This window comes from Callorhinchus milii, unplaced genomic scaffold (genome assembly GCF_018977255.1).
Source record: "Callorhinchus milii isolate IMCB2004 unplaced genomic scaffold, IMCB_Cmil_1.0 Scaffold5, whole genome shotgun sequence".
NCBI classification, from domain to species: Eukaryota; Metazoa; Chordata; class Chondrichthyes; order Chimaeriformes; family Callorhinchidae; genus Callorhinchus; species Callorhinchus milii.
Window position 1 is genome coordinate 1269494 of NW_024704746.1, and position 64542 is coordinate 1334035.

Genomic DNA, 64542 nt, shown 5'->3' on the forward strand with positions numbered 1-64542 from the left:
TCAGGGGGGAAACAGGGTGATCGAAAGCACGGGCGAAGAGGAGGGTCTTGAGATGGATCGTGAAGGTGGCGAGGCAGAGGGACTGCGGGATAGAGTTCCAGAGAGTAAGGGCAGAGTGGCAGAAGGCCCGCCCGCCAATGGTGGGGCAAGTGAGGAACGTGAAGCAGGCCGGAGATCGCTAAGCAGGCCTCCGCCCTGCTTCAGAACTGGATTTCACGTACAGACTTAATGGAACGGATACAAAACGCCACGTTTTTCCCTAAACCCAGAACTTTCAAAGTATTTCTCATTACAGTCCTTGTGAGTTAATGATGATGGGAGCACTGAAGGAGGCCATTTGGCCCATCATACCGTTGGAGCTAGTTCTCCCACTGGAGCTCTCTACTCTCTAATTCCTGCTCTCTCCCCATCATGTCTGTGCTGATGTTAGCATGCTTACTGCAGTCTTTCAGCTGTCGGCCTAATAGCACAGAATTTGTCCACAAATCAAGCCATTCAACTCATTGAATCTCTTGCGACTGTTACTTATGTTACCAAATCACCCTCTTATTTCATTAATCCCATTTTCCAGCTCATTCCCCATATTCCCACATGAGTTTTACTGCCCAGGTGTTCATCCTTGCAATTCCCTTTGGGTTGGTACCATTGATACAGCTTCAATAGCCACTCCTGGCAATGAATTCCAAGGCAGATAATTTGACATGCACTCTTTCTGAAGCATCAGCTGAGGCAGCTTCTGTGCTCTGAAGTGGTACAGGAAATTACTCCTGCAGTTGAATAAATTATGCAAATACTGGGTAATTGAATAAGAATGGCATACTCAATGCTTTCCTTTGTACCGCTCAAGATAAAGACCGTTGTATACATTTCGCTTTTTCAGTCGTCTCTTATTTGGGTAAATTATTCAAGGTTAATATTATTTTAGTTGATCTCAGTGGTTTCCATCAGTGTTAAAGTAAAGCATGGTGTTCTTGAACCCTGGTAGCGCATATGGTGGCAATGTTATGATGTACTGCCATGATGTAAGGGAACTAGGACATCACAGCTATAAAAGTTGAGACATTTGGAAGATGTGAAACTGGATAATCAAGGTTATTGCTCAGGCAGAATTAAGGGTGCAACTGAGAGATGGTTGGTTAGAGAGCACAAGGCTTGACCCAAGGAGAAGGGTTGCAGTTCAGAGATCAGACAGAGATCATAATAATTCTTGCATTTGATTAAGAGTTTTATCATCAGGTGGATGTCTCAAAATGCTTCGCAGGATGTTACTGTGAAATGCAGTGACAGTGACTGTTCAATGAACCTCACAGCATTTGTTTTTTGCTTTTCCTCCACAAATAAACAGTCATTATACCTTACAGTCTATTTTGTGAAGCACTTTGAGATGTCTTGAAGACGTGATAAGGTACTATATCAAATATAAAGATTATTATTGTATTACACTGTTGTGACCGAATTTTTGTAGGTAAACGCTGCTGCGAATTTGCACACAGAAATATCCCACAACCGGCCATGAATGATCAATTTGATTGTTGGCTAGGACATCGGGAGAAAGACCCTTCTCTTTTTGAGTGCTAATCTTAAACTGAGGTCCTGTCTGTCCCATGGGACTGTTCAAAAAAAATAGAAGAGGTTTCCCTACTAGTGTCCCGACCAACAAATCCCCGAATAAATTGTTCATGGCTGACTATGGGACATTGCTGTGCATAAAATCCTGCGAGCTGCTTTGAGACAACAACGTTAAAAATGTGACATCAAATGCAAGGATTGTTGTACTTTTACTGCTCCTGAATTTAACCCGTTGAATAATAATAATCCTTGCATGTGATATAGCGCCTTATCACGTCTTCAAGACGTCTCAAAGCCTCTTCACAGAATATACTATAAATATTATGCCCTTGAGATTCCCCTACTTTTTATTCTCTATTTGGCACCTGGTGTTCTTATAGAGGAACACAGTACAGTAAGTGTCACATTCAGTACAACAGCTCAAATAAAAAACAAGAAGCACAAATAGGAAACCAAAAATAAAGGCAATAAACCTAAGGTGGCATTTGGGTGTTCACAAAGATCCTGTTGAATTGGTCAGAGATATTATGAGGCCAAAGGTTATGACCTGAGCCAGGGATAGGATGCTAGATGCCCTCATGTGGATATTCTTCCCTCCAGGTGTAAAAAAACAACTTCCTACTCGTCAAGGCTACTAAAATGCAATGGATCGCTGTTTGTTAATTTGCTTGTGAAGCTTTCTCCTCTTGTTAACCTCTGGCCATCCTGATGACACTAAAATTGCCCAAATGCTAAGCTGTGCAGGAACTCAGGAAAGGTCATGGTGATGGACCCACTGTGAGAAATGGAAACAATCAGGTTAGTGGAACAGGCAATGTCACAATCGGGGAGTATTTCCACCGGATAGAAATTTATTCAGCATTTCATTGCGTCCGAAACAATAACAAAAACAACAAGTTCATGTGTATAGTGCTTTTCACCTCAGAAGGTCACAGCAAATTGTTGAATTCAGTCTTAAATTCCGAAGCAATCTTCTACACTTTGTGGCTCCCAAAATTAAGATTGTGGTTAGGAATTTGCCAAATTCTGGACTTTCTAAAATTCTGTATTATTAGAATCAATCTACACCAGGGAATACCTCTCTGATTACAAGGCTGAGTTGTGAGGGAGAGCTTGGCCTTTGTCTGAAGTGAGATTTAATAGGGAATTAGATTAAGATTCTACAAGGGGAAATATTAGAAAGTGTGGGGAATTTGGATTAGAGTAATAATAATCTTTGCATTTGGTATAGCACTTTATCACGTCGTTGACATGTCTCAAAGCGTTCCACAGGATGTACTGTACAATGGATTGATTGTATATTTTGTAGACAAAACACTTAAGAATGGCCTGTTTTAGTGGAGCAGTCAGCACTAGCATAGGTTCAATGGGCCAAATGGCAGTCTATGCACTGAGTTAAAAACACCACTGACGTTCTTCAACTTGAGAAGCACAAAGATAAACTATAAATGTAAAAGAAACTCACACAAGTAATTTTGCTATCTACGCTGGAGCCTGGGAAGGTCAAGCCAATTTCTGTGTAAAACTGATTTCAAAAATGTTAGGATCACTTACCGTTTAACAAATATGCAGCAGATCTAATACTGTGCTCAACGTCTTTCAATATTAATTAAGAGGGAGTTCTGATTATTATCCTGCAGCCATGTCTAACTGGAGGGATTACACAGCGCTCTCTGTGACATTTGCAAATTGCCAGACGAATAGCTGTCAGAGCCTGTCATGTCAAATTGCAAAGGGGTTTGGACTGGCACAAAGATAATACATGTTTCATCGACACTTCACTACCACAGTACAGCAGCAACGCAGAAAGCACACCTGTTCGTCAGTCCATATTTTTGGCAACGCACTTCATGGAGTGATGTCTTCCAGATATTGTTAAAAAAAAAGTTTTGACTGCATCCCATGGCAGGCAATACCAGTTTTGAGCTTGGATCTTCTTTGTCCACTGCTTTCAGCCCCGTCCCACCCTCCAACGCTGGAATCATGATAACAGACTCACTTTAGAGTTGCGGTCAGTGATCCATAGATTATTTGGCTGATTTTCCTGTTGATAAGCATTCTGGCCTACATACCAGACATCGAGATAAAGCATCTGATAACTTTTACGTGCTGTCACTTTGATTTCCCAACTAATCAGGTAATCATTACAGTGACCAAACTGACTTCACCAAAAAGCGTATGATTTTCTTGCTGATTTCTATTTCATTTTAGCTGTTTCTCATATCTTCCGTGTTACAGCTGTTGGGATAAAATAAACTTATCATCTCTATTAAAGGGCCATCAGTCTTTCAGGTATATTCATTTTGATTTCTTCCACTTCCAGTAATGCTTCATTTGATGTTAAAAGCTAAGTGTAAACATGTATGGAGTCCTGTAATGCAGTGGTTAGAGCACTCGCCTCGCAAGCGAGAGGATCCGGATTTAATGCAGTTAGGCAAGTTTCCTTACTCCACGTGCCTCGGTTGACCTGGCAGTAAGTAGGAACCCATTGTTAGTCAATTGGTGGATCACTTTTCCAGGGGTAATAATCCCTTCAAAAATAAATTAAAAAAACATTTTAAAAAATAATTTGGTCACTCAATCCACGACTGTCTGTTGGACACTGCTGTGCGCAATTGGTTGCTGTTTCACCCAGAAAATATACCGTCAATTTATTTTACAGTATATTCTGCGAAGCGTTTTGAGACGTCTCAACGACAAGATAAGGTGTTATATGAAATCCAAGGATTATTATTATTATTAGACAGGGTTATCTAAGTATACCTTGATGTTAACTTAAATGTTTTAACAACAGAAAAACAAGTTCCAAGTTAAAGCTGTGTCAGCCTGCCTCAGTTGGTAGCATTCTCGACTCTGCGTCAGAAGATTATGGATTCAAGCCCCACTTTGAGCGTATGTAGTCTAGGCTAATGTTCCGATGCAGTGTTGGAGGTGAGTCCTTCGAATGAAATGTTTAACCAATGTCCCGTCTGCCTGTTCAGATGGTCATTAAAGATCCCACAGCACTTTTCAGAAAGAGAAGTGAGTCTCTCCTGGTGTCCTGGCCAACAATCCCCCATGTAAAATTGCCCATTCACTTCCTGGCTCTTTGTGAGACAAATCAGCTGCTGCCCCAAATTGGCTACAAAATATACAGTCACTACACTTTACAGTATAATCACGTGAAATGCACTGAGATGTTCCAGCAGGTCACAGAGATAGAGCATGGTGGGCAAACCGTTTGAGGGATTTGAACATGAGGATGAGGACCTTGAATTCGATCCATGGGGTGGGGGGGGGGGGGTGGGGGAATGGATGGGGGAACGGGGAAAGGGGGAGCTTGTGGAGCTGAGCATGAATTAGGGGGAGGGTGGGGGGGGGTCCTTGTGACAGACTGACAGAGTCAGACGACTCCAGATGGAATCTTCTTTATTTTCTGTGAAGGCCACAGAAGATGACCGTTAAGAAGATAAATGCTCAGTGTCTTCTCTCTCTCTCTCTCTCTCACAAGCTGATAGAAAATAAGCTTGTCTTTTCAAACTCTACTATCGCTCTTCATAGCTCCTCCACCAAGGACGTATTCCCCATTTACTCTACAAAATCTTATAATTATAGTGAATGCATAGAAACCCATTGTTAGGCAACATTGCACTGCACATATTTGTAACAAATTATCTCTAAGTACTGCGGCAAGGCTGTCAAAGAGGACAAAAACCTGGAGAGTTCACCTCTCACCAATGGAGCTTAACTGGCTATTGGGGGCGCTATGAAGCAAGGAATGTTTTCAAATGACCGCACACTGAGTCTCTACAATAAAACAGTACATACTGAAATGGCAGGATAATAACAGAAGCAACAAGCACGCTTGCTGTACAGTAACACATCAATAATTTAGTCACTCAATCCACGACCATGTTTGTGGGACGCTGCTGTGCGCAATTGGCTGCTGGGTTTCGCCCACAAATATACAATCAAATCACTTTACAGTATATCCTGTGAAGCGCTTTAAGACATCTCAAAGAGTGATAAGGCGTTATATCAAATAAAATGATTATTAGAATAATATTCCATCTGATTACAAACAGACTCAGTCGCTTCACTTTACAAACGTTCCGTGTGAAGCGCTTTGAGACATTGAACATTATAGGATCTGTATCAAATGCAAAGATCATTATTATTGTAAACACTCCCTCCGCATTGATACAGCACATGATAAGAATTTGTTCTCCGCTGCATGAATTGTTAACCCCTTGCAATGCTGACCTGTCATACTCTGGATGCGTTAAAACTCCTCCACAATCCCCCCAAGTAATAATTTGGTCACTCACTCCACTGCTGTTTGTGGGACACTGCTGTGCACAATTGGCTGCCACATTTCACCCACAAAATACACAATCAATTCACTTTTATAGTGTATCCTGTGAAGCGCTTTCAGACATCTCAACAATCAGGCTAATGCAAGGATTATCACTCGATTATATTTTTGGAGAGATTATTACCTCCGGAAAGCGATCCACCTATTGACTAACCGGGTTCCTGCATAGATAAACAGAGGTGTGTGGTGGAGTAAGGAAACTTGCCTAAGGTTTCACCCTGCTCGGAAATTGAACATGGATTCTCTCGCTTGCGAGGCGAACACCCGACAGGTCTCCACAGATCAGATGGCAAGCTAATCCAACAGCACTGTCCTGGCACTGCAATATTTAAAAAAACATATATTAAAATAATTTAGCTTATCAGCACCTCTGGTTCTGGATTGTGCAAACAGATACAGAATCTTTTCATTAGAATTTTTGCCCAAACAACCCTCATTCTCGCTAATGCTGCTCTCCAGGCACTCACCGAGAAATCGCTTAAAATTCTTTTTGGCAAATGTTTATTTGACTATTTGATGAAGGGCACTCCTGAAGTATTAACAAATGAAATTATCTGTAGTGCCGAGAGAGGTAGAGAAAAATAGAGAGCGAGCGAGAGAGAGAGAGAGACAGAAGGAGATGCATCAAAATGCCACTCACTGTCACACATTTTCCAGGGACTGATTGACAGCTCTTCATGTAAATAAGAGCTCTGGCATTTGTAAGTCCTAAAAGCTTGCACCCATTATTGTTGGAATCATTCCAAAGTACAGAATTACGTGCCCTCTGAACAGGGCTTCTCAGTCAAACAGTCAAATGTGATGAGGCTCAATCTCTAACGGAACATTAGCTCCATTGACCACATGCCTTTGATAAAGACACACAAGAACTGGACAAACCCAGGGCATCAGACGAGCTCAGTCTACGCTGACACTTTAGTGCAGTGTTGGAGATGTTGTCTTTCAGATAAGACATTAAACTGTGGCCTCCATCTGCCTGCTCAGGTGGATGTTAAAGATCCTGCAGTGCTATTCAAAAAGAGAAGGGAATTTCTCGCTCCCGGTGTCCCGGCCAACAATCCCCCAAATACAATTGGTCAGTCGTATGTGTGAGTGTGTGTGTGTGTGTGTGTGAAGAGATTTGAGACTTCCTGCTAACCTGAAAGGTGTTATATCAACTGTAAGGATATTTTTAAAACACAACAAAGGTCATCTCCACAAGGAAAATAATCTTGTCATGGGAATTCAAGGAGACCCTATTATGGCTGTGACTCATACAATAATAATAAGAACATAAGAATTTGTGAGGCAAAAAGGACCAAGGTCCATCTAGCTTTTAAGCACTCTGAGTCGCTACCCTGCATGGAGGGCGCTATATTGTTGTTGTAGTTCGCCTTCCATCATCCTGGCAGTCGCTTGACATGTCATATCCCAAATTATATCCTGTATATTGATATAGTGCCTTATCAGATGTCTCAAAGCACTGCACAGAATATACCTTAAAGTGAGTTGAATGTATATTTTAGGTGCTGTATCAAATGGAAGGATTATTATTACGTGGTTGAGATGTCTCAAAGCGCTTCACAGAATATATTATAAAGGAATTGACTATGTATTTTGTGGGAGAAATGTAGCAGCTAATTGCTCACAGCAGTGTCCCACAAACAGTCAAGGAATTATAACACCTGAAAAAGTGATCCGCCAATCGACTAACAGCAGCGTGCCTATTACTGTTGGAATATTAAAGGTTCTGTGGGGTCACCCTCTAGTGAACAGCCCTATAAGTATTTTTAAAAAAAGACAAATATGAACTTCATATATTGTCACAAAGCAACCGAGTTGCAATGAAAACAGCCACGGATAAATATCTGGCATTTCAATCAACATAACTGCAGAAAATGGCAATATGTCTACAAGCAGACAAAGAATGAATACACTTTAACAACCTCTGATACATCATGAAAGGTCATTGCAATCACCTTTATTAATAAAGTCCGAAAGACGGGTTTCCTTGATTAAAGTGATTTATTGGTATCACATATGACTTGCAATTGATATTTTAGTTACTGATTTTACAAGACATAAAGATGAATCGATCTGATAAAACGAAAGATTAATATTGGAATTTTGTTTCTGATTTTTTTTCTTCAACCTTAGATATGTTACCTCAACTTGTCTCAGTGGCATATATAAATGGGCAGATCTGATGATAATCAGCAGTGTTATATTCAAAAATATTAATAATAATCCTTGCATTTGATCCTTGCACCTCATCATGTCTTCAAGACGTCTCAAAGCGCTTCACAGAATATATTATAAAGTGAATTGACTGTATATTTTGTGGGTGAAATGTGGCAGCCAAATGCACACAGCAGTGCCCCACAAAAAGTCATGGATTGAGTGACCCAATTATTATTCATTAAATTTTTAAGGGATTATTACCTCCGGAAAAGCGATCCATCAATCGACTAAAACCAGGTTCCTACTTACAGCTAGATAAACAGAGGCGTGGGAGTAAGGAAACTTACTCAATATTTTGCCCTGCCCGGGAATCTAACCCAGGTCCTGTCTCTTGCGAGGCAAGTGCTCTAACCACTGAGCTACAGGACTCTACAGGACTTTATTGCATTGAAATAAATAATTAATTCCCCTGGCAACTGTGCTCTGCCCATGAACTTATTGACAGCTCAAACTGGGATTGTTAGCGGAAGGTTTCACAGTACAGAATGGCAATTTTGCGGAATTTTTACCAAGGTTTCTTAATTAAGAAATTAAGATCTGTTCTTTGAGCGAGGGTTGGGTGTGACATAGTTCCGTTAATGGAATCCCAAGGTAGCAAAATATCTTACATTTGAGGCTGAGTTGGCATTTTGATAGTGGGATATATTTCAAACATTCCTTCAGGTAATCTTAATAAGGAAAGCTTCCAATTCTCCGAGGAAGGCCTCTCACAGGATGGTGGGTTTCAGAGACCAACAAGAACTTCATTGATGTTACGTAGGCTTCTCCACTCCAAACAACCGTGCCTTTCATCAAGAACATTTGAGTGACTGCAGCCATTTCACGTAGCACAGGTAGACACCCTAAAATAGTCTGGTGACCTCACGCTCAGTGTGAGCAGCTCACTTTTATTAAGTCAAGTACCAGGTAACATTCAAGGAGGCCCAAAAGGTTTGAGGATGCGATGACAGCTATGCATTATGAAATAGCAGTGAGCGTCAGAACTTGGGACAGGAATAAATCCTCACTGAAACGTCATAACAAGCTCCCCAGTGTGCAGCAGAAAAGCCTGCATGAAAAGTTTAAAGTCACAGTCAAAGCACCTCAATGTCTAACTGTACAAAAATATGCGTATTCACGGACCAAGCTGTGCACTTGGACTAAATAGACAGTGTGTGCTGGTTTTGTTGTTACTGGGTCAAAACAAGGAGAATTTCAGTGAATTTGGTATATTAATGAGATTTTTTTAAAAAAAGGAATCTGAATTGTGTAACTGGAAATACACCAAAAAAATCTACTTCTGTAGCAGAGATTGATCAACATTGAGGAATCCTGTTAAGAAATACGGCTAAGTAGCAACTATTGTAGTAAAGAACTCTCTGATGATTATATCTTATTTTGGACTTTTTTAGATTTTGTAATTCTATACGCTCTATTTCCCAATGATTTTTTCACATTGTGACAGTTTAACTATCGGCCATATGTTATGTTACTCATCTGGGGTTCATTGCCAAGGGTGCCTGCTGTGCTTCCAAACTTTTCCTGGCTGTTAACGTGTTTCACTTAAGTGAATTTGTATGCGTTCCTTCCACTCAGTGTCTCCCTCATATGGTCACAGCTGACTGATCACCTTCACGACAGCAGATTGTTCTTCTTTATTATTTATTCTTCTTGCAAAAAAAATTTTAGAAAATAATAATTTGGTCACTCAATCCACAACTGTTTGTGGGACACTACTGTGCACAATTGGCTGCCGTGTTTCACCCACAAAATATATGTAGTCAATCCACTTACATTCTGTGAAATGCTTTGAGACGTCTGAACAACGTGATAGGCGCTATATCAATTGCAAGAATTATTATTTCTTCTTGTGCACAAAGCCCAAATCTCCACCAAAGCAGTCCTCTTACTCATGCCATTGCAATGTAAACGTGAGTGTTAATTATTATATGGGGTAATATCATTCAGACATTTCCTGTCAAAATATTACCCGAGAAAGAGACAAGGCACTACAGCAGAATTAAAAGTTCCTGACAGACAAAGAGTAACCAAGTAAGAATACTGTATTCCAACCTTCCTCATTTATCAATCTGTCAACTTTATTTCTCATTAAACTTCTATATAGGAATGTCTATCAGGAGACTTTCTGCTATTTGCTTCCACTGCTCTATATTGCTTTGTGTGATGTATAATCTGTACTGTAGCATAATTGGTTATTGGCTTAGAAAGCCATTTATCATTTCCATCACTTAGTTAATGCTTCTTTGTAGCATTTGTTGGTTTAGCTTTTATCCTACAAGTTTCTCAGCAACTAATAATGTGTATCTCGTCACATTATCTTCCGAAAAAGGTCAATGAAGAAAGTAAATGTTTGCACTATATTAGTCTTTTTTTTCTCTCTCTTTCAAGTAAGACAGAGCTTCCTTGGTAAAGTGTTCAAAGGTCATTGAAACTTTCATTATTTTTCTGGGTTTAGTCAGTTGGCAATTGAAATAATGTGTCCTCCCCTATATTGCAAGATCAGTGTGCCTGAGCTAGTTGCAACCCCTTACGCACTTCAGTGAGTTTATAATAATAATAATATATTATTATAACATTTCACCCACAAAGATACAGTCAATTCACTTCACAGTATATTCTGTGAAGCGCTTTAAGACATCTAAAAGATGTGAAAAGCACTATATCAAATGTATTATTATATATTATAATAATAATCCTTGCATTTGATATAGCATCTTATCAGGTCTTCAAAATGTCTCAAAGGGCTTCACAGAATATTCTGCAAAGTGAATTTACTGTATATTTTGGGGACAAAACCTAGGTTAACTCAGGAGCCTTGCAGCGTGTTGATTAGAACATTCAGCTCTCAAGCGAGAGGACCTGGTTTTGATTGCAGGGCGGGACAAAACCTTAGGAAAAGGTTCCTTACTCCACACGCCTCTGCTTACTTATCAGTAAGTAAACTGCTGGGTTTACTTACTCCTAGTTGTTCATCATATGACAGTTCGCTTCTCTGGGAGTGGTAATCCCTTCAAAAAAATTAGATATATAATAATTTGGTTACTCAATCCATGACTGTTTGCAATTGGCTGCTACGTTTCGCCCACAAAATATACAGACAATTCACTTTACAGTATATTTTTTAAGCGCTTTGAGATGTCTCGAAGACGTGAATAAGGCATGATATAGTTATCAAAAGCAAGGATTATTATTATTAACATGGTTTCCCCAATATAGGTTTTTGCCTACAAAATACACATCACTACACTTTACAGTAAATCCTCTGAAATACTTTGAGATGTCATTCCGCAGTGAAAGGCATTGTACCAATTGAAAATATTATTTGTTTAGACTTGAGACCAAACGTGTAAGGAAATGTGCACCATTATATTTCCTTGTTAATTTATTAATGTTCTTTAAAAAGGCAACATCACTGTTTCACAAAGTTTATGAATTAAGCTGAAGTCAAATGTATAAATTCCCATTGAACCAACCCGACGTTTGGTGCCTGACACAAATAAAACTAACTTGTAAATAAGAAAGGGTCAGAGAGGCAATTACAGCGATGCCTACAAGAGAGAAATCTACTTTTACTTTTCAATAGGTTTTGATATAGGCCAAATGAAGGGATGTGAAGAGAGAATATTGTTCCTTTAAAGAGCACAATAGAAGCCCTCATGTAAATACACTAAAGGTCCAGCTGCCATCTTTATTCAAAGCCTTATTAGCAATACTCAAGAACAAAGCACCCACATCAGAAATGCCACTTCTTTTCAAACCCTCAGGTATGATCCAATGCTTTGTGCTGCTCAAATTCTGCAATTACTAGGTTCTTGAAGTTTGCATTTGTTCGGTAATGCACTTAGATACCTTAAATGACTGTTATTATCATATATTATAATAATATTATAACTGGACAATAATAATGATTCTTGCATTTGATATAACGCCTTAGCATGCTGTGGTGTGTTAAGGCGCTGTATCAAATCTGTGTCAACTCAAAGCATTTTACAGCATTTTACTGTGAATTGGGGTGAATGTGTATTTGTAGGCAAACCAAAGGTCATTGCCCTGAAATGTTAACTCACTTTCCTCTCTCCATCGATGATGCCTGACCTGCCGGGTTGTCCCAGCGACTTGATTTTATTTCAGTAAATACATCTGCAGTATCTTGCCAGCAGAAGAAAGCCCAAACCAGTAACAAGCAGCTCCAACAGGGCACTTCATGGTAACAGGCAAAGCAGCCTCCAACTCTGATCTGGATGGAGAGTGATGGATGGAGGGAGAATAATGTGCTATACTGTGCGTGGAGTCCTGTGGCTCAGTGGTTAGAGCACTCGCCTCGCAAGCGAGAGTCCTGGGTTTGATTCCCGGGTAGTGCGAAATGTTGGGCAAGGTTCCTTACTCCACACACCTCTGTTTACCTAGTAATAAGTAGGCACCCGGTTGTTAGTCGATTGGCAGATCACTATTTCCGTGGATAATAATGTATTTTTTTTAAAATTGGTTGCTCAATCCACAACTGTTTGTGGGACGCTGCTGTGTACAAGTGGGATGCTGCTGTGTACAATTGGCAGCTGCGTCAATTCACTTCACGGTGTATTCTGTGAAGCGCTTTGAGAGTCTCAAAGACATGATAAGGCGTTATATCAACTGCAAGGATTATTATTATTATTATGGGAATCACGTTGTAATCCAATTTCTCTTTGTCAAGTCAATGCTGATTTGCTCCTTTCTCTCTCTCACTTGAAGGTGAATACTCACCTCTACATCCACTGGACTATAAAATCAACACGTGATCCCTCCTCACCTAAGTGGTCATTATTCCTCCAGATAAATTGGTTCTTCATCACGGCTGTTCGGGGGAATTTTACATAATATTACACTGAACGACATGGCACGTAAACAGGCCATTTAGTCCAACTTTGCTGTGTACAAAACGCCTGTCAAATTTGCCTGCAAATACACAATCACTGCACTTGACGGGAGAACACAGCACTTTGACACATTTTGACACTATAGGTGTGACTTTAAAATGCAAGTATTATTACCGTTAACCTCACATAAGTCGTATCAGTTGGGACATTAATATGACTTATGCAAAGTATGAGTTATATCGAACTTAGAAATAATAGGAAACTCAATGGGGCTTGGGCAGATGTACGACTTGGGCGATTATAGGATGTATATAGAGATCAGATTTATGCAAGTTTTACTTTATAATATTGCTATTCTGTTCAAGTGTGAGACTTGGCAGTGACTGTCAGCAGGAGCAGCACACTGAAGCATAATCCTGAACTCACCTCCTGTCCACAAGTGTGTGACTTCAGTACGGGCTGTTGGATAGCAATCAGCAATCAGGAGCTCTGACACAATTTCCCTTCCGTAACCAGGAACACCTAGGCCAATTGTTGAGATCATTAGTGCCTGAGATCAGCCAACTAACAGATCTCAGCTTCTCACAGGAGAGATAATAATCCGTTCATTTGATACGGCGCCTTATCACGTCTTCGAGACGTCTCAAAGCGCTTCACAGAATACACTGTAAAGTGAATTGACTGTATATTTTGTTGACTCTATTGACTCTACCTTTCCTTCTCTACCCTCAACTCCATGACCACCAATGTCCTGACAGCTGCCTGTCCGACATCGAGTCCTGGACGAGAGATAACTTTCTCCAGCTCAACGTGCGCAAAACTGAGGCCCTCCTGATTGGCTCACGTCAGCGCCTCCGCACCTCAGGCGCTGACAACATCAGCATCCAAGGCCGAACTCTCCACCTCTCAAAGCCATCAGGAACCTCGGGGTTCTGTTCGACCCTGAGCTGTCCTTTCTCCCTCATATCCGCGCCACAACTGGCACCGCCTTCCATCACCTCCGGAATGTTGCCAGACTACGGCACTATCTCACCCCTCACGCGGCTGAAACTCTGGTCCACGCCTTTATCACCTCAAGGCTGGACTATGGGAACTCTCTCCTCGCGGCCTTCCCGGCCTTCCCTCCACACTGCAGGTCATTCAGAACTCTGCAGCTCGTGTACTGTCCCGCACCAGGCTTCGGGAACACATCACTCCCACCCTCACCCTCGCTCGCCTCCACTGGCTCCCCATTCCCCAGAGGATCGAATTCAAGATCCTCATCCTCACCTACAAGGCCATTCACGGCCTCACTCCCTCCTACCTCTCCGACCTACTATCCCCTACCTACCTGCCCGTACCCTCCGTTCCTCTGGCTCCGGTCTGCTCCACATTCCCCGCCCCACCCGCCCTACCATCGGTGGCCTTCAGCCTCTCAGCCCCGAGGCTCTGGAACTCTATCCCCCAGTGCCTTCGCCACTTCCTCCTTCAAGGCCGGTCTCAAGACCTTTCTCTTTGACCGTACCTTCAGCTCCCCTCTCGACTCTCTACCCCCTCCTCACTCCCTCCCTTCCCTCCCCTCACCCTGACCATTTCCCCCCCCTCGCTCCCTCCCTTCCCTCCCCTCACCCTGACCATTTCCCCCTGCTCGGGTCCTGACCCAACTGTACAGCGCCTTGGGACGTCCTCCCGACGTGAAAGGCGCTCAATAAATGGAATCTTGTTGTTGTTTATTTTGTTGACGAGACACGAAAGCCAATTGCGCACAGCAGTGTCCCACAGATAGTCGTGGATTGAAGTGAGCAAATTATTAATTTTTAAAACATTTTTGTATTATTACGCAGCCATCAGCAGACTGACTGCTCACTAATCTTTATTGTACAGTATCAGTGAAGGAGAGAGGACTCTTAGATGCATATTTTTAAATGTATTTGTATTTCTTCAACCAATCACGCTTTCTCTAGTTACATCAGTGCTTAGATTCCATTTCCCTGGGAAGGCATTTTTCTTAACCACTATTTCTGCAGTAGCTATAGTTTAATTGCCACCAAGTTTGAATATTTGTATTGAATAAAACAGTCACAATGTAACAGCACATAATGACAAAACTGGCAATTAAACCACTAATTAAGCGGCAGATGTGACTCAAATAACATTTCCCCCATTTTCCCATTTGTTTGTTGTAAAATACGAACTACAAGACTTGCGTTCCATACTTCTTTTGCTCTTTCAGTAACAGATACTCACAAGTCAGTAAAAATATAGGGGCACAAAATGTGGTGCTTCATATCAGATTCGAAGTGCTAATTACCACATTAAATGTGACAAAATTTCACATTTTTTACCCCATTAATATAATGACAGGAAGTCATCTAAATCATACTGGAACACTACCTGAGTATATTAATTGTAGTAATGTTCCCTTACAAATAGAAAATCACACTCTAAACACCTTTATTACAGTTTGCTACAATTACTGGCAATAGAAATTTATCACTTAATCTATTATCGTCAGATTAGGCCAAAATTTGCAAAGGCACCTTTTTTTTAGTGGAACTTCTTAATGCAGTAAATCTATACATGTACGTTGTTGTGTTAATTGTAATTAGCTGCAGAAATTCACTGTACTAAGTACAATTCCTAAAGATATTAACTGGTTTTAATGGTCTGTTGCCGACAAAAGCAAGAAAAGGGGAAAGCAAAGGATTCAAAGTTCCCTGTACATGTTAGAGACAATGAAAGAGCTCACTACCCTCAGCTCCAAGTTCATTACATTCTGCTTGTCTTAAAATATGTCGAGTGGAATTTTAAAAGCTCTGCACAAAAGGTTTTGTGTTTAAGCCTCTCCTTTAGCTTCTAATTTGGTCCTTTGTTTGGAAAAGTCCACCAGTACAGTTCATCAGGTGAGTTTCCATCTACCTTTATGGCTCAGTTGGTAGGCCTCTCGCCTAAGCTAGGAGTTTATGGGTTCAAGCTTCACATCAGGACACTGAACACATTGTCTAGGCTGATGCTCGAATACTAGCGCTGCTGGAGGGGGAAGGAAAATGTGCTGTATTGTATTGTTTGAGGTGCTGTCCTTAAAATGAGATGCTAAACCAAGTCTACCTGTTCAAGTGGATGTTAAAGATCCGATGGTACTACTCAAAAAGAGGAATTTCTCTCTCCCTGTGTCCTGGCCAGCAATACCCCAGATTAAAATAATTAATCATTCACTTTGTGACTGTTTGTGAGACATTGCTGCGCACAAATTGGCTGCTCAGCTCACGTATAAGTGCACGGTTTATGCTTTACAGAAAAGTTGTGAAGTGCTTTCCCAAATGTTAAGGCATTATACCCAATGCAAGTATTATTTTGTATTATAAAGTGGCTTAAGACACACACTGATAAACATGTGGTTGAAGAGTAAATAGTAATTAATAGCAATAGTTAAGTACTCTAATCTCTTGTATCGGCAACTTTCTCTATAATATCATAAAGACTTGTTAGTCCTGCTTTGGAATTACCTACAATAATAAAGACCCCAATAATGTATTCTCAGGCTGCGTTACTTCTGGTTTAAAGGGCATCTGCAAATCCTCCAAAACGAATGTCAGTACCAAGGGTGATGATTTCCAATGCTTTCTCTGGATATATTATTATATTATTAATATATTTGTATATTATTGTATGTACAGTGAAGCACTACTGAGAGCGAGCGAGCAAGCACTTTGCTGAGAGAACCATTCGAATGCGAGCCCAGACATCCATCTAGTGGTGAGCCTCAGAATCACTGAAGGCATCAGTTCTTTTTGCTCATAAAATGTTTCAGCTCATGGGGCAAAATGACTTAAAACAATGTTGTCTGCGCTGAAAATTAAGAACTAGGTTAGTAACATTCACTTGTCATACTATAATAACTGTTAATGACTTTGCCTAGGACCTACTTACAACATCGAAAACACTGACAGTCGTTTTAGTGGCTAGCCAGATTCTGTGTATAAATGTTTTGATTGAAGGAGTTTAAAGCTCCTTCTGTTGATAGGACATCATGACAGCAAACAGCATGCGCCTCATGTTCCACAATGGATCTCAAGAGTCGTTTCTCAATATCTTTTGTAATCCACAAAAAAATTGCATCCAGAGAAGCTACTCATTGAGCTTGTGCCCGTTTGTGAGTCCATGTGTGCGCCCAATGACTGCCAAGTTTGCCTAAAAAANGCAGTCACGACATTCAACATTAATTACTGTAACATGTTTTTTTCATGTGATGAGGTGCTCTAAAATTCCAACTTGTTTAGTTGTATTCCTGGTCAAATGCAGCTTGTGAAAAGATAGTACGAACCCACGAACTGGTGCGTGGCCTTTGCTTTACAAATCGTTGCTATTTTGATGCTCTTATGAAAGGCTTTCTTGCCTATTGAAGGACAATGCACACAAATAGCATTACTGCTCTCTTCTTGCCCATTTCTTTGTGAAGTTTCACGTTTGAAGTTAACATAGAAAACCTCAGTACAATTGCAGGTCACATTCAAACAGGTAAAAGACAACTTGGGCTTGGTGGGCAGCTGAAAGTCTCTTAATTTTCACGCAAAGTAGTTCAACGAAGGTTCTAGTGTATCCAACATAAGCTGATATAACTAGGAAATAAGACATTTTTGCAAAGATGCATCATTAACATTTGAGGAACAGATGAGATTAGACTTTTTTTTTAAACAGAATTTTTATTTCTGTAGCTATTACATAAAATCAAACACCCTCTCCTCAAGTTGAACTACATTTGTCGAAAGTTCTGGGTTCTAAGGTTTCTGTTTGTACAGCTCACCAATGGACCCCAAAATGCAAGAGAGATGATAATAAATAATTCCGCTCAAATGTAATTCACCTGCTCAGCAACATGGATTTACGTAAAAAATAAAATGCCCTAAAATGCTTGCATACCTGAAAAAATCTTACCAGTGGAATAAATATTATTACAGCCCCCAATCCCCTACCCTCACCAAATGCCAGGCAGAATTCTAACTGAATCTACAGCCAACGTGTAAAATATAAACTACAAGGAAAGTTTGCCTGAGCTCTAGCATTTCATTACAATGTGGCGCACCGCGAAACTTCCAAGTTAGTGATTGCTGTATTGTTACCACAATCATAATGAATTTGTATTATCGGTAGAGTAGGACCAGACCTGATCTTGGCTATTAAATGAAATAGCAGGAAAAGATATGATCTTGGCAACGAAGCAGGAAGTTGAGAAACAAATTTGCTAAAAGAAATCATTTGTGATCAAGTTAAAGGAGTGAGGTACTCTGGTTCAACCTCTCCTTTAATAACTGAATTCATCAGAACTTCAATAGAAGGAAGCCCAACTCAGCCAGTTTAAGAAAGTGAGGTTTGGAATTGCTATAACTTTTGTTAAGCTATAATTTTTTTTATAACTATAACAATTGGTCATGAATAAATGACAGCAAAACTCACATGCACAGTACCCTGCTTGACAAGATATTGAAGACAACTACTGTTTACTGGACAGGATACATATATAACAAAACTGCCTTTGCCTATTCCATACTCCTATACGTTTAATAATGCATTTCAGCTCAACCAGAATAACAACAAAAGCACCCACTGATCTGAAACACAGTCTTGCAGTGACTGGATTCCACACAGGAACATTTTACTTCTGAATGCATCTGTCCCTCGGGACACACTGTGCTTATTTACACACACGTATGTGTATATATAAGCACACTCACACACACACTTTATGAGTTTTTAAAACCACAGCATATGGCTGGAAATATATCTTCATGGTTTGAATTCATTTAGTTTTTAAACAGTAAGAGCCACCTTCAATCAGATAAAGATTTGTCAATAATTACCAGGTAGACTGGAACATAAATATTCAGAGGCAATTTTTCTCAATTTTTTAAAAAAAACCAAACATATGCAGATCCTTTTTGCACATCTTCCTGGGACTCCACAGCCCATTCTGTGCCTCGTTCAAATCTGGGTCAACTGGGACTGCAACTGAGTTGGAACCTTAATAAATTTAAATCGGCCACAGGGGTTAGTCAAAAGTGCCCGCTCAGGCACTTTTTCCCCTTCCAAGCAATCTGTGGATCATTAAGCGTGGAGTGACGTCAGTGGCAAACCTCAAAGGTTTAGATTCACCCTTAAACAAAAGCAACCTTCTCACAAGAACAATTCTACTCCACAATGGACCATTCAGGAACCCTAGTTAGAAGCATGTTTATAAGTGTGGATTTTTTTTCCTCTCTCCTCCTTTAAAAAAATATCTTTTAAAAAACAAGCGTTTCTTCTTCACCACGCTCGACAAAAGAATGTTTGCATACAAAATAAATTTACAAAAGAAGATACATTAGTCTGCACCATAAAGAAAGAATGATACATATATCCATCCCGAAGATATTCGATGAAGAAATAGCATTTTTTAAAAAAAATATGAAGTAAACAAAAAGGTAGAATGTAGTAGCAGCTAATCTCAGCAAGATTCAAGCATCTGATCTGTAAAATATTTCCAAGAGTTCCCAATTCAATCTTCATGGCTGAAGATTTTCTGGACGTCAGCAAAAACCTAAAAGGATAAAGGCTTCAAATTAAACCAAGAACAATACTAAATCAATCCATTCTCTGGGCATGAATTTACTCACCCAAAATATACAGTCAACTCACTTCAGAGTATTTTCTGTGAATCGCTTTAAGATATCTAAATGACATGACAAGTCACTATATCAATTGCAAGGATATTATTTGCCTACTTTGCTGCATGCTAGGATCGACTAGGGCGGAAACTGTGTCAATCCCCTCCAGCCACCCCCCACACCGAGTGTTTTAATAGTTTCAATCTACAAAATGCAACCCAGGGTGGTTTGCAATGAAATGATTCAACAATGATGAAGTATGAAGGATTCGAGTCAAGCAGCAAGCAACAAAGGAGCAGATGCAGATTTCATTGCTTGATGGGCAAATGCAGTAAAAGCCAGTTAAAATGCTCTTCATTGTATGCGGGTTTGTTTTTGGCACAATTGGGTCCTTGACATTTACTACATTACAAAAAAAATCCCAAATCCATCTCCACCCACCCCCAATTTGGTATTACAGCAGGGCTCCACTGCCCTCATTTCAAACCGTGTATCACATACCTCCTCAATAGTGCTGGATGCATCCACTTTTCTTACTTTGCCCAGTTTGTGATAATGTTCTATAATAGGTCGAGTGGACTCCCAGTATGTCTGAAATCTGAAAAGGCACACCGGGACAGTGAGGTCATAAACTACAGGGAGGGAGGAGACAAAATCATTACAATCACAAACGATTCCCTTGGATACCTTTTTTTCAAGCTCTCCAAGTTGTCATCAGATCGGTTACTGTTCAGCCCTCTCTCCATGCAACGCTGGATACAAATCTTTGGGAAGAAAAGAATATAGATCGTCAATTTCCGAGATTGTTGAGAAGGGGTGAGATCGGGTTAACAAAACAAAAATATAATTCACTTAAACAGCATGAAAGAGGGAGGCAAACACTCACATCTGCTGAAATGAGCATTTTGTGAAATCAAGTCTCTCACACGCAATTTTTTCGGGATTGGACAAGTGAGTGTGTAATTTACTCCAGTGAAGTATGAAAACTTTGAGGATCCCATGTAAATTGAGGTTTATTCTTGCAGGGAGGTGGGTGATGCAATGAATGTTGTGATATTACACTCACGCACGCACCTTATCTAGGACAAATAGCACAAATCTCTAGTACTCCTTGCTTACCAGAGAATCCGCACCCCTTCCCCCCTCACAGAAAGCTGTTTTAATCTTTACTGTATCTTAAATGTTTTAATTTCACAACACTCATCTGAAGGAGGAAGCAAACGGAATAAAATGGATCCAGGGCTCCCAGATGGCGCAGAGTTTGTTCAGCGAGCGCCGAAATATTACTATTCCAGAGGAAATGAACTGATTCAGATACCTCATCGCTGCATTCAAAGAAAAGCACGAAAGCCACGTCAGCCTTCCCCTCCATGTTTTTTTCCCAGCCATCCAGGTTGTCCTGATTCCTTGGAAATCCATCAATCAGAAATTTGTTTTTAGAAGCATCTGAAACCATCGTCTCATCCATTGCCTACAAAAAAAAGTCATCAGTGTAATTAACTAACTAACTAACCGTTCTCCCATTGTCATTGTGAAACAGGAGGTTTTTAATTTAACTATCATGTGTCATCTAAATACAATGTGTATATTAATCCTTTTCATTGGGTATTAATTACATAAATGAGGACTGCACAGTAGGATCAGATGTTGTCCTTCGGATGATGCATTCAAACAAGATACTAATAATAATTACATTTGATATAATGCCTTATCACATCATTGAGATGTCTGAAAGCGCTTCACATGATATATATAAAGTGGATTGGCTGTGCATTTGGTGGGCGAAATGCGCCAGCCAGTTGTGCAGAGCAAAGTCCCACAGACAGTCATGGAGTGAGTGGCCAATTTTATTTTGGGGATTGTTGGCCAGGACACTGGGAGAAACTCCTTTCTCTTTCCGAATAGTACCATGGGATCTTTAACATCTACCTGTATAAGAAGATGGGACCTAGGTTTAAAGTCTCACCCAAAGGACAAAGTCTGCCTGTGGAGGTGAAAGTTAAAGATGCCATGGCAATTTTGGAAAAGAGAAGGGAGTTTTACCTGGTGTCCAGACAAAATTGATCATTCATTGTTTGTGTAGCATTGCTGTGCACAAACTGGCTGCTGCAATCACCTCCAAACACAGTCACTAAACTTGACCAAAAGTCTGTGAAACCCTTTTGAGACATTCAAAGTCATGTGAAATGCAAGGATAATGACCGTTACCATTTAACAAGCAAAGAGGTGACACTAACTTTCAGTCACAGAGAAACCACCCTTGAAACTTAATCAGGTCAACAACACCTAAATCACCAATTAAAATTGATCCTGGCCCATCGGCAACATTGAGGTATAAATAATACTCCTTGCATTTAATATAGTGCTTTTCGAGACATCTCAAAGCGCTTCACAGAATATACTGTAAAGTGAATTGACTGTATATCTGTGGGCAACAACAACAACAACAACAACAACAAGATTCCATTTATAGAGCGCCTTTCACGTCAGGAGGACGTCCCAAGGCGCTGCACAGTTGGGTCATGACCCGAGCAGGGGGGAAATGGTCAGGGTGAGGGGAGGGAAGGGAGGGAGAGAGGAGGGGGGAAATGGTCAGGGTGAGGGGAGGGAAGGGAGGGAGCGAGGAGGGGGGAAATGGTCAGGGTGAGGGAAGGGAGGGAGCGAGGAGGAGGAAGAGAGTCGAGAGGGGAGCTGAAGGCTCGGTCAAAGAGAAAGGTTTTGAGACCGGCCTTGAAGGAGGAAAGGGAGGAAGCGGCGAAGGCACTGGGGGATGGAGTTCCATAGCCTGGGGGCTGAGAGGCTGAAGGCCCGACCACCGATAGTAGGGCGGTTGGGGCGGGGGACGTGGAGCAGACCGGAGCCAGAGGAACGGAGGGTACGGGCAGGTAGGTAGGGGGATAGTAGGTTGGAGAGGTAGGAGGGAGCAAGGCCGTGAATGGCCTTGTAGGTGAGGATGAGGATCTTGAAATCAATCCTCTGGGGGATGGGGAGCCAGTGGAGGCGAGCGAGGGCGAGGGTGGGAGTGATGTGATCGCGAAGCCTGGTGCGGGACAGTACACGAGCTGCAGAGTTCTGAATGACCTGCAGCTTGTGGAGGGAGGGCCGGGAAGGCCGGCGAGGAGAGAGTTCCCATAGTCCAGCCTTGAGGTGACAAAGGCGTGAACCAGGGTTTCAGCGGCGTGAGGGGTGAGGTAGTGCCGTAATCTGGCGATATTCCGGAGGTGATGGAAGGCGGTGCCAGTTGTGGTGCGGATGTGAGGGAGAAAGGACAGCTCAGGGCAAAACGCGGCAGCCAATTGCGCACAGCAGTGTGCCACAAACAGTCGTGGATTCAAGTGACCAATTTTATTTTGTTTCCTTGAGGGATTATTATCAGGCGTGTGGATTAAGGAAACTTGTCCAAGGTTTCACCCTGCCGGGAATTGAACCCAGGTCTCTTGCTTGAGAGGCGAGTGCTCTAACCACTGAGCTACAGCACTCCTCATAAAAGATTACTTCTGGGCACCTTGCAGTGCAACAAAAGGTTGGGCTGGAGCCAAGTTAATCCAGATTCCTGAAGAGGGAGCAGGCAGAAAATCAATAACAGCTAGATTCACAGAGCTATTGTGTCAAACTATTGTGAAGCAGGATATTTGTTCTTCGTCTCCAAATATCTGGGTAAAAGCTATACAGCTTGTATGATGCGTTTCAACCTTTCTTGGTATTATCTGCATGTTGTGCTACAAGATATATAGTAATCCTTGAATTTGATAGAGCACATTATAAGGCGTCGTCAGACTGTTGCCTCAAACACTTCACAGGTCATACCTTGAAGCACTCCGGGACAGTGCCCGCGTGAAGGACGCTATATAAATGCAAGTCGTTGTTGATGTTGAAGTTGGAAGCAACCATTTTTTGAAAAATAATTAAACAATGAAAGACGGAAATTGCTTCAGGATACAATGGTAAAACAAAAGGTTTTAAGATTGCAATGCATGGCTGAGCGGTGACAGAATAACCCCACACCCCCTAAATAAATACAGTACCATCGTTTGCCAAAGTAAATTCCAACATGTTATTTAATCATTGCAACAGCAAGAGGCATTTTGCCAGTTCTACACGTCAATAAAAAAGCCATTATAAGTGGGAATAAAAGGGACCTTGTGGATTGTGACACCAATGCTAGTCAGATTTGCCCAGTTGCTATACAAGGCATTGACTTTATTAAGAAGCTGAAATCTCTCTGTGATTGATTTTAAACAGTGAAATCATCATTGCGGTTACTCCTATTGCATCGTTCTATCCTCTTTCAAAACCACCTAAGTTCATAATAAACTAATCTGTGCATTTGATAAACTGCCTCTCACGTTGGGAAGTTGTCTCAAAGCACTTCACGGGTTTATGTAACACAACATCCAATATGCTCACAACAACGTCCGACAAACAGCCATGACGTGAACGACCAATTTTATCTGGGGCTATGCTGACTGAGTTCAATAACAAGAAATCTGTACAGCACCTTTCATGTTGGGAGGACGTAACAAGGCACTGGACAGTCAAGGATTTGGACCCCAGCTGGGGGTTGGGATCAGGAGGGGTGGAGGGCAGGGAGGGTAGGGGGTAGGAGTGTGACCAAAGGCGGGATCTAAGAAGAGGGTCTTGAGCTGAGCCTTGAAGGAGGCAAAGAAGGGGGAGAGGCAAAGGGACTGTGGGATGAAGTTCCAAAGGACAGAGAGGCTGAAGACCCGACTGCCAATAATGAGAGAGGCTGGGCGGGGGACATGGAGTAGGCTCCTGATGTGTCCTGGTGTGAGGTTTGAAACCACCACCTTTTGTCCCATAGGCAAAACACAGTGCTCACAGAATAGCAAAAATGAACAGGAATCCTGGCTAATTCTGCTCTTCCCAGACCAGTGTGCACCAGGTCAATTTTAGCAGCATGGCTAAAAATCAAATGCTTGATCATGAATCAAGCATTTAACATTCTGGTCTGGGATTCTAACCGCTACATTTGGGCACTAGGTGTGTTATTAAAATCTCTTTCAATTCCATTTCCATATAAACCTGTCCGCTCAGCGGATTCCGTCCGGTCTGCTCCATTTCCCCCGCCTGGCCTGCTACACCAACTTTGAAACTCCACCCCAGTCCCTTTGCCTCGCACCCTCCCTTGTCTCCTCCTCAATCACCTTCCTACCCCTACCATCCCTGCCGTCCACCCCTCAATACAAACCCCCAGCTCAGGTCCAAATCCTAACCGTTCAGCGCCTTGAGATGTCCTCCCGACGTGAAAGATGTTATACAAATGTAATCTGTTGTATTTGTTGTTGCTGGAACACTTAGTGGTCAAAAGTTGCCTTACCTTTCTAATAAGTGAAATAGTTATTTCCACTGGTACGATTTTCCCTTCTTGGATGTAATTCTCAATGAGCTCCCCATACTGGGAGCCAGCTCGCTTTCGCTCAGCACGAAGCAGTTCCCCAGCAGACAAGTGGACATAGCTATACTTCTGCACAAAAATAAAGACAAAGTTAAAATACAGAATGGCAAGGATACAATTGTAAAATGTTGGAAAGTATGACAAGGTCTCAGCCTCGCTCAGTTGTTAGCTGTCTTGCCTGAGTCAGAAAGTTTTTGATTCAAGCCACATGGCAGGACTGAGTTCACAGTCTAGACTGACACTCCAATGAAGTGTCCTTCCAATAAACATCAAATCAAAGTCCGTCTGCTACTTTAAAGATTCTAAAGATTCTGTGACAGCATTCAAAGAGAAAAAAAAAGTTTCTCCGGTGTCCTAGCCAACAATTCGCCAGATTAAAAAAATTGGTCATTCACTTCATAGGCGTTTGTGGGATATTGTCAGGTTTACCAACAAATGGACATCACTGGACTTCACAGAAAACTCTGAATCCTTTAGAAACACGAAAATAATGATAAGACAGCCAAACTCGCAGTTGAATCCAAATCCAAATTCCTGTGGTTCAGTTAAAACTGAAGTTGCCACATGTACATATTCCCAGCAACAGAAAAAAAACAAGACTACACAGTGTGCATCACTGTTGGGGATTTTTTAAATATTTATGATAAAATCTAAGAGGTCGAATTAGTGAAATTACAGGCGATGGCAAGCTTTCTGCTGGGAATACTGCTTGAAACCAGAGGCCGTATTCCATCAAAATAAATATTCTTTAATTGCACATATTAATTACAGAACCATTGTAATAAAAAAAACTAGTTTGCGTAAACCTGGTCAGTTTAAGAAGCTAGTTTAACTCTTAGAAGCTCCAAATCTACTACAGGCAAGGAATCTCCTTTAATGACTGGAGAGTATTTTGCATGAAGTTCTAATGAAAGGATATAAAATCTTATACACACACACACACTAAGATTCCATTACATAGAACCACAGAAAGTAACAGCACAGAAACAGGCTATTCAATCCTTCCACGTCTACACTGATGTTTATCTTCACTTGCCACCTGGCCTAATCCCACCCTCCACACCCTCTAATATTGCTCTTCTCCAAACATCCAACTGCTTTTTAAAACATAATTTAATGGACTTCGCCTTTTAGCAATGATGCTTTACAGTAGAGAATTCCACTCTCCAAAAGCTCTTTGGAAGATATTTCTGTTTTCTAACCTCCACATTAATTCCTTTTCCTGTGAGCTTAAATTTATGCCCTTTCACAACTGACTCAGCAACCAATGAAATCAATGATTCCCGTCCATACACTCACTTGACATTCCCAGAGAATACAGTAGAATGAAAAAGGACTCCAAACATGAAACTTAATTACAAAATAACTTAAAACACTCCAAAAGGGTACAAATTTCCCTTTGTTTGAGTGATACAAACTACAGAGAACTGAATGCAGATATTTTTACAAACTTGGAAATTAAGCCTTTTAAACTTCTAAGCGCTCACTTTTAGATTATGAAGTTAGTTACTATTTTAACTGAAACGTAATGATAAATTTGGAAAAATTATCCAAAATCTTTGCAACGATTTATGCAAACCACACAGAGGTAGCAATGCACACAAAAATCCTCTCTTTACAAAATGTCTGTCTCGCATGACTCCATTTGGCTTCATCGCTTTTGTTTGATTAAACATTGCATTGTTCATTTTTGGTAAACTCCTTAATAAAAAAAGATTCAAAACTGACCCCTTCAAAGGCAAATTAAGCAATCTCAGATTTCTTGATGCAAAATACATTTAAATATAATATAGTAATCCTTGCAATTGATATAGAGCTTTTCACGTCTTCTCGACTTCTCAAAGCGCTTCACAGAACACACTGTAAAGTGAATTGATTGTATTTGTGGGCGAACGCGGCAGCCAATTGCGCACAGCAATGTCCCACAAACAGTCGTAGATTGAAGTGACCAATTTATTATTGTTTTGTTTTGGAGGGATTATTATTAGGCTCTGTGTGGAGTAAGGAAACTTGCCCAAGGTTTCGCCCTCTGCCTGGAATTGAACTCAGGTCTCTCGCTTGCAAAGCGAGTGCTCTGACCACTGAGCTACAGGACTCCACCAACACCAAATCAATCACCAACAGGCCCTCTCTCTACACCCCTATCAATATTCACACAAATATCACCAAAACAATATCAGTATTAGTTGAAAACAAAGGCACTGCTCCCAAAACATTTAGATCACTGATGTTAACCTGGATCTATTGCAGTTTCCCATTAATATCAGCAGACAGATATAAGAGCATAAGAATTTGCTGACGAAATAAGACCAAGGTCCATCTAGTTCGACTTCCATCACCCTGGCAGTCGGGTGACATGTCGTGTCCCAAACTATACACTGACATTTTTTTCTATTAAAAATCTACCTAATTTGATTTTGAAACAATATTTTCTGCTTCCACCGTCTCCCTAGGGAGCCTGTTCCATAAATTTACTACACTGAAGTAGTGTTTCCGCAGATTTGTTCTGAATTTACCCCCTTCAGTCGCAGGCCATGTCCTCTGCTTCTACTGTTCATACGTTTGGACCTTTACAAGGTCATCCCTCCCTTTCCTGCTTCACCAGAGGATCTATCTCTCTTTCCTTCACCAGAGGATCTGTGTTTTTCTCTCCTTCACCAGGGGAGTCTCTCTCTCCTTCACCAGGGGAGTCTCTCTCTCTCCTTCGCTAGAGTCTCTCTCCTTCACAGGGGAGTCTCTCTCTCCTTCGATAGCAGAGTCTCTCTCTCCTGCGCTAGGGGAGTCTCTCTCTCCTTCGATAGGGGAGTCTCTCTCCTTCGCTAGGGGCATCTCTCTCTCCTTCACTAGGGAAGTCTCTCTCTCCTTCGCTAAGGGAATCTCTCTCTCTCTCCTTCGATAGGGGAGTCTCTCTCTCTCCTTCGCTAGGGGAGTCTCTCTCTCTCCTTCACTAGGGGAGTCTCTCTCTCTCTCCTTCACTAGGGGAGTCTCTCTCTCTCCTTCACTAGGGGAGTCTCTCTCTCTCCTTCACTAGGGGAGTCTCTCTCTCTCCTTCACTAGGGGAGTCTCTCTCTCTCTCTCCTTCACTCGGGGAGTCTCTCTCTCTCTCTCCTTCACTAGGGGAGTCTCTCTCTCTCTCTCTCCTTCACTAGGGGAGTCTCTCTCTCTCTCTCCTTCACTAGGGGAGTCTCTCTCTCTCTCTCCTTCACTAGGGGAGTCTCTCTCTCTCTCTCCTTCACTAGGGAGTCTCTCCTCTCTCTTCCTTCACTAGGGGAGTCTCTCTCTCTCTTCCTTCACTAGGGAGTCTCTCTCTCTCTCTCCTTCACTAGGGGAGTCTCTCTCTCTCTCCTTCACTAGGGGAGTCTCTCTCTCTCTCTCCTTCACTAGGGGAGTCTCTCTCTCTCTCTCCTTCACGGGAGTCTCTCTCTCTCTCTCCTTCACTAGGGAGTCTCTCTCTCTCTCCTTCACTAGGGGAGTCTCTCTCTCTCTCTCCTTCACTAGGGAGTCTCTCTCTCTCTCTCCTTCACTCGGGGAGTCTCTCTCTCTCTCCTTCACTAGGGAGTCTCTCTCTCTCTCTCCTTCACTAGGGGAGTCTCTCTCTCTCTCTCCTTCACTAGGGGAGTCTCTCTCTCTCTCCTTCACTAGGGGAGTCTCTCTCTCTCTCTCCTTCACTCGGGGAGTCTCTCTCTCTCTCTCCTTCACTAGGGGAGTCTCTCTCTCTCTCCTTCACTAGGGGAGTCTCTCTCTCTCTCTCCTTCACTCGGGGAGTCTCTCTCTCTCTCCTTCACTAGGGGAGTCTCTCTCTCTCTCTCCTTCACTCGGGGAGTCTCTCTCTCTCTCCTTCACTAGGGGAGTCTCTCTCTCTCTCTCCTTCACTAGGGGAGTCTCTCTCCCTCTCTCCTTCACGAGGGGAGTCTCTCTCTCTCTCCTTCACTAGGGGAGTCTCTCTCTCTCTCTCCTTCACTAGGGGAGTCTCTCTCTCTCTCCTTCACTAGGGGAGTCTCTCTCTCTCTCTCTCTCCTTCACTGGGGGAGTCTCTCTCTCTCCTTCACCAAGGGGCCTCCCTTGTGTGTGAAGGAGTCTGTGAGGGTATGGGATTTTGTGTATGTGAGTGGCTGTCACCCATCTGCACTATGTTGCTGTGGGAGTGTGTGTGTGTGAGGGGCTGTGTGTGTGTGTGAGAGTGTGTGTGAAGGGCTGTGGCTATGTGTGGGTGTGTATGAGGGGCTGTGTGTGGGTGTGTGTGAGAGGCTGTGAGTGGCTGCGTGTGGGTGTGTGTGAGGGGCTGTGTGTGGGTGTGTGTGGGGGGCTGTGGCTGTGTGTGGGCATGTGTGAGGGGCTGTATGTGGGTGTGGGTGAGGGGCTGTGTGTGGGTGTGGGTGAGGGGCTGCGTGTGGGTGTGGGTGAGGGGCTGCGTGTGAGGGACTGTGTGTGGGTGTGTGTGAGGGGCTGTGTGTGGGTGTGTGTGAGAGGCTGTGTGTGGGTGTGTGTGAGGGGCTGTGTGTGGCTGTGTGTGAGGAGCTGTGTGTGGCTGTGTGTGAGGGGCTGTGTGTGTGTGTGAGGGCCTGTGTGAGGGTGTGTGTGGCTGTGTGAGGGTGTGTGTGGGTGTGTGTGTGGGTGTCTGTGAGGGGCTGTGTGTGGGTGTGTGTAGGGGGCTGTGGCTGTGTGTGGGCGTGTGTGAGGGGCTGTATGTGGGTGTGGGTGAGGGGCTGTGTGTGGGTGTGGGTGAGGGGCTGCGTGTGGCTGTGTGTGAGGGGCTGTGTGTGTGTGTGAGGGCCTGTGTGAGGGTGTGTGTGTGGCTGTGTGAGAGGCTGTGTGAGGGTGTGTGTGTGGCTGTGTGAGGGTGGGTGTGAGGGGCTGTGTGAGGATGTGTGTGAGGGGCTGTGTGTGGGTGTGTGTGAGGGGTTGTGAGGGTGTGTGTGAGGGGCTGTGTGAGGATGTGTGTGAGGGGCTGTGTGTGTGAGGGTGTGTGTGAGGGGGTGTGTGAGGGGCTGTGTGTGAGGGGCTGTGTGTGAGGGGCTGTGTGTGAGGGGCTGTGTGTGGGTGTGTGTGAGGGGCTGTGTGTGGGTGTGTGTGAGGAGCTGTGTGAGGGTGTGTGTGAGGGTGTGTGTGAGGGGCTGTGTGAGGGGCTGTGGCTGTGTGTGAGGGTGTGTGAGGGTGTGTGTGAGGGTGTGTGTGAGGGGCTGTGGCTGTGTGAGGGTGTGTGTGAGGGTGTGTGTGAGGGGCTGTGTGAGGGTGTGTGTGAGGGTGTGTGAGGGTGTGTGAGGCTGTGTGAGGGGCTGTGGCTGTGTGTGAGGGTGTGTGAGGAGCTGTGTGAGGGTGTGTGTGAGGGGCTGTGTGAGGGGCTGTGGCTGTGTGTGAGGGTGTGTGAGGAGCTGTGTGAGGGTGTGTGTGAGGGTGTGTGTGAGGGGCTGTGTGAGGGTGTGTGTGAGGGGCTGTGTGAGGGTGTGTGAGGGTGTGTGTGAGGGGCTGTGGCTGTGTGTGAGGGTGTGTGAGGAGGTGTGTGAGGGTGTGTGTGAGGGTGTGTGTGAGGGGCTGTGTGAGGGTGTGTGTGAGGGGCTGTGTGAGGGTGTGTGAGGGTGTGTGTGAGGGGCTGTGGCTGTGTGTGAGGGGCTGTGTGAGGGTGTGTGTGAGGGTGTGTGTGAGGGGCTGTGGCTGTGTGTGAGGGTGTGTGTGAGGGGCTGTGGCTGTGTGTGAGGGTGTGTGAGGAGCTGTGTGAGGGTGTGTGTGAGGGTGTGTGAGGGTGTGTGTGAGGGGCTGTGGCTGTGTGTGAGGGTGTGTGAGGAGCTGTGTGAGGGTGTGTGTGAGGGGCTGTGGCTGTGTGTGAGGGTGTGTGAGGAGCTGTGTGAGGGTGTGTGTGAGGGTGTGTGTGAGGGTGTGTGTGAGGGGCTGTGGCTGGCACCCACCTGCACTATGTTGCTGCACTGGGTGCCTTTCCCGGAGCCGGGCCCTCCCAGCACAAACACCACCCTGGGGTTCGCCATCCTCAGCAGTGTCCGGACTGAGCTTCCCACACACACCGCAAGCATGCGATCCCGGCCCGGCCCTGCCCCCCCGCCCGCCCGCCCGGCACTGCCCCCCGGCCCTGCCCCCCCGGCCCGGCCCCGCCCGCCCGCCCGGCACTGCCCCCCCGGCCCGGCACTGCCCCCCGGCCCGCCCGCCCGCCCGGCACTGCCCCCCGGCCCCGCCCGCCCGGCACTGCCCCCCCGCCCCGCCCGCCCGGCACTGCCCCCCCGGCCCGGCACTGCCCCCCGGCCCCGCCGCCCGGCACTGCCCCCCGCCCCGCCCGCCCGGCACTGCCCCCCCGGCCCGGCACTGCCCCCCCGGCCCGGCACTGCCCGCCCCCCGGCCCGGCCCGGCCCGGCACTGCCCCCCGGCCCCGCCCGCCCGCCCGGCACTGCCCCCCGCCCCGCCCGCCCGGCACTGCCCCCCCGCCCCGCCCGCCCGGCACTGCCCCCCCGGCCCGGCACTGCCCCCCGGCCCCGCCGCCCGGCACTGCCCCCCCGCCCCGCCCGCCCGGCACTGCCCCCCGGCCCGGCACTGCCCCCCGGCCCGGCACTGCCCGCCCCCCCGGCCCGGCCCGGCCCGGCACTGCCCCCCCGGCCCCGCCCGCCCGCCCGGCACTGCCCCCCCGCCCCGCCCGCCCGGCACTGCCCCCCCGGCCCGGCACTGCCCCCGGCCCGGCACTGCCCGCCCCCCCGGCCCGGCCCGGCACTGCCCCCCGGCCCCGCCCGCCCGCCCGGCACTGCCCCCCGGCCCGGCCCCGCCCGGCACTGCCCCCCGGCCCCGCCCGCCCGGCACTGCCCCCCCGGCACTGCCTCACTGCGGCCCCGCGGCCCAACACAGGAGAGGGGGGAGAGGACAGACAAACAGGGAGAGAGAGAGAGAACTCGACAACCGCCCCTTCCCCTCTCCTCTCTCTCCTTCCTCTCTGCTCAGTCACCGCCAGCGACTACTTCCGGGTTCCAGTCAGCACTGCTCTGTTGGCCGCCAAAACACATAGAGGGGGAGGGGTGGGGAGGGGGGTTTGGCCCTCACCCCCAAACCATGTATCCCCTCAGCTCAGCCCATTACTATACTGCAAGAGCATAACCCGGGGTCACTCTTCCTCTATCCCCCCCCCCCCCCTCCCGCCCCATTCTTCAGGTCGGTGCCTACGGTCAACCGCCTGCCTCCCCCCATTCCTCCCCCCATTCTGCCCCCCTTCCCCCCACCCCCCCCCCCCCCGTTCCCTCTCCGCCACTGCCAAGTGCTCTGGGACGCTACCCCCCGCGCGGGAGGTGCCGGGCAAACGCAAGTTGTCGTCGTCGCGGTGGTCGTCGTCGCTGGACCAAAGAATGACCGCGGTCCATTCGCCTTCCACCATCCCGGCGGTCGCTCGCCCCACGTCGTGTCCCAGAGCTATACACTGTTATCCCGAGATAATGTTTCCTGAAGCAAATCGATCTTAATTTGCTTTTGAAAGAATCAACACTCTCTGCTCCCACCGCCTCCCGCTCTGCTCGGCACAGTTCTTTTTTTTGTATTACTTGCAAGTCCTTTAGGCGCCGTAAACCAAATCTGGGGACACATTATATACTTTAAAAAGTGAATCCTCCGCGATTCTAATGAGTGTATCTGTTTTTGGAATTAACAACAAGAAGATTACATGTGTATTAGCGCCTTTCACGTCGCGAGGACGTCCCGAGGCGCTGGACAGTGTACAGCAATTCAGACCCGTGTTGGGAGAAGTTTGTGGCTGAACTCAAGACAGTTCAAATCTGGCCATTGAAACAATACCTCATCCGGGTACTGTCCCTGGAAATTGGGGATGTATGTTCACTCTGCCCAAAGCATCTATCTCAGGGGTGTCAAAACATGCGGCCCATATAATAATAATCCTTACATCAGATATAGCGCCTTATTTTCATGTCTTCAAGACGTCTCAAACCGTTTCACAGGATACACTGTGAACTGAATTGACTGCCTTGTAGGCACAACACAGCAGCCAATTGCGCACAACAGTGTCCCGCAAACAGTGTTGGAGTAAGTGACCAAATTATTATTTTTTTATTACCCCCGGAAAAGCAATCCGTCAATCAACTAACAACCGGGTTCCTACTTACTGCTGGGTAAACAGAGGCGTGGGGAAACTCGCCCAACATTTTGCTCTGCTGAGAAACAAACCCAGGTCCTCTTGTTTGCAAGGCAAGTGCTCTAACCACTAAGCTACAAGACTCCACAAATATCACCCATATTTGGACTATTAGTTTCTAAAATTGCATTGATACACTGCTTTACTGGAATTTCTCTTTAAACCAACCATCTTTTAAATATAATACATATATTTAAACCTGTGCAATTTACATTGCATGAGTGACATTCCATTAAGCCAAAGCCAGATCAGTGTTAGTAAAAATGTTTCCTGATTTCTTACTAGTTCTAATTTAAGAGAAATATATTCTCTGTAGCTATCCTATCAAATCCCTTTGTTATTGTAAACACCTGAATCAGAAGCATAATGTCACTTGCTTTCTGCTCAGATTGTGAGAAAATAGTTAAAAAACATTTGCATCTCTGAAACCCCGAATAATTCTGTCAGAATTATCACTGCAAGTGCCACTCTATATTAAGAGTTTTAAGCACAACCGTCATTAGCAGCACAAGAACATACAAGGAAAAGAAAATTATACAGGAAACATGAATTATATTTATTACAGTGCCTTTAAATCTGCAATCTAATCTTCATGCATTTTGAGCCTGTGATTAGATTACTGTCCTGTAATCATTCCCGAATGCCTTATTATCTGATATACGAGTGTTTGTCAGGCATTTCAAAGCATTCTGCTTTCGAAAGTGAATGGGAGTCCAAGAGGGCAGCAAAAAGATCTCCTGCTTTAGGAAGTCAAATTGCCACATTGCTGATTCCTGTTTGCTTTCAGTGGGTATTGAAGAGTATTGAAATCAACATATGGACATCAAAACACAATTCCTGGATGAAATACAATATAAGGGCAGGTTTATTCTCCCTCCCCTCCACCTCATATTTGTCACTGACATTTCTAACTTTGAAACATGAAAAGAATGCAAAACTCATTCTTATCTCCCTGTCTCTGTACTGTCCAATCTTGTCCCATACAGCAAAAAAAAACTTCCCCTCCTTTTATTGTTCCTTATAATATATGTATAATAATCCTTGCATTTGAATGAATTGACTATATATTTATGGGCGAAAATATATTTTTATTGTGTCAAAATGCATCAAAATATTTCACAACAAGCTGCTATCCAGTGTGGTGATTGTGATTTTTTAAAAATGGCCACAATTTAAATGGCAACCACCTGAAGAACAGATGGATGGGACCTTGGTTTATTACAATTCCCATCTTCTGTTAATAATAATAGAATGATTCCATCGTTTCTGTTACTCTACAATCAGCCTGTGTAATTTTTATATGAACAAAGGGATCAAATCTAGAGATCTTTTAAAAACATATAATTACTCACTAATGACTAGTTTGAACAGGTTTATCTACAAATAAATATTCACGTTAGTTTACAGCGATTACCTGGGAAACATTTTGAGACATTTCAATGCTATAGGTGCCATTTCAAATGTACGTACTGTACTATTTACTAAACACACAGGCCCACTACTAACACAGGAATTTCCTGATGAATAAACTTTATTTCTAGGACTTCTAACTCTTAACTGGCTCTAATTAGCATGCACAAATGGATTGGCTATATTCATTTTAAAATCCTCACAGTGGGAGTAAACGTGGCTTGAAACTGAAAGCAGCTTTAAGGATGTAAGCAATGTGACATTGGACAAACTTTGAGGACCTGAGACTCTACAATTCTGAATATTTGTACAGAATAGTCAGGCAAATTAAGCACTCAAAGGATGCCCACCCAAACTCTAAACTCATTGAAATTCTATTTTTGATCAGTTAATATATTCATATTATCAATTTATAAAACAATTACCCATTCAATGTTAATAGCTAGGGTGTTCAAAGTCATTTATAATTGAAATGCCGAACATTATTATTGTGAGATTTGATCCTGAGATTAACTATCACATGCAAGAAAAATCTATGACTCAAAGCTTTATAATGTGCTATACAGGAACAGATAAAATTTATAATTTACTTTGCGGTTCTTTGTAGGATTATGTTGTGTGCAATAGTGGCTGCTGCATTCACTTACGGCACTACTCTTTACAGTATACCCTGTGAAGCGCGTGGAGACGTCTTCCCGACATGATAGGCGCTATACCAAATGTAAGGATTATTATTCCATCCCATCTGCTGAGTACATGAGTTTTGCAGTTCACCTGTTCTCCTACTCTTACTTCCAATATCAAATACCTTAAGCATTTCGGGCCAAAACCTTAGGTAACTTTCCTCACTCCACACACCTGTTTACCTAGCAATAAGTCGGAACCCAGTTATTAGTCGATTTGCGGGTGTTAATAATTGCTGCACAAAAATATGTGGTCGCTCAATCCACAGCTGTTTGTGGGCCACCCGATTGGCTGCCGCGTTTCACCCGCGTTTCAAAATACGCGGTCACCGCGCTGTACGGCGTATCCTGCGAAGCGCTTCTTCGAGCCGACTCGACGGCATGATAAGGAGCCGTGTCGAACTCGGCGCCTGCCCAGCGCCCTGTGGGCAGCCACGTTTCCTCCCGGAGTGGAAAGGCGTCATTTTGTTGTTGTTGTTGTTGTTGTTAAGTGCAGATTATTATTATTATTATTATTATTGGCGTTGTTACCTTGCATTTACCTCTGCAGAACTTCTTTTTTGTCGGGGTTAAAACCGGCAAAAGACCTCTGCGGCCTCCTGCGGTTCCATAGCCCCCCAATCCCCACCCCCCAATCCCCCCATCCCCCACCCCCCAAGTCTAACTTAGTGTCATCACATCACAGGTACAACAACATCAGGACATCAACCCCTCCTGTCAAGCTCACCTCCCCGCGCCTGCGCACTCACACCCCCTCCTCCCAAAGCCACGCCCAGCCCGGGCCGCGCATGCGCAGAGACTCCCACAAGCAGACCCCTCCCCCTTCCTTCCCTCCGCTCTCAAACTTTTTTTAAAAAAGGCCGCCGGAGAGAGTAGCCCAATATCACGCGTTGCCCCTGGCGACGGGCGGGTTGTAAGCGAAGCAATGAGTGTGGCCGATTTAGCTTCAGGCTTTTTTTTTTAAATCGTGCAAGAAACAGGAAAAAAATCTAAGACGTTTGCGGCGGGTTTACTACAATCGTCTTTTTTGTTTTTAAAAAAAGGAAAAGACGCCCAATGGGGGGGCGTGAAACCGCCCAATCCGCGCCCCACAGGCATCGTCCCGCCCAGCCGTCTGGCGCCCAGGCTCTGGCGCATGCGCAGAATTGCGGGTGCGGTGGGGGGAGGGACGGGGGTTTGTGTGTCTTCCGTTGACGGTTGGGTTTGGGCGCGAAGGCGGCGCGCGATTGGCCGGAGCGGGAGAAGCGGCGCGCGATTGGTCGCCCCGCGCACCGGGACCCGAAATGGCGCCATATTTACATTTGAGTTAAATGAACTTAACACAGAGAGAGAGAGAGAGAAAAGAGACTGAGAGACGAAGGGGAAGAGAGAGAGAGGAGAAGAAGAAGAAGAAGAAGAAAAAAAAAGGCGGTGTTTCGTTACCCGGACACGGTTGGCGATCGGGCCGTGGGCCGAGGTGATTTGACCCCGGGGTTGCTGGCTGTCGGAGCTGCCCTCACGGTGAGTGACTGACGAGAGGAAGAAGTCAGTATTATAATAATAACTAATAATAATAATAATCCTCGCATTTGATACGGCGCCTGATCATGTCTTCGAGACGTCTCTGGGACGCGGGGCCTTCAGTCACTGTGCCCCGAGGCTCTGGAGCTCCGTCCCTCCCTCACTCCCTCTGTCTCGCTCCCTCTCTTCCCATCTTCAGGTCTCTGGTCAAGACCTTCCTTTTTGACCGCACCTTTGGTCACCGTTTCCCCCCCTCCCCACTGGCTCTCTCCCCCCCCACCCCCGGCTCGGCCCGGGATCCGTTACTATGAAGCCCTCTGAGCCGCCGTCCGGCGCGGAGGGCACTATATAAACCCAAGTTGTTGTTGTCTCGAAGCGCTTCGCAGGATACACTGTAAGGTGTAGTGACTGTGTGTTTTGTGGGCGAACCGCGGCAGCGAATCGCACCCAGCAGCGTCCCCACAAACAACAGCCGTGGGTTGAAGTGACCAAATTATTATTCTTTTTGGAAGAGATTGTTACCCCCATAAAAACAATCCGCCAATCGACTGACAACCGGGTTCCCACTTACTGCTGGTAACCCGAGGCGGAGTAGGGAAACTTGCCTAATTAATGTCTCGACACGAGGGTAGTTATTCATTCAATGATCCTTGCATTTGATATATATAGCGCCATAATCACGTCTTCGAGACGTCTCAAAGCGCTTCGCCGGATATACTGTGGGAATATTTCTTTTAAAATTGAGTGGGAGGAGGGGAGGGGCGTATGAGGCCTTTCTGGAAGCTACAGGACCCCGTTTCTTCTGCAGGGATTTCACCTCCTTTACCCCCGAGCTGAACCACGCTGAGCTGAGGGAGGGCGGTCCAGCTGCTTTTGACAGGTTTCCTACTGACTGCAACACTGTTGAGGCGTTAAATGAAAGGATTATTATAATGATAATAATAATCTGTTTACCTGGCAGTAAGTTGGAATCCGATTGTTAGCCATTTGGCAGATCGCTTTTCTCGGGGATAATAATTCCTTAAAAAAAAATTGGTTGCTTAATCCACTGCTGTTTGCGGGACACTGCTGTGCGCAATTGGCTGCCGTGTTTCACCCACAAAATGTAGATAGTCAATTGAATTTTACAGTATATTCTGTGAAGCGCTTTGAGAAGTCTCGAAAACGTGATAAGGCGCAATATTAAAGGCAACGATTATTATTAAAGAGACAGTGAGAACCTCATGACATTTTAGCTCATTCGGCATCGACTGTGGGAATTTTTTTTAAAATTGAGACCTTCCCTGAGATTTTCATTTCACCCCTTCTCTCCCCTAACATTATTTTCTATGCCCTCTCTTTCCAAAGATTATTTTTATGTTTCCAAAAAAAATTGCTAATAGTTATGTGTGCCCATAATAATAGTAGGTTTCTTGTGTCAGTCTTTATGAGAGGCTTTTTTAAATCTTAGTTATTAGGTATATTGACTATACAAACACCTTACTTTTCAGCCTCCCCAATTCCTCCCTCCATAGGCTGCAAATCATCCAGAACTCTGCAGCCGCAGCCATGTCCTCTCCCACCTCAGGCTCCGTAATCCTATCACCCCCATCCTTGCCCGACTCCACGGGCTTCCCATCACACAGTGGATACAGTTCCAGATCGTAATCCTCACCTTCAAAGTTCTCCATGATCTCAATTTTCCCCCTTACCTCTACAACCTCCTACCAAGCTGCCTGAAAATGATTTACTAAGGAACTAATTTTGAAAGTAAATAAAACTTAACTGTAACATTTTACATATTTTATTTCAGAACATGAATATTTGAGTATGTTTGAAAACCCTACTTTTTCATCTAATGGAGTTTCCTTACAATAATACTGAAAGCCACCGGGCGCAATGGTAAGTACAGTAATATTGTTTTCTTCAGTTAAGGATTTAAAAATATATGTTTTCAGAGCTTTCATTTTATAATGCATTTCCTGAAATCCAAAATTCATGTTATTTAAAGGGCTCCAGAGCATGGACTAATACCTTTGAGCTTCCCCAAGACGAAGGTGGCATTATGGAATCCAGCTCCTCTTGGTGATACAATAAGTCTGCACCTTGCTTATTATAGGTAAATACTGTATATAGCTGATTCTTAATTTACTCAATTTTGTTTTAGGTTTGTAAAACTCTTATTCCTTCTAAGAACATGACTTAAATGTTTAAACGTTTAAATATTTTTATATATAATATATTATAAGGATGGCAAGTAACAAGGCTATTTATCTAATCTTGTGAACATTGTACAAAATTTCTTCAAAGAAACCCAAAATTGCTTGTGGTGGAGAGGACTCTACGCTTAGCTCATCGCCATGCCAAACAGACTGAAAGAAATCAGTTCTTCTGTTTTCTGCTAGGATCAGTTGTACACGATGTTGGTAAGTTATTCCTTTGCCTAGGTTCATTTTGATCTGATAACCCCTGTGGTAAATTGTGGATGCTGGGTGAGCTGGCAATCCAGCATGGGTGCAATGCCTCCTCAATCGGATACCTGCCAAATTCCCCATCTTATTGTTCTTGTATCTTTCCTTCACACTATGAACTGGCCTGGACACTTTAGCTGAAACCAGGAAAGTGATTTTTTTAAAAATAGTTATTTCTTTGTGTCTAACCTTTTCAGTTGTCAGCGATTTGCTTTTTTTCAGCTAACAACAAAATTGTTATTTAACAATAAATTTTACTTAAGTATCCTTTTGTAAATTGTACACATTTTATTCACAAATACCACATGGTGACCCTTTATCGAGTGAAGACAAGGTTATAGGTTATTCTTTTTCTGAATGAGTATTGATTTAAATATACATCTTCATTGTTTAAAAGGTTTTGTTCATTTAAATAATATGATCTTTAACTTTTTTTTAATTCAGATGACGAAGGTGTTGCATTAATGGTGGATCGCCTGGATCCCGGGAGAGAAGTTCCAGGCCGTTCAGAAAAGATCCCTACTGCTCTTCTTCCTGGGGATTTCCTCATTCCCTGCATTATTGATGCACGGGGAACTACTTTCAGCGACATCATCGTCCATTCTGCAGAAGATTTTAACATTGCATTTCAGGTATTTAAATCTAAATTTTTTCACAGATTGTGATTATAGACTCAAATCTGCATAGAAACTAATACAAATTTGTCTAGATTTTTTGTCTTTCACTTCAGCACTGTATGCAAGGCATTGTGATGTGAATGGTGTATTTATATTATACTTTAAATATTTACTTATCTAAGATGCTAGTACTGTAGAATTTGACAATTGTGGCTGCAACAAGCAGATTTGTGCCATAATTGGGAATCCACATTTGCCAAAACCCCTGCATGGCGGGTACAAGCACGCTGAACACCTTTCAGAGGAACCAGCACAATCTTTTTGGGTGGGCTTGGCGCCTCTAGATAAAATCCATGCTTTTATCTTAGCTTGCAGCTGCCAACATTAAGGTGCTCCTCTGTTAGGTACATTTAGTCTATGTTAATCTTGGAATTGCTTCTCTACCAATCTGGCATTGGATGCCCATATCTATAACGCAGGAGTCTCCACATATTAGACAACCTTTTGTGAGTGAAAAAAAATTAAGCTGATTGGTGACTTTATACTTGTTTCTTGTGAATTTCATTACAATGATTATACGATTTTCTAATGTGGTGGCTAATTAGCATCAGTATTCAGTATCCGTTTAATTTTATAATTGGTCTCTAAATGCTTGATCAGTAGGTGATCTGCAATGGGAGGTCTGTCATAGGTGGAGTTAATGTTGGTTGTAAATAACAGATTAAAAATGAATGATGGTTTTGCTTCACTGTCATACACATATGTTGCAACCCTTCAATTCCAACTGTACCACGTTAACTGTACCTTAATAAATAATGTAACTGCTTATAATTCACTATCTCCATCTGTTAGTCCTTATCGTACTGGGAGGTCCAGTGTAATTTGTCTTCTTTGTGTTTACTTTTATTTAAAACATAATTTTATTGAAACTTGCACTTTGTGATGCTTAAGCAAAGCTCAATACTACAATATGTATTGATGGTACTACCCGAATATCAATAACGGTTTCATTAATGTAATAGTAGCCTTGTAAACTAAAAATAGCACAATTAATTCTATATGAACAAAGAGAATATAGCTGCTTGCCCTGCTTTTCGTTTTAAATTTTTTCTGGCTTTCTCTTTTCCTCTCCCATGTCACTTATGTATTGAAAGATTGCATTATTCTGTTAATAACTGAATTTTGATTATTCTGTCAATAACTATGAATTTTGATTTTACTAGATGCTGCACTGCTATTGCTGCAGTAAGGAAACAATCGACCATTCTAGACTTCTTACTATGAGGGCCCACATTACCTGCATTGAGAGCATGGACAGTTTGCGTCTTGAACTTCACTGGGCAGCTGTTACAGTAGCAAACATCTTTGATGCTACACCAGTCAATCCAGTTCCTATAATCCCTACAGCTTTGGCAAGAAATTTAACCAGTCCGATCAACATTGCTCAGGTTCAGGGAACATGTAAATTTGGGTAAGTTCGACTTGAATGGAAAGAGAGTTTCACCAAATTTCTAGAAATGTTGTAATTTACAATGCATATTTGTTACCTAATTACCACTCCACAAGACACTATACAAATTACATTTGTATAGTGTCTTTCACATCGGGTGGATGTCCCAAGGCGCTGGAGAGTCATGGATTTGGACCTGAGTCGGGATGGGTGAGGGTAGGAGGGGGGCTGAAGGCTCAGTCAAAGAGGAGGATTTTGAGATGCGCCTTGAAGGAGGAAAGAGAGGAAGCGAGGCAAAGGGAATGCGGGATGGAGTTTCATAGGATGGGGACAGAAAAGCTGAAGGCCCGACCGCCGATGGTGGAATGGGCCGGGCGAAGAACATAGAGCAGGCCAGAACCTGCTGAGCGGAGGGAGTGGACGGGTTGATATGCGGTCAGCAGGTCACAGAGGTAGGGAGGGGTGAGGCCGTGGAGGAACGAGAGGATGATGATTTTGAAATTCATCCTCTGGGGATATGGAGTGGGCGAGGGTGGGGGTGATGGGGTCACGGGGCCTGGTGTGGGAGACGACACGAGCTGCAGAGTTCTGGATGATCTGCAGCTTGTGGAGGGAAGAGTTGGGAAGGCTGACAACAGGGAGTTGGCGTAGTCGAGCCTAGATGTGATGAATGTATGGATGAGGGTTTTGGCAGCCTGAGGGGTGAGGCAGTGGCGGAGCTGGGCAATGTGGGAGAAGGCAGATTGGGCCATGGCACAGATGTGGGGTAGAAAGGACAGTTGAGGGTCAATCAAAACGCCAAGGTTCTGGGCTGGCTCAGTGAGATGGAGTGTGCATTCTTGGACGGTGATGAGGCATGGAGGTGCTGACAGGAGCCAATAAGGGGGGCTCGGTCTTGTTGACGTTCAACTGTAGAAAGTTAGCTCCCATCCAGGACTTGATGTCTGACAAACAATCTGTCAGGACAGCAGTGACCCTGGAGTCGAGGGTGGAGGCAGAGAGATAGATTTGGGTCATCTTATCTGCGCACATGTGGAAGTTGACCCCATGACTGCGAATGATGTCACCTGGAGGGCGCATATAGATATTGAAGAGAAGGGGACCAAGGACAGAGCCCTGATAAACGCTGCATGAGACGGTGTGGGGGCTAAAGGGGACGCTTTGTGGAGGTGAAGTGGAGACAATGTGAGAGGTAGGACCTGAACCATTCAAGGACAAAACCCTGAAGGTTGAGGTGAGAGAATAGGGGAGGAAAATAGAGTGGTCAACGGTATCAAAGGCAACAGAGAGGTCAAGGAAGACGAGGAGGCAGATTGAGCCCTGGTCGCAGATGGACAAAATATCATTTGTCACTTTGACCAAAGCTGTTTCTGTGCTGTGGGCGGTATGGAAATCCGATTAGAGGGGTTAATGAACCGGGTGGCGGGAGAGGAACGAGTGAAGCTAGAAGCAACTACTCTATTCTTTTGCTAGGAATGAATCCGTTTTGCTTTCAGAAGTTTAAGGACCGTGAATATTGAGATGTTTCAAAATGAAATCTAAATGTATAGATTTTATGCTACCCACTTGCTCAATGTTTCATTTTGGATATCTTAATTTTTAGAATTTGTCCCTCTGCTGACATACCATTTGAGAGGTTACGTAGTATCACAGAGCCACTGTCCTTTGTAAATCTGGAAAATGGCAAATGGGATTTGAATCCGCGGTCACTTCCCCTCCAACATCCACCCACCCCCCACCCCCTCCCTCCCACTCTCCGACTCCTACCCATCCTCCCCTACACACTTTCGTACCTGTTTCCCCACCCTCTGTCACCAAACTCATCCTATCCCTGAAACCCACCACCTGCTCCCTTGACCCCATCCCCACTCCACTCCTTATCTCTCAGCTCCACCTCCTTGCCCCACATATCACAGACATCATCAACGTCCCTCTCCTCTGGCTCTGTTCCCATTCCCTTAAAAACTGCCACCATCACTCCCACCTTGAAAAAACCCTCCCTTGATGCATCGCAGCTATCAAGCTACCGGCCCATCTCCAACCTCCCCTTCCTGTCCAAGGTCCTGGAATAAGTTGTCGCCTCCCAGCTGCGCTCTTTCCTCTCCACCCATTCATTATTCGAACCCCTTCAGTCGGGTTTCCGTGCTGCCCATAGCACAGAAACTGCCCTGGTCAAGGTCACCAATGACATCCTGACCATCTGTGACCAGGGCTCCCTCTGCTTCCTCGTCCTCCTCGACCTATTGGCCGCATTCGATACGGTCGACCACGTTATCCTACTCCACCGCTTGTCCTCCCACCTCAACCTTCAAAGCCCTGTCCTTGAGTGGTTTAGGTCGTACCTCTCCCACCGTCTTCACTTTGTTTCCACAAACGGCTTCTCCTCCACCCCCCACACTGTCTCATGCAGTGTCCCTCAGGGCTCTGTCCTCGGTCCTCTCCTCTTCACCCTCTATATGCTCCCCCTGTGGTGACATCATCCGCAGACATGGAGTTAACTTCCACATGTATGCGGATGACACCCAACTCTACCTTTCCTCCTCTACCCTCAACTCCACGACCCCCGATGTCCTGACAGCTGTCTGTCCGACATTGAGTCCTGGACGAGAGACAACTTTCTTCAGCTCAACGTGCGTAAAACTGAGGCCCTCCTGATTGGCTCACGTCAGCGCCTCCGCACCTCAAGCACTGATAGCATCAGCTCCAAGGCTGCACTCTCCACCTCTCAGAGCCATCAGGAACCTCAGCGTTCTGTTCGACCCTGAGCTGTCCTTTCTCTCTCATATCCGCACCACAACTGGCACTGCCTTCCATCACCTCCGGAATATCGCCAGACTACGGCACTACCTCATCCCTCGCGCGGCTGAAACTCTGGTCCACGCCTTTATCACCTCAAGGCTGGACTATGGGAACTCTCTCCTCACCGGCCTTCCCGGCCCTCCCTCCACACTGCAGGTCATTCAGAACTCTGCAGCTCGTGTAGTGTCCCGCACCAGACACCGCGACCCCATCACTCCCACCCTCGCTCCCCTCCACCGGCTCCCCATCCCCCATAGGATCCAATTCAAGATCCTCATCCTCACCTACAAGGCCATTCACGGCCTCGCTCCCTCCTACCTCTCCGACCTACTATCCCCCTACCTACCCGCCCGTACCCTCCGTTCCTCTGGCTCTGGTCTGCTCCACGTCCCCCGCCCCAACCGCCCTACCATCGGTGGCCGGGCCTTCAGCCTCTCAGCCCCGAGGCTCTGGAACTCCATCCCCCAGTGCCTTCGCCGCTTCCTCCCTTTCCTCCTTCAAGGCCGGTCTCAAGACCCTTCTCTTTGACTGTGCCTTCAGTTCCCCTCTTGACTCTCTACCCCCTCCTCGTTCCCTTCCCTCACCCTGACCATTTCCCCCCTGCTCGGGTCCTGACCCAACTGTACAGCGCCTTGGGACGTCCTCCCGACGTGAAAGGCGCTCTACAAATGCAATCTTGTTGTTGTTGAATGGTTTCAAGCCATCTGTACCAGTTGAACGCCATTATTAGAAAACCATGTTTGATTCTTAAGCCATTTCGTTCCCGTGATCATTTATAACTTTTTATATTTAAAAAAAATGAGTTTTTCTACATCATTATTTTCAATTGTTAATACATATTTGTAGAGACTTTTGTTCCCTTTTCATTATGATTGTTGACCACAGTCATAAGAACCAATTATTCTGTCATCAGTAGCTTGTAAAATGACAATCTATGACAATACTGTATGGGGATTTTATATTTAACTTAGATTTTGTATTTAGCTTAACCAACTGCAATTGATGAAAATGTAAAGAACATATTTATTTTATTGTAGGTACCTTACAATGGATCAAACACGAAAGCTTTTGTTAATTCTTGAATCTGATCCCAAAGCTTTCACTCTGCCTTTAGTAGGAATGTAAGTATACAATGTTTACCTGAAGGAAAAAAAAATACTTACAGAGAATATTAAATTCTTAAGTAATTGAAGCAATTTCAGAATATTTTTGGTTTAAGAATTTAATCTAAATATTAAAATAGTTGGATAAATTAGCATAGATTACACACATGTATAATAATAATCTTTGCATTTGATATAGCGCCTTATAGGGTCTTCAAGATGTCGCAAAGCGCTTCACAGAATATACTGTAAAGTGAATTGATTGTACATTTTGTGGGCAAAACCCAGCAGCCAATCGTGCAGAACAGTGTCCCACAAACAGTCATGGATTGAAGTAACCAATTTATTATTTTTTTTGAAGGAATTATTACCCCCAGCAAAGCGATCCATCAATCGATTAACGACCGTGTTCCTACTTACTGTTAGGTAAACAGAGGCGTCTGGAATAAGGAAACTTGCCCAACATTTCGCACTAGCGGGAATCAAGCCCAGATTTCTTGCTTGCGAGGCAAATGCTTTAACCGTTGAGCTACATGACTTGATATGAGGCTATAGCTCATGTAACTAAAAAATGAGTATCTCTGTTTATTGACCCAATGAATCCAGGGCATATATTGCACCCGGTCTTCAAATCCAGGCTAGCAATTAGATCCCATTAACTAAGTATCGGCATCATGCTCTAAAAGCAATGTTGAATCAAATGATTTTGTATTTGCCTTTCCAGTTGGCTGAGTGGTGTAATCCATATTCAAAGTCCACAAGTCTGGGCCAGCTGTTTACGTTATATGTTCAGCTCTTCAATTCAAGAAAGGTGAGTTGTGAGTTTTTTTAAATTTGAATTTACATTGCTTTATCCAACAAAGATAAATCTTACTTCCTTTGTTTATAAAATGTGTAACTAATACCCAATTAGTGTTATTTTCTGTGTAATACTCATTGGTTCTTTGGAATATGTGCTGGTCTGCATTTGACTTTTTAAACATATGTTTATATTGTTTTTTAAATCACACCAGTTTTAGCCAGGCTTCACTCGCCGAATGGATCGATTTCAAGATCTTCACACTCTTTTTCAAATCGCTTTACGCCCTACCTGTCCGACCTGCTTACCCTCCAATCCACTACCTGCTGCCTCCACTCGATCAGCTCCAGCCTTTTGCATGTCCCTGGTGCCCTCCGTTCCACCATCGGTGGCCGCGGTTTCAGCCACTATGCCCCGAAACTCTGGAACACTGTTCCTCTATCCCTCCATCTTGCTCATCTTCAGGTCGTGCCTGAAGACCCTTTTCTTCGACAGTGCCTACAGTCACCTCTGCCTGGCTTAGTGTCAGGTTCTACCGCTATCAAGCACACAGGGACGCTATCCTGCGTGAGGGGCGCTATATAAATGCAAGTTGTTGTAAATCAAATGCAGACCGTTACTACCAACTTTAAATTTACTTGAGCAACTGTCTTGTCTTTGAGTCCACATACTATATTTTAAAAGGTTTTAACTGAAATGTTTGTGTACCTCTTTACTGCTATGTGATTTGTTTTTGTACAGGGTATTCTCAACTGAGCAGAAAAGTTTTCTTCTGGTGCTATATTCACTTACACACAAGGAGCCAGAATTCTATGAATGTCACCCTTATGGTGAGCACCAGAAACTAGATTTTCAGCTTCTTACCAGCACTGAAGTAATAAATCTTTACAAGGTATGTCCATGGGGGTTTATGAGTAGAAAATATATTTCTTTTTTAAACAAGTAATTCCACAACTTAATGTTTGCACACCTTTGTAAGACAATTTAATAATTAAAAATGAACCTGCTTTCCCACATAATCTACAGTACTTGCCAATAATAGTTTAACAGGTAAAAGTGTACAATAGCACTTTTCAAATTGCAATATGCTATATGGATGTTGTACAGTATATTAAGTTCTTTTGAAGGAGAATATTGCATGTAAAAGCTAAGGTCTCAGAGTTCGGTAGAATAATATGAATAACAAAAAATGGCATGTAGGTACAGTGCTGATTTTAATCATGATTGGATTTTAACTCAATGCTTGTAATTTTGTTTCTGAATGCAAATTGAACTCCAATTAAATTGCTTTATGTTTTAGAATGCCGAATCATCAGGAAAACAACCAATTGAATTTGAACTTAGTGAAAATCAGAACTCGGAGAGTGATTTCTTCAAGGAGGTGGCTAGCAAAATTGTAGGGAATTGGTGAGTGTTCCTCCACTTAATGTCATACAAAGGTGCTGATAATAATAATATTTTCATTTGATAGTGTCTTATTACGTCTTTGAGATGTTTCAAAGCGTTTCACTGAATATACTGTTAAGTGAGTTGACTGTATATTTTGTGGGCGAAATGCGGCAACCAATTGCACACAGAAGTGTCCCACAAACAGTTATTATTATTGATATAATGTGCCTAAAAGCACAGGAAACCCAGCATACAGTTTTTCATGCTGAACTTTTTGATGGGCTAAACTCAGTTTCATTGCAATAGGAATATTACACCCTAAAGTAAAACCTGGTATCACACTTTATTTTTCAGTCTGCAGCTTGAATTGCCTTCAAACAAGATATCTGGTGGAGATCAGGACTCTGGTGTGGGGGAAGAGGATCTTTCTCCACGACCAATGCCAAGCCCTCACCCTGTTGGCCAGCAGGTACAGTATTCAGTTATTTTTGATTTGTTAATGGCCCATTAAATGCTCTATCACATTTGAAAAAGTGATTACAATTGAAATAAACGTCAGTGTTACAGAAGGCGGAATTTAATACAAAACTGCTGAGTTGCTTCGTGACCTTTTAATCTATTTGGGTCGACAAGAAAATAATCTCCAACTGTGTAGAGATGTATGATCAAAATGTATAAGGACTAATACTTTGGATGATAAATATGACAGGATGGGCTGTGTTCTGTGTTGTAAAAAAACAGTAATGCATGATGCGCGAGAACATGTCATGAAGATGGTATCATTTCAATCCAAGTTGTATTTTGATTGTGAAATGCATTTCAATCTGTATTGTGTCTAAAACGTGTATATATAATATATATTCTAATATAATTATATATTTGGGGAAATTGGTTGAATGTCTAGTGAGTTCTTCTACTATCTGTGAGAAGGCATCATTGGCAGAGCTTCAGGGAATCATTTGGCTTAAAGTGAAATACTGTGGTTCCATGCGATTTGAACTGTAGACTTACCCCTTTCCCCTCCCCTGAAAAAATATATATGTAGAGCAATAGCAAACCGTGGGTGGAATATACTAACCAAAGTGTAAAACTACCCTGTTTACATTAACCAAAGATCAGATTGAAGTGTGTCAATCACTTTGTCACTCAAAACCTTTTCTTCCACTGTGCATGCAAAAATATTGACTTTTTTTTTTAATACAGTTTCCAAGGATCTGCCCTTCTGTGCCTGAGCTATCAATAGTATTTGATGGAAGCTTTATAGAGCCAAAGAATTCTACTACAAAACCACATCAAAATAAGGCTCCAATCATGCCTCCAAAAAAGAATGCAACATGTGGAAATTTTAATTTAATGAAACCATATTCAGAAAATAGGCAACCTGGATTGGTATCCCATGGGGCAGCACCATTTCAAAAACAAACTTGTCCTCCTTCAAAGCAATCAATACCATCTGCCAAGTCCAATAGAGAAATGCCACCACCGCAACATACCAATTTTCAAAAAAGTAGGCAATTTGTGAGGAAGACTTCTAGCTCCTCCTGTTCATCATCATCATCCTCTACTCCACTAAGTGGCCCTTCACCAGATAGCACCATGGACCAACCCAAATTGCTTTCACCGACTAATAGGGTTGAGGCATTGCATAATGTAGTGTTGAGAAAAGGGGCATTTCCTTCCAGAGGCAGGCAATCTCTGCCCAACACCAGACAGCCACCTTCTCCGATCAAATCCAATAGACCGTCTCTGCAGCATACTCCCACCTTCCTGCCTCATTCGCCAGTAAGAACTTCTGAAATTCCGATGATGGGGCCACCACCGCATTTCCCTATTCAATATCCAACTCACTACTGTAATTGCTGCCAACATCATGGGCCTTACTGCGTACCTTCAATGAATGCCAATTGGCAAGGAAATGGCCTAACTTATGGTTCTACAGGGGTCCACTCACCTATATGTCATGACTGTAACCCTGTAGTTTGTCACCAAAATCTGGGGCTTTCACCTATTTCCCACTATAATGCTGTATATGGTAATACCAGCCCCATGAACCAGAGTTTCCAATCGCAGGTGAATGGTTCACCTCCAAAGAACACCAATATAAAATCACTAGGAAATCCACATGCTTCACAGCAAAACCCATGTAAAAGTTGTACAGGACCTTCTGCGTGTGTGCCCTTTTCTGGGGTTAGAATGGGGCCTGACCAAGAAGCAAATGGAGCCATGGGTTTGCCTGTTGATGCTTACAAGATGCTCGTGGAACAAGACCGACAACTAAAGCTGCTTCAAGCTCAGGTTAATTATTACTTCAATATAAAATATTTGTGTAGGAAAATGAAATAATATATTCCTACTAGTTTAGCTATCTTGAATGTTGCCTTGCAAGGGATATTAAGACCATAACTATTTTGTTGGGAGGGGACGAGGGGGTGGGAGGAGGAAGGAGATGAGGCATCAAAATTATCGATGCTTCATCTACAAAACCCAAAGTAAAGGGAATGATGACCCAATCGACATGGCAATTTTAATATGTTTCAAAACACTTGAGCTTTGTAAAAATTCCACAAATCATTATTCCTTTTATTATTTGTATTGCAGATTCAACGGCTTTTGGACACTCAGACCTGTGCTGTTAGGACCCCAGCCGGGATCCCCTGTGCTTCAACGAGTGTTGGTATCTCCAACCTCGTACCGCAGCCAGAGAGACAAATGGATTTTGATAAGATGGAAACCCAGACATCTGGAATTCAAATGAGGAAAAGTGTCAGCATTGCTGTTAACACAGGTAAGACTCAGTAATTTGTATGGTTTCAAGGGAAAGGAAATTGGAGAAAAATTCTCATTAATCTTTTGGGACTGTATGATAAAAGTTTGGGGGAAAAACTTGTAATTTGATTTATTATGCTGTGAATTTTGAATAATGCAAGTTCTCCATTTGTATAATGTGACATTACAAACATTGAACTCGTCCATCTACGATTACCCTACCCTTTAGGGCAGTAGTGGCTAAAAGTAACACTGCCTTTGCTACAGGACTTCCAGTGACATCTATTTTCTTGATTTTAGGTGCCAGTTTGTTCTGGTGCCCACCAGATGAACACCAAGTGCAACAATCTATGTCTTCACTCAAGCTGAATGACTCTGAACTGTCCAAAGAAGATGTGGCCATCCCTGTCGCAGTTGAGGATACCAGTATTACTTCATCACTAAATGCAGTGGACATTTGCAGCTTTGCAGAGAGCAGTCAAGAAACCTCCAAGCAAACCACTGCTGATGTGCAAAAGTAAGAAACATTTTCTAGTTTAAAAGTTGCAACTGAAAAAGTTAATTCGTGTTTCTAAATTTTTGTTTAAGAAAAAGGTAATTTTCTAATGCACTTAAGTCTGTCTATCTTGTGCTAAAGGCAACTTCCTCAAGGCCTCCAGTGCTTTGAACATATTCTTTGTACTAATAAAAAGAAACCAGAGAAAGCAAGGTGAACCTTGGATTTGCATCAAAGTTATGTAATTAATTGACTGAGCTCATGCTGTATTCTTTCAGGAAGCCTTAGGGATAAAATTCCACTAGAATTTGAAACACCATGTAAATAGAGTAAATTTAGAGTATCCATAATTTGACCAAGTCATAAACAGGGGCTTAATTTATTCCAAGGTGTTTCGTGAGGGAAATAAATAAGGAGTCATATTTGGCCCCTCTACAGTGAAATATAATTGTGCCCATGGGTCTCGGGTGACTTCTGCCACAGCACTGCCTAGATATGTATGACCTGTTAAAAGTGATATTGCAGGCTCAATAGGGAAACCCTACTTATGGATATTCATTAATAATAATAATTCTTCCATTTGATATAGCACCTTATATTTCCCAATGTGAAAGGCGCTATACAAATGTAATCTTATTATTGTTGTTATCACGTATTCTAGATATCTCAAAGCGTTTCACAAAATTTACTGTGAATTGACTGTTATTTTTTGTAGGCAAAATGCAGCAGCCAATTGCGCGCAGCAGTGCCCCACAAATGGTCATGGATAAAGTGATCATTATTATTTTTATTAGTGTAGTGCAGCTTGTATTACCCTAAAATGATAATGTTAAAAAAAGTACATTTGGACTAACAGAACTCCTAAATTATCTGCTATTTAGCTCTGCACGTGAAGATGCAGAAAATGAATACAACGACCAAGTCAGTTTTCAGAGCCCAGTGCTTGGGGAGAGTGCCAGCATATGCCTTCAGAGATGCCGTTCAGATATAGGTAACAAAGAGGTGCCAAAAACTGAGGAACATGCTATAGAACCACTTGCTAACCCTTGTTTACAAGATGAACAGATGTTTTATCAGCACTTAATGGTAAGTATTCTGTTCAATCACAATAAATACATCTTCACACATCCGTCTTTATTTAATATGGTGTATGAGTTTTGAATGCATGGCATTTAAATGTTTGTTTCTCAGTTAACATTGAAAACATTTCTTCACCAATTCCTTACTCCCCCATACCCTTCTGTTCCCCTCTCACTCTCACCCCTACCTACCTGCCCGTACCCTCCGTTCCTCTGGCTCCGGTCTGCTCCACGTCCCCCGCCCCAACCGCCCTACTATCCGTGATCGGGCCTTCAGCCTCTCAGCCCCAGGCTCTGGAACTCCATCCCCCAGTGCCTTCGCCTTGCTTCCTCCCTTTCCTCCTTCAAGGCCGGTCTCAAAACCTTTCTCTTTGACCGTGCCTTCAGCTCCCCTCTCGACTCTCTTCCTCCTCCTCGCTCCCTCCCTTCCCTCCCCTCACCCTGACCATTTCCCCCTCCTCTCTCCCTCCCTTCCCTCCCCTCACCCTGACCATTTCCCCCCTGCTCGGGTCATGACCCAACTGTGCAGCGCCTTGGGACGTCCTCCTGACGTGAAAGGCGCTCTATAAATGGAATCTTGTTGTTGTTGTTGTTGTTATGAAGATTGAAAAATGGATGTATTTTTTTTCCTAAAGGGCCAAGTGAATCAAATTTTACAGTCTTCACCAAGTGAAAACCAAGGAATGGATGATGAAGTTGTTGAGTCAGAAATTTCTGAAGTCATGCAGACTAGTCGCAGTAGGAATAAAAGATCTAAAACCCACACTTATCTGAAAGATGAAAATGATGTGCTGAGTGCAACCATGAAACAGCTCAAGAAAATGGGAGTGCAAATTGATTTGGAAACTTCCAATTCAACAAAGAAAATAAAAAATAAAGTTGAAAATGCAAGGTAATTCTCATGTTCAAATCCCTTCACTCTCTGGCGCTTCCCTCCCTCTCCAACCTCCTCACTCCAATCCACCACCCGGCGCCTCCGCTTGACTGGCACCGGCCTCCTGCTCGTCCCTCGCACCCTCCGACCCACCATTGGAGGTCGCGCTTTCAGCCACTACGCTCCAAAACTCTGAAACACTCTCTTAATCCCTCTGCCTTGCCCCCTCTCCCCTTTTTCAAGTCCTTCCTGAAAACCTTCAGACAGTTGTGTGCAAATCAACTTCCACATTCACAAACGGCCATGAAATGAATGAGCAGTTTTACTGGGGGATTGTTCACCAGGACATTAGGAGAAACTCCCCTATGGCAGTAAATGAAAATAATAGTTTGTTGAGCACCAATAAACTTAAAAGCTAGTGTAGGTTCACTGTAAATATTCACTGTTGTACGTCAGATATTTATTTATGGGAATTTTGCATCTAGGCTAGCTATCATCTCAGAATATAATGGTAATTGTATAATGATCTCTTCTGTTTTTAAAACTTTAAACCATTTGAATAATAATAATCCTTGCATTTGATATCGCGCTTTTCACGTCTTCTAGACGTCTCAAAGTGCTTCACAGAATATGCTGTAAAGTGAATTGACTGTATATTTGTGGGCGAAACCCGGCAGCCAATTGCGCACAGCAATGTCCCACAAACAGTCATGGATTGAAAATGACCAATTTTATTATTGTTTTATTTTTGGAGGGATTATTATTTATTAGAAAAACATTTGATGATTAATGTGTGGGGAAATCTGATGGATATTGTTGGTCCATTAAGAAATGGGATATTTGTATGGATGTGTAATTTCTGCATATTCTTGTTTTTAGTACCCTGGCTTGCATACACCCTGCAGCAGTTATCCCAAGGTTGAACTACATGTCCTTTGCCAATGTGAACACAAGTGGGTTTGGGACTGGTGCAGTTGACCTCAGCATGGAGGCCAATGCTATAGCCTTGAAGTACCTGAATGATTCTCAGCTTTCACAGATAGCTCAGAGCAGAAATGACACCAACGATCAATCGCATAATCTTCTACAGTTAAACCCAGACAAAAGCCTGGTAGGGCTGAGTCTGATTTCACCCAATAACATGTCATTTGCTACACGAAAGTACATGATGAGGTATGGACTCATAGAGTGTGATAATAGCAGTGAAGAGGAGGAAGATTCACTTGAGGCCATTGATCAACATGAAAGTGTTGCCTTTAGAAAAGAAAAAATTGAAAAAGTAAGTGAAGGAAAGAAGAGTATTAACAAGCACCGTTCTCCCGGGTCTTTCTCCGAAATGGACAGGAATGTTCTAAGAAACATTTCAAATGGGATTGCTTCCTCAAAGTCAGTAAATATTGTGGAGCCTCCTATCCAACAAGAATCTCAACCATATTTAAAGAGTGTGAAGCCCAAAATGAAGATGCATGTTGGAGAAACCTATTACACCCAACATCCTGAAAAGGAAAATGGAATTGAAACCCTTCTGACTTCTAATAAAATCAAACCAATCTCTCCTGAAACACCGAAACACTCAGAAAGTAACAGTATGGTGGGCAACATCCTTGATGTCAGTCGGCTCCGACAATTACCCAAACTCTTTTAGAGAATTAGTCATTCATATCTCGCGAGATGAGGAATTACTCAGGCCATGCTTTTACATTAAGTTTACTTTGCTTGTATTCTGGTTTTGCCGTGAATTTTAATGGTTTACATGATCCGTTTATGGTAGCAAATGTACATAGACTGTGTTTTAGGTTATTCTGTCTCTGACTGTATTTTACAGATGTGGGGGGAGGTTTATTTGTAAATGTCCTGTCCAACTGACACCATTTTTTTGTGTAGAGTATATTAACCTTTGGTAGAATCTAACATCATGTAACACGGATATTTTGGTATTACTATAAGTATGTGTAGATTTGTGCTCGCTATCACCAGTGCTGACTGGACAAGTGCAGTAATCAAGTGCAAAACTAGTCGCTCGAGTTTTGAAACAAGCTTATCTGTTTAGCATCCAATTCTGATCACATTCTGTCCAAATTGTTGTATGGGCTTGTTCATTCTATATTTCTTTGTATGGTCTTACCACTAACGAATAACCCAGGTCAACTCATCTCAGTTTGTTTTGTGGTGTTACTTCCATATACACCAGCAAAGGGAATGTCCTTTCCATACGTTTCTTTTAAGGCACTGATTTTAAAGGTCATGTTTCAGGTATTTCGTGAAATTTATAGAATTCAGAAATTTCCGTACACAAAATGTATTTGGAGCATTAAAGTTAGCAATAAATATCCAATGTTTACTCTTATTTTGGAACTATGTCAGCCATTCTTGGCTGGGCTATCAGAGAAAAACCTGTTGAGAATTGTTGGCAATTAATAAGAAACTGCATTTATCGAGAAACCGTGATGCTGATTTCCAGTTCTCTGATAAAATCCCAGAGACACTTAAAGTGCTTCCTTTTTGAGTGCAGGAATTTCTGTATATAATCTATACCATTTAAGTTTACAGAAATTCAGATTTTCTTGGTGTGTATTTTTACATTCCTGTGTGAAGTGTTTTATTATAAATGTTCCCTTTTGTGACTGAATCTAATGAATGTTATTTGCTGAGTGCCACTATATAGTGTTATTGAATTCAACTTTTACTGGCCTGTGGCTTTTGCACGGTTATTTATTCATTTTAACACTTCCATAAATTTGATGTAAATTTTTAATAAAGTCTTGCACAATTTCTACATATAATGTATAATTAATTTATAGCTTGAGATGCTTATTTTGTACAGCTGTCTATTTTGGTTAAATTTTCTTCCCATTTATCCTAATTTGTTTTGGGTGCCTAGTTGCAGAAAGGATAGTTCCAATTGGCTTTGGAGAAATAGAGTGAAAGAGTGCAGTGTGGGTTCACGATTGTGATGCGAAGAACTGGAAGGGAAGGGCTACCCCAATAGTATGAAAAGCTGAGATATTTGGATCTGTGTAATCTTGGGGGTGGGGGGAGGACGATGATTTATCTGGGTTTAGAATAATGAAAACTACTTAAAGTGAGCTATTTGTGACCTTGTTTCCATCGGAGGGTTGAGTGAGGAGGTAAACTTAAAATTAAGACAAATTGGGTTACCCTGACTGAAATTAAACAATCTTAAGTACTGCATTTGAATGTGGAAGGCAGTGTCCCAGAAAACCATAGATGAAATACCAGTTGAGGAATTCAAGAGAGAGGTGGATGGATGTCTTATTGGAGACTAAACATATTAAGAGATATTGTGGGATATGGGGAGGTTGTAGTACATTGGCCATTGGGATATTAGCCTTCTAGTATTCTGCTTTTCCAATCCTATGTAAACTATTACCAGTGCTTAATTACTATGATTGCTTTAATAATAATAATCCTTGCATTTGATATGGCGCTTTTCACATCTTCTAGACGTCCCAAAGCGCTTCACAGAACACACTGTAAAGTGAATTGACTGTATATTTGTGGGCGAACGCGGCAGCCAATTGCGCACAGCAATGTCCCACAAGCAGTCGTAGATTGAAAATGACCAATTTTTATTATTGTTTTGTTTTGGAGGGATTATTATTAGGCTCTGTGTGGAGTAAGGAAACTTGCCCAAGGTTTCGCCCTCTGCCTGGAATTGAACTCAGGTCTCTCACTTGCAAAGCGAGTGCTCTAACCACTGAGCTACAGGACTCCAAATGCAGTAAACATAATAATCTTTGCATTTGATATAGCACTTAATCTTCTACAACAACAAAATAACATTTGTTTAGCACCTCATGTCAGGAGATGTCCCAAGGGACTGGACATCTCACAGTGCTCCGGAGAATATCCCGCAAAGTGAATTGACTGTATTCTGTGAGAAAGTGGAAGGTACGTTAAGGTTTCTTGAATTTTTTTGTTTTGAAATTTATTTTTTTTAATAAAAATGATTCAACGTCGACCCATTACTGTGAACTTTATGCTTAATTTGTTAGCACTATTCGTGGGTCTTCCTTGGTCACATGTAACACGGGAGAGGAAAACGTTCCATTTGAGTGTCGTGTGCTGTGGATATCCTGTGCTTTGTTTGGTACAGTACTTCATTTGAAAATGGTTCCGGAACTGTCTTGCCTGCTGAATGCTGGTTACAGCTACAGCCAGATTAGTGTACAAGAGGTACACTATAAAGCTGTGCAATAATTTGCAGTAGAAATGTTCTGTTAGGAGCTCCAGGACTCTCAATTCACCTTCACACCAGCGCTGGTTTTACAATGTGGTACAAAATGAACTGGGCATTTTAGGTTCCTCTCTAGGTTTAAGAAGCAGTGATGAAAATCAGCTTCAAACTCTTAAATTACAAAATCCTAGAACCAGGGATTTTGACAAAAAGCAAAGGGTATTCCAGTGCTGAGTAACCAACCCAGTGTGCCTTACAGCTTTGTTGGTGTTCTAGCGATCAGATCTAGATATCTAATTATAGTAGAGTGCTGTAGTTTTAGAATGAATCTGGATCGTGAGAACAGGGCATTTCAAGTCATAGCATTACTGCTGTCAGTCGGTTTCCTTCACATCACATCAATACTTGTGAGGGAAAGCTGGGACATTTTGCACAATTAGCGAGAGTAAAATTTTCTTTAGGATAATTGAAGAGCCAAGCTTTTTTTTTCTAGTAGCTGTTGTATTAATTCGCCATTGCTTGGCCCTAGCCCAAGCTTTTTTTTAAAAAACAAAGTTCCCCAGCACAGACAACAACAACAAGATTACATTTGTATAGCGCCTTTCACGTCGGGAGGATGTCACAAGCTTTTGAGTCTGTTTGGCAAATTATTCACCGATAGCTTTGTGCAAATATAATTTATGTTTCTTCCCTTACCTTGCTACAACGCAAAGGCAACAAGCAGTAGTGCTCGCTGTTTTAACACCGCAACATATTAATAACAACAACAAAATCACATTTGTATAGCGCCTTTCACATCCTCTTAACAGCTCAGAGTGCTTTAAAGCTGAAATGATTTTGCACTGTGTGGCACACTGGTGATTTTAGAACAGACATGGGGAAATAAAGCAAACTACAGTACTGTACAAATTAATATTTATTACAGCTGTGGATATAAATATGGACCGGCGTTTATCCAAAAAGAAAAGTCAATTTTTCAGCCGAGTTTCTTGAGTTGGAAATTATTTGTAACTTTGTCAAAAGAAATTTTGTGTAGAGCTTCGCTTGGACCAATTATGTACAGTATTTCCCTCAATGTGCCAACTGAGCCATCCACAGTGTGTGTAACAAAACAGTGTAGTTTAACTCGGTAACTCACTGCTGTTGTGTATTTATTTTAATTATATTCCATCCTTTGAAACTATGTCCCACACAGTGTGGTGAAAGGGGTGCGTGCGCACAATATACTGTGACACTAAGTAGGTATTAATTTTAAAAAATCCAGTCAAATAATGTGAAAATTAAATGTCATCAACGAGCCAACTCGGTTTGCGACCAGCAGGGGGCAACCTGCATCTATTTACGATACAAGTTTACAAGCCTTGCAGTTTATTCGGAATCTAAATGGAGACGTTTCATTATATATTTCCACATTATGTGGAGTCCTGAAGCTCAGTAGTTGGAGCACTTGCTTTGCAAGTGAGAGACCTGAGTTCAATTCCAGGCAGAGGGTGAAACCTTGGGCAAGTTTCCTTACTCCACACAGAGCCTAATAATAATTCCTCCAAAACCAAAACAATAATAAATTGGTCATTTTCAATCTACGACTGTTTGTGGGACATTGCTGTGCGCAATTGGCTGCCGCGTTCACCCACAAATATACAGTCAATTCATTTTACAGTGTGTTCTGTGAAGCGCTTTGGGACGTCCTCCCGACGTGAAAAGCGCTGTATCAAATGCAAGGATTATTATTATTATATTATTATTGGTAACCGCAAACTAATCGGCTCCTACGGAAACATTTTGAAATGTAACGAGCTGTAGCAATAATTGTATGCATAAGAAAGTATTGTTAAAAAAAGTAACAATGATCTAATTTTGTAACTTTCTTGGCGTAAATCGTTTCTCATTCTGTACGTTTTTTTTAATAACCTAATTTCCCTTTTTATTTAATTTTTCTTTTGGTTTTTGATCTACACAGTCAATTCACTTTACAATATATTCTGTGAAGCACTTTGAGATATTGCGATGACATGATGTGGCACAATATCAAATGCAAGGATTATGGTTATGACACTTTTCAGGCAGACCCGAGAAACATTTCTTTATCCAGAGGAAAATTAACAAATGCATCAGGTTTGCCAGGAAAGGTAGTTGAGATAGGGTCTCTGGAGCTATTTTTTTTCTAAAAATGGCTTGATGCTGTGATGGGAAGGCGGAAGTGGGTAGTATTCTGGAAAGATGAGATCAAATGGGCCGAAGAGTCTTCATTCGAACAGCACTTGTGATCTTGTTGCTGCACTTTTATAAACAGACCTTCCAAGCACAGAGGAGTAGGCATGTGCATCAAAGCGTTTGACAGCTTCACATTTGAATCCAGCAACCTATGGAGATGAAGCACTTCGAGGGTATTAAAAAGGGCTACTTTACAGCTATTTCCATGTGTTGAAATTGAAATAATTTGGTTCTCATTTAAATGTGATGTTGTGCATTGTTGCAACCACTGAGTTGCCTGCATCTGTTGCTATAGAGATTGGAAGTTAGGCAAATCTGTCTAAATGATTCACAAGACTGATTGAAGCCTATCCAATGCATGCTGTGAATTGTAGTCCAATATAGTAACAGGTTTATACTGAAACCTCTGATGAGCTGAATTTTAAATACAAATGCTTTCTAAAGTTCTCAGCTATATTTGATTTCTTTTTCTATAATTAACCAGATGATTTTATTTCACAAGTAATTGCAGATAGTTAGTGTATGGGTGCACAGTAATGTCCTTGCATACCAACCCTTCATGGGCCATTCAGTCCATCAAGCCTGTTCTGCTATTAATTTTAAATTATGGTAGATTTTTTTTTCTAAATTTACCTTTGTAATCAACAATCGCAGTCCAATTCATATCAAATTGTTAAAAAGAAACGGTTAAGGTTTTGAAGCTTAAGAATGTGCTGGCTTCTGTTTTCTCTCTATGAAGTAACTGGTAGCTTAGGGCAATCTATAATATGTGGGGGAGTTTTTTTTTCTCTCCCAAATTATTCTCTTTTAGTAAGTGCCTGTTAGAAAATATACCATGAAATTACATAATTTCTTCACACAAGTTTAAGACAAATACCAGAATGCTTTAAAAATGTTTAAAAGAGGAATAGGCTGATACTTTGGTAGAAATATTTAGGGGTAATAAAAATTATCCTTGAATTTGGTATAACATGTCAAGGCGTCTCAAAGTGCTTCATAGGATTCACTTTAAAGTGTAGTGACTATATTTGTAGGCGAACGTGACAGTGAATTTTGCATGTGCAGTTCTGAATGTGCAGACATTAGGACCCTAAACTGAAATCCCAATTCAAGCCAAAGTAGTTTACGCAAAAGTTGTCTATTTCCTGCTCGCTTTTCACACTATGCAATTCCTCTGCCCTTAAAGGGTTAGGTTGTTTGACACACTTAACGCAGCTGCAAGGAAAACTTGCCAAAGGAAATATTTTGTCGCTTTCTAAACATGCAGGTGTATCCTGGACATTGTAGAATTTCCAAGCACGACACTACAAGCTGAACTTCCTCAGAATTAAACCCAAACTATAACTTTGTTCAACAGTTACAGGGTGTATTTTCATTCATAAAGTCAATGCAAAGCTGATTGATAGATATCAATCAGACAGATGCCTGGAAAGTAAGGGTGTCGGAGATTCTCCTGATTAGCTCCCATCAGTGCCTCCACACCTCAGGCGCTGACTGCATCACCATCCATGGTTGCTCACTCCACCTTAGTAAGCCAGACCGGAACTTTGGGCTCTTGTTTGACCCTCAACTATCCTTTCTACCCCACATCTGCGCCATGACCCGCTCTGCCTTTCCCCACCTCTGCAATTCGCCCGGATCCGTCACTGTCTCACACCACAGGCCGCTGAAACCCTCATATACGCCTTCATTACATCGAGGCTTGACTATGCACTCATTGCTTGTTGACCACCCCAACTCCTCTCTCCACAGGCTGCAGATCATCCAGAACTTTGCAGCCCGTGTCCTCTCCCGCACCAGGCTCCGCGATCCTATCACCCCCATCCTCGCCCGATTCCACCGGCTTCCCATTACAGAGGATATAGTTCAAGATCCTGGTCCTCACTTTCAAAGCCCTCCACGATCTTACACCCCCCCCCCCCCCCCCCGACGTCTGTGACCTCCTAACCCCCTACCATCCTGCTCGCTCCCTCCGCTCAGCAGGCTCACGTCCCGTGCCTTTGCTCGCACCACTATTGGTGGGCGGGCCTTCCGCCACTCTGCCCCCACCCTCTGGAACTCCATCCCGCAGTCCCTCTGTCTCGCACCCTCCCTTGCTACTTTTAAGACCCTCCTTTACGACCGTGCTTTCGATCTCCCTGCTTCCCCGCACTACCCTGCACCCTCCCCCAGCTCGGGTCCGTCACTCTGTCTGTCCAGCGCCTTGGGACGTCCTCCCGACATAAAAGGCGCTATACAAATGTAATTTTGTTGTTGTTGTCAATGGAGATGGAGAAAATGTGTTGATATCTGAAATTTATAATAAAATAACACAATGGGCTGAGGAATATATTTGACCTATTAATCTAATCTTTCTTAATTTGGGGGTTGATTGAATTAAAACCATGAGATATTAGATACAAATAACAACCTCTGAAATACTGTGCTGTTTCTGCATCAATAACTCAGTGATACCATTTTTGAAGTTTATACCAAGACAGAATCAGGGCAAGAGGGGGCATTGAAAATCCTTCCAATGAATGCTTAGTTTCTGTGCTAAACTGAGAGCTCCAGTGAATGACATTGCAAATTGGCTAATCAAGGTGTTTGCAGAGAAGTAATAAGCAATTGATTTTCAGATAAATTGCACATGTTGGGGAGGACAAGTTTGCGTAGCTATGGGAGAGAGCGGGGGAGTGGGATTGATTTGGATAGCTCTTTTTAAAAAGCTGGCACAGACACGATGGGCCGAATGGCCTCCTTCTATGCTGTGTGATTCTATGATAATATTGTTACAATCATTTAGCCTGCAATCATTCCTCAAAGTCTGTTGGTCTAAAATAGCACTAATAATAATAATAATAATAATCCTTGCATTTGATATAGCGCTTTTCACGTCGGGAGGACGTCCCAAAGCGCTTCACAGAACACACTGTAAAGTGAATTGACTGTATATTTCATAGCTGCACTAAACTGCAGCACAGTTTGGGAATTGAATGCTATGCCCGGCTCAAGCACTTCCTAGGTGAGAAATGCAATTTCAGCGTTAATATTGAATGCAAAACCTCCTACAAGAAGCACAAGACCAATGCAACTGATAAAGCTAATTACATGGTTAGCAATACTTGTATTATCATGTCAAAGCGTTTCACATATTGAAGTGGTAAATGCGTTGTTAGCTAATTAGTTGTTATGGGCATATAATGTTGAATTTAAAAATTAAAACAAATGCAATTTTTCACAGGACACATTGCTTTACATACTTAGGACTGCTGCAAGGAAGTTTTGCCAACGTGTTTTGGTAACTGAATTCAGTACACTATCTGTGGTAGTGTTATTATCATCGCTTTGGGCACTACAACTTTTTCTGTGGGCTCTGCAGTCTCCTTATCAGTGTGGTGCAGGGAAGAAGCGGCAGGGTGGGTCTTTTGCGGAATAGCAACAGTTTGCTTGGGTCTCCGTTTTCTGCCTTTATCCTACAAATCGTGTGTACAAATGTGTATATATACGCTAATGCATTAGATTACACATACAAAAGACAATAGAAAACCTGGGTGGGTCAAAGACAATTGCCCCATTTTCACTCAATGTCACTGAACTTCACCTTTGAAATGCTGTTCTTACCATGAATTTGAACACAATAGATAATTAAGAGTAGTTACAGCTGTTTGATTTGTTCAGTTCTTAAAGATAATACCTAGTCTGGAATAATAATATTAATAATAATCATTGCATTTGATATACTTGTTGCTAGATAAAAAGAGGCGTGTGGAATAAGGAAGCTTGCCTAAGGTTTCGCTCTGCCCGAGAATCGAACCACAGTCCTCTCATTTGCTCTAACGAATAGTTACATAACACCGGAGGTGGCAGGGGGTGATGGCGGGGAGAGGCGGCTGGAAATCAGTAACAACCCAAGTGGCTTTTGAGGTCCTGAAAGTTTGCCGGTGTCCACAGAATTGTAACTGAACTGAACTCAACTCAGTTCTGACAAAGAGTCGTGGACCCGAAACGTTGACTCACTTTCCTTTCTCCAGATGCTGCCTGACCTGCTGAGTTTTCCCAGCTTTCTCTGTTTTTGTTTCAACTCGCCTCCTTTTGGAAGAGAACAGTGGAGAAAATAAGTTGCTTATGAAAATCGAGGTTGGGCCTACATGAGATCCAGAAAACCTCTGCACCAACTCCCAACTAATAATATATATGAAAAATAACATCTATTATTTTAGCTGGGGTACAGCGCCTATAGGGTCAAATCACTCGTATCAGCTCACATGTAATTGCAGGCACGGGTTGTTCCTGTACATTTGTAGTTTAAAGGGTGCATTTTGTTGTGTCGGAGCTCTGAGTCAGAAGGTTTGGGTTAAAGTGTCAGGATGGGACACTAATGCAATGTTGATTGGGAGAGTTGCATGGGACGTTAAACCGAGGTCTCGTCTGCTTGTTCAGGTGGACGCTAAAGATCCCACAGCACTATTTGAAAAGAAAAAGGGAGTTTCTCGTTCCCAGTGACTGTCCAACAATTCTCCCCCCCCCCCCCCCCCCCACCTCACCAAATAAAATTAGTCATTCACTTCAATGGTTGTTGTGGGGACACTGGGCTGCGCAGACTGGCTACTGCGTTCACCCACAAATAATACACAGTCACTCCAATTTGCAGTCAGGACGTCCTTCTGGCGTGAAAGGCGCTCTGCCAAATGCGAGGATTGTTCATCATCGTGTTATTGAAGCAGGAGCCACTTGCACCTGCTGCGAGCAAAGCACACAGAAGTAGGAGCTACTGTCTACTGCTTGAAGCAACTGCTCCTTTATCTGCAGTGCAGCAGGGAGAGGGTAGTGTCCATCAAGCCCAGTGTGAGTGACAGCACGTCCCAAGGTGGACTGTGCTAAACCAGCAGGGAAAGCCTGCCTCCGCTCAGCGGGCTCCAGCCTGCTTCATGTGCCCCACCTCTCTCGCCCCACTATTGGCGGGCGGGCCATCCGCCGCTCCCCCCCACCCTCTGGAACTCCATCCCGCAGTCCCTTCGCCCCCTCCCTTTCCGCCTTGAGATCCATCTCAAGACCCTCCTCTTTGTCCATGCTTCCGATCTCCTTCCATTCCCCACCTCCCCCCTCCACCCTCCCCGACCACGAACCCCAGCCCAGGTCCGTAACTCTGTCCGTCCAGCGCCCTGGGAAGTCCTCCCAACGTGAAAGGCGCTTTATGTCATGTTGTTGTTGTTGTAAGGAAGGGTCCTTACATTCAAATCCCTTCTCTCTATAGATGCTGCTGAGTGTTCCCATCGACCTTTGGTCATCAACCTGAAACGTTTACTCACTTTTCTCTCTCCATAGATGCTGCCTGAACTGCTGCGTGTTCCCAGCCACTGCACTGTTTTTATTTCAAATTTGACGGGTCGTGACTGCTTTTGGCGCAGAGGCATGCTGTATTTGCAACAGTAAACAAACACACACACACAAATAAATAAATATATAAATAAGTAAATAAATAGCAAACAATGATTCTATGGAGGCATAACGGACAGAAATGAAACTTGACTTGAGGAAAATCAAACCTAATTGGATTAAGTTAAGCA

General features: G+C 43.2%; 2 protein-coding genes across 2 annotated transcripts; one reads left to right on the forward strand and one right to left on the reverse strand.

Moving 5' to 3' along the window:
- Positions 1 to 17661: 17661 nt before the first annotated feature.
- Positions 17662 to 31094, reverse strand: cmpk (cytidylate kinase). The gene is made up of 6 exons (XM_042335690.1): positions 30939 to 31094; positions 24958 to 25104; positions 20938 to 21090; positions 20307 to 20383; positions 20121 to 20217; positions 17662 to 19552 (listed from the first exon to the last, which is right to left on the reverse strand). The coding sequence occupies exons 1-6, from the start codon at positions 31059 to 31061 to the stop codon at positions 19511 to 19513; spliced, it is 639 nt and encodes a 212-aa protein (XP_042191624.1). The 5' UTR covers positions 31062 to 31094; the 3' UTR covers positions 17662 to 19510.
- Positions 31095 to 36418: 5324 nt separating this feature from the next.
- On the forward strand, positions 36419 to 55350 carry stil (STIL centriolar assembly protein). Its single transcript, XM_042335877.1, has 17 exons — positions 36419 to 36759; positions 38552 to 38640; positions 38750 to 38857; positions 39049 to 39164; positions 39654 to 39841; positions 41050 to 41297; positions 45113 to 45196; positions 45903 to 45989; positions 46719 to 46869; positions 47278 to 47384; positions 47721 to 47835; positions 48570 to 49661; positions 49965 to 50151; positions 50433 to 50649; positions 51510 to 51714; positions 52343 to 52599; positions 53461 to 55350. Exons 2-17 carry the CDS (start codon positions 38597 to 38599, stop codon positions 54224 to 54226), a joined length of 3972 nt encoding a protein of 1323 aa, XP_042191811.1. The 5' UTR covers positions 36419 to 36759; positions 38552 to 38596; the 3' UTR covers positions 54227 to 55350.
- Positions 55351 to 64542: the final 9192 nt, after the last annotated feature.

Coding starts and splice junctions, on each gene's coding strand:
- cmpk (XM_042335690.1), bottom strand. CDS start 31,061: ATGCTTGCGGTGTGTGTGGGAAGCTCAGTCCGGACACTGCTGAGGATG. Junction 20,384..20,937: donor TCTTTGAATGCAGCGATGAG/GTATCTGAATCA, acceptor TTCTTCCCAAAG/ATTTGTATCCAGCGTTGCAT. Junction 19,553..20,120: donor CATCCAGCACTATTGAGGAG/GTATGTGATACA, acceptor TTATCCTTTTAG/GTTTTTGCTGACGTCCAGAA.
- stil (XM_042335877.1), top strand. CDS start 38,597: ATGGAGTTTCCTTACAATAATACTGAAAGCCACCGGGCGCAATG. Junction 47,836..48,569: donor CTCACCCTGTTGGCCAGCAG/GTACAGTATTCA, acceptor TTTTTAATACAG/TTTCCAAGGATCTGCCCTTC. Junction 49,662..49,964: donor TAAAGCTGCTTCAAGCTCAG/GTTAATTATTAC, acceptor TTTGTATTGCAG/ATTCAACGGCTTTTGGACAC.